The sequence below is a fragment of the Salvelinus namaycush genome, chromosome 17, assembly GCF_016432855.1.
Source record: "Salvelinus namaycush isolate Seneca chromosome 17, SaNama_1.0, whole genome shotgun sequence".
In the NCBI taxonomy this organism is placed as follows: domain Eukaryota; kingdom Metazoa; phylum Chordata; class Actinopteri; order Salmoniformes; family Salmonidae; genus Salvelinus; species Salvelinus namaycush.
The window spans coordinates 10312575-10371545 of NC_052323.1; the positions used below are offsets into that span (position 1 = coordinate 10312575).

The 58971-nt window shown below is 43.2% G+C and overlaps 2 protein-coding genes across 3 annotated transcripts; one reads left to right on the top strand and one right to left on the bottom strand.

Annotated features, from left to right (window-relative positions):
* The first annotated feature begins 2921 nt into the window (after nt 1–2921).
* On the top strand, nt 2922–46143 carry LOC120061998 (phospholipid-transporting ATPase ABCA1-like). 2 transcript variants are annotated; one of them, XM_039011787.1, is made up of 36 exons: nt 2922–2987; nt 4095–4188; nt 13119–13260; nt 13488–13606; nt 23333–23454; nt 24398–24595; nt 27779–27868; nt 31161–31404; nt 31520–31659; nt 31802–31918; nt 33647–33841; nt 34311–34516; nt 34705–34881; nt 35009–35231; nt 35456–35677; nt 35922–36126; nt 36290–36403; nt 36589–36763; nt 36895–37026; nt 37164–37441; nt 37563–37863; nt 38017–38236; nt 38643–39208; nt 39369–39653; nt 39810–39948; nt 40059–40303; nt 40468–40645; nt 41202–41462; nt 41601–41724; nt 41820–42133; nt 42251–42357; nt 42463–42739; nt 43285–43388; nt 44332–44424; nt 45004–45247; nt 45426–46143. In XM_039011787.1, the coding sequence occupies exons 1-36, from the start codon at nt 2922–2924 to the stop codon at nt 45579–45581; spliced, it is 6873 nt and encodes a 2290-aa protein (XP_038867715.1). In that variant the 3' UTR covers nt 45582–46143. The 2 variants fall into 2 exon arrangements, with proteins under 2 accessions (XP_038867715.1, XP_038867716.1); XM_039011788.1 differs by having other exon boundaries at nt 37563–37857; nt 38032–38236.
* Nucleotides 46144–48917: 2774 nt separating this feature from the next.
* LOC120061889 (protein NipSnap homolog 3A-like) lies at nt 48918–52938 on the bottom strand. Its single transcript, XM_039011667.1, has 6 exons — nt 52920–52938; nt 50946–51007; nt 50407–50419; nt 50149–50298; nt 49929–50015; nt 48918–48994 (listed from the first exon to the last, which is right to left on the bottom strand). Exons 1-6 carry the CDS (start codon nt 52936–52938, stop codon nt 48918–48920), a joined length of 408 nt encoding a protein of 135 aa, XP_038867595.1.
* Between the last annotated feature and the right edge of the window lie 6033 nt (nt 52939–58971).

The following is a 58971-nucleotide window of genomic DNA, read 5'->3' on the forward strand; positions in this document are numbered from 1 at the left end:
AAGCATTCAGATAATATTTATTTGAAAATTTAGAAAATACTAAAATATTTTAACCCATGTATTGGAAAATAGGATTTGAAATAAGTATTTGAAAATGTAGAAAATACAATTTGGTCGACTTTTTTGCAAATAACTATTCAAATACTCAAATAAAAGTACTTGTTTTCGGCTGTGTATTTGAAAATACTCAAATACACAGAAAATAAAGTATTTCAATAACAAATACTCAAATACACATGTATTTGAACCAGGTCTGGTTGTCTCTTCTAATCTGTCCTTTCAATGACACTGTACTGGGTGTTTTGCCTTTGGCAATCTGTTTTCAGTCTTTTACAAAGAACACACCCCCTCAGCTGAACTGATTGTTGTTTCTGAAGTGATCGATATGATTAATCATTGGCCTATTGCTACAAGTACATGCAACCTGGAAACGATTGGAAGAAATCAGGAGAAACATTTAACATTAAACAAGACCATATTATGTGTTGACTGTAATGTTTGAGGTTTAATGTAAACATGGATTCAAAGTTGTGATTGTTCGTATTACATTCTGTGTGGATTTTTTTTACTATGGAGCCTACTACGTTCAATACATGTACAGCCTATGTTATTTGTGGCCTATGGTATTTATTTAGATTCTCCTAATTGTGATCATCAGTTCCAGATGTTTTAGGAGGTCGGGGAGTGCGAGTAGGCACTTCAAGAGCTGTTTTGAGTCTACACGTGCTCCACTAGAGGGGGGTTTAATCACAGAACATATCCATGACCGAGAGTATCAGTTCTACAAGCGGATGTAGCAAAAGTTCACTCCATATAAAAGCTGGTCTAGATTCAAACGCTTCTCCTCCTCTGTGTACAGATCACAAATGCCTGGATAACAAGCCGAGACAAAAACATCAAAAAAGTAGTGAAGGAGTGTTATTTAGCTTGGGAGGAACCACAATTAATTCCCTGAAAGGGGTCTGATTTGAAAGGGGTCTGATTGCCTTTGGAAAAAGGTAGGCTATTTCCATTTTCCACTCATTCATTGTCTCTAATTCGTTTTTTTCTCTTATTTCAATGGTAGAACTATCTACTAAGGAAAAAGATGAAACTTCTGATATTTGTATTGTCAACATAAATTATAGACTTTTTGTTTTATAGCAAAAAGGTGTTTGTCGTAGCTTTTTATTGTAGGCTACTTCATTAGAAAACATGAACAAGGCTGTATCCTAGTCCTCGGGCACATTTGCACCCCACGTTTTTTATTGTCATGTAAAATTGATTTACTCATTATGTGAAAAATACCTGATGATAGGCTACATTCAATCTTATGCAGGTTTATTTTAGTTATACAAAATATTAGATTTTTCTCTGAAAGGAAACCCGAGAACACCGCAAGTCACGAATATTCTCAGTAAACCCATACATAGTGTTAGACAGAAGTAGACCTATTAAATAAACACTATCCCATATTTTATGACATTCTTTGTTGAGTTGTCTCTGCGCACGTTACGAAGCAACATATCGCCACCAAACACGGTAATAATCAAGTTAGAAACAAGTTTTAGTTACTTTGTTCCAATGTACATTATGGGATGTTGTAGGCTACAAGTCACGCGAAGCCCCGCAAAATAACATGGTATTAATAAGTCCGTTAATCATTTGTGAGAATTTATTTTGTTGTAATTTATATTGTCAAATATATTGTAATATGACAAATTACCTGCGCAGTCCACCTGGCTCTTGTGTGAGGACAAAATACAGGGAGATAATTAAACTGTACACCGACTGTTCGTTGAAAGACTGCTAGAGGCGCTGATTGTAGCCTACTCATCCACTTATACCCATGTCCCATTTATTGGGTTCATGAACTGATTACGCTAACGTTACCTAGATAAAAATAATAATAACTGTTTTCGGTCATTTTTTTATGAGACAATGAAGGGACTTTACGCTAGAACACACTAATGCAAAGAGGAGGGTTGTTTTGATATATATTTTGTTAATGGGATCTCATACAAGTACCACCATTAAAGCTTGAATTTGTCAGATTTTTGCATGTGCATAGTGCCCGGTACATGATAACATACAGTTATTATGATACATTAAGAGATAAGTCGTAGGCCTAACAAGAATAACTTCATAAAGTCTTCATAAAGCCTTCATAAGCACCACATAAATGAGTCACAAATGATCTATAACCGTATGTCATGCTCTATAAAGGGTTCATAACTGTGTGACATAATCACCAATGTCAAATGTGACATAAACCTGTGCTTTATAATAAGCACCGCTTAATAAAGGCTTTATAAATTATATTAAATTGAGGCTTCACAAAGCATCTATAACCTTGTCATGCATGTTGGTAGAGCATTGGAACCCAGGATAGTGATAGCCCCAAAACTTTTTTGTTTTTTTATCAAAGACATCACGTAATTAAATCTGTTGGTGAAATGCTGATTAAATCATGGACTTAAAATTTAAAAAATGTGGGATTGGGATCTCGTTTAACAACTTCAAATGTAGTGCCCCAAGTGCATATGCTAAATGACTATTTAAATCACATTCAAAAACAATCCTGTGCTGTTTAGGGACCATCAGTGATCAAAGAACCACACAGTGGACTTGGTGCACTGACGGAAGCACTAAAAGCCTGTAAATATTTGCATGTATGAACATCCCCGCCACCCCTCCTCACTCTCAGTCTGCCTGGGAACACGTTGTAGAAGAAGTTCCCATATGAGGAGGACATATTGGAGAGATGTGATCTAGTCAGCTCCAGATAGACAAGTGACCCTTGACCTTGTACCTTTGAGCTGTGTGCTGGCTGGCTGGACTTGCTGGTGTCTTTTTACCCCACGTCACCACTGCCTGTGTGTCATTTCAGTTGAGCGAGCTAGAGCCAAGGGAAGCTTGCGCGTAAGAGGTCCAGAGTAGAGATGTCCATCACAACTCAGCTGGGCTTGCTGTTGTGGAAGAACTTTACCTACAGAAGAAGGCAAACGGTAAGCAGTCCATCTTTATATCAGATTGTGTGAAGTGTAGAAGTCCTTGGTAAGGAGTTGGGACTTTTTCCCGTGGCTTTGTTTGATTGGAAACTTAAATGAATACGTTAGTGAAATAGAATGTATAATTATGTTCTTCTTGTTATAATGTTTACAGTATATTCAAAACATGTTGGAATGACTGTATTATTACTGTATTATTGTCATATATTAAGAAGAATATACCGGGTCTACAGTTCCGAACTGTTTCGGTTGGGAAGCATGCGTTTGCCTTAAGGCTGGTCTGATTCCGAAAAAGAAAGGAAATGATTGCTTACTTCACACATTTTACTGCAAAATTAAGTTTAATTACCAGTTACGTTGCATGTGTGTTTCTTTACGTAATATGTAATGGTTGTACTGTATGTGTGTCTATAGTTTTGTTCATGTTGTGTTAGTGCATGTAAGTTGTTTTGTCTGAAACTTTGTTCCCCCTGCTGCTGTTGGACCAGGAATCTCTCGAAAAAAGTGATTTTATCTCATTGAGAAAAACCTGTATAGATAAAGGTAAAAAAAAAAAAAAAAAGTAATTCACAACTCCCCAACCCTGCCACAGGGACAGCGCTTTAACTTAGCAACTTCAGCTTTAATTGCTACTACAGCTTGTCTGTACTAGTCTTCCCACATGTCTTAGAATCCTGCCTCTAGATGGCTTTACATGTGCTGGAGTAGCATCTCTCTCTGTCTCCTAATTCAATCAGCATACACCTGATAACCCTTAAACAGAGCCCACTTCACTGTTGCTGGATGTGGATGTGTAGCATTGGCTATTTTGAAGTCAGGGTTGGTTGCGTTGATAGCTTTGCATCTATTATGAATGAGTTACTAATAAAAGCCATCTTAAGAGAGCTACATCCTGCCTGAGTATGGCGTTGATGCAGACATATTATATGTTGTAGTGAGGGAGCCATTTTGAATGCCAGCTTTTAAGAGCTCCAGACTATTAGCAGACAAGCTAGGCCTACGTTAATAAAGAGGGGAGGAGGGGGAGGAGTAATGGTTTCCATAGGCCATGCTCCTTAATGAAAATGCTGACTGTCTTTCTTTTCGTTTGTGTTTTCTCTCTAGATCCAACTGCTGATTGAGATAGTATGGCCCCTGTTGATCTTCTTCATTTTGATATCAGTGAGACTGAACTACCCTCCGTACGAACAACATGAGTGTAAGTATGATGCACCTCCCTGTCCTTTTCATTGTTTAAGCACACACTTCTTCACAAGACACTCAACTGGTTGGTTAACGCCTCCTGCTGTTTTGGCCACAGAGACATTTGAATTTGAAATCTGGGGATGAACTCTGTTGCCTTTTAATAATTGTACACTGTACACTGTACAGGCCAAAGATGCTACAGTATACAAGCTAGCAATATCATGCACTGACATGCCACAATGCCATGTGCAGGCATTTATGATGGCCACTCGAGTAAACACACTCAGGCAAAAAAATGAAATACAGAATTTTTCACATACCAACAGCAGCCTAACCGTGTTGATTTTTATTGTGAGTTCTTTATCAGGTGTGGATGTTTTATGACTGGGTTTTTATCTAAAGCCTTATATGATTTCTGCCTACTGGGCATACAACCAGGGGCGGATTGGCCTCTTAGCAAATGCCAGATGGGCTGAAGATTTTTTTTGTTACAAACACAATAATAGAAGGTGACATGGCTGGCGGCACATGGGCCTGCTAAGATTGTTTTTAAAGATTTTTGCGCAATTTCTCTTGTATACTTATCTATAATGAGCTTTTGGCTGTTCAGTGGGCAACGGCCGGCCCCCCCTACCAAGATGGACTGGCCCGACTTTCTGAGCTGAGGTCACGCAAACTTATATTCAAAGTCAAACGCGGAATCAGCAAAGAGTCCTGCTCCGACTCCGTCATCAGCCAAGATCAATGATAGTAAAAAACGGAAAGTGTGCCTATAGATATAGAAAGAGCACATTCTCACTCAAAATGTTCCAATTTTTTGGGCGGCTCAAAATTGGGTCAAACAGTAAATCAAATCAAATCAAATATATCTATATAGCCCTTCGTACATCAGCTGATATCTCAAAGTGCTGTACAGAAACCCAGCCTAAAACCCCAAACAGCAAGCAATGCAGGTGTAGAAGCATGGTGGCTAGGAAAAACTCCCTAGAAAGGCCAAAACCTAGGAAGAAACCTAGAGAGGAACCAGGCTATGAGGGGTGGCCAGTCCTCTTCTGGCTGTGCCGGGTGGAGATTATAACAGAACATGGCCAGATGTTCAAATGTTCATAAATGACCAGCATGGTCAAATAATAATAATCACAGTAGTTGTCGAGGATGCAGCAAGTCAGCACCTCAGGAGTAAATGTCAGTTGGCTTTTCATAGCCGATCATTAAGAGTATCTCTAACGCTCCTGCGGTCTCTAGACAGTTGAAAACAGCAGGTCTGGGACAGGTAGCACGTCTGGTGAACAGGTCAGGGTTCCATAGCCACAGGCAGAACAGTTGAAACTGGAGCAGCAGCACGGCCAGGTGGACTGGGGACAGCAAGGAGTCATCATGTCAGGTCGTCCTGAGGCATGGTCCTAGGTCCTCCGAGAGAGAGAAAGAGAGAATTAGAGAGAGCATACTTAAATTCACACAGGACACCGGATAAGACAGGAGAAGTACTCCAGATATAACAAACTGACCCTAGCCCCCCGACACATAAACTACTGCAGCATAAATACTGGAGGCTGAGACAGGAGGGGTCAGGAGACACTGTGGCCCCATCCGATGATACCCCCGGACAGGGCCAAACAGGAAGGATATAACCCCACCCACTTTTCCAAGGCACAGCCCCCACACCACTAGAGGGATTCTACAACCACCAACTTACCATCCTGAGACAAGGCCGAGTATAGCCCACAAAGATCTCCGCCACGGCACAACCCAAGGGGGGGCGCCAACCCAGACAGGAAGATCACGTCAGTGACTTAACCCACTCAAGTGACGCACCCCTCCTAGGGACGGCATGGAAGAGCACCAGCAAGCCAGTGACTCAGCCCCCGTAATAGGGTTAGAGGCAGAGAGGGGAACTGGCCAGGCAGAGACAGCAAGGGCGGTTCGTCGCTTCAGTGCATTTCCGTTCACCTTCACACCCCTGTGCCAGACTACACTCAATCATAGGACCTACTGAAGATATGAATCTTCAATAAAGACAAAGGTCGAGACCGAGTCTGCGTCTCTCACATGGATAGGCAGACCATTCCATAAAAATGGATCTCTATAGGAGAAAGCCCTGCCTCCAGCTGTTTGCTTAGAAATTCTAGGGACAATTAGCAGGCCTGCGTCTTGTGACCCTAACGTACGTGTAGGTATGTACGGCAGGACCAAATCGGAAAGATGGGTAGGTAGCAAGCCCATGTATGTAACGGCTGTCGTAGTCGTTCTCCTCCTCAGACGAGGAGGAGCATGGATCGGACCAAGATGCGGAGTGGTAAGTATACATGTTTTAATGGAAAAACAACAAACACTACAAATTACAAAACCCAACAAACGTGACTAACCTGAAACAGTCCTGTGTGGCCCAAATACTGACACAGGAACAAACACCCACAAAACACAAGTGAAACCCTGGCTGCCTTAGTATGACTCTCAATCAGGGACAACGATTCACAGCTGTCTCTGATTGAGAATCATACCAGGCCGAACACAAAATCCCAACATAGAAAATCAAACCTAGACCAACCCACCCAACTCACGCCCTGACCAACTAAAACAAATACATGACAAAGGAAAACAGGTCAGGAACGTGACAATGTAATGCTTTGTAGGTTAGCAGTAAAACCTTGAAATCAGCCCTGGCCTTAACAGGAAGCCAGTGTAGAGAGGCTAGCACTGGAGTAATATGATACCATTTTTTGGTTATAGTCAAGATTCTAGCAGCTGTGTTTAGCACTAACTTTAGTTTATTTAGTGCTTTATCCGGGTAGCCGGAAAGTAGAGCATTGCAGTAGTCTAATCTAGAAGTGACAAAAGCATGGATACATTTTTCTGCATCATTTTTGGACAGAAAGTTTCAGATTTTTGCAATGTTGCGTAGATGGAAAAAAGCTGTCCTTGAAACAGTCTTGATATGTTCGTCAAAAGAGAGATCAGGGTCCAGAGTAACGCCGAGGTCCTTCACAGTTTTATTTGAGACGACTTTACAACCATCAAGATTAATTGTCAGATTTAACAGAAGATCTCTTTGTTTCTTGGGACCTAGAACATGCATCTCTGTTTTGTCCGAGTTTAAAAGTATAAAGTTTTCAGCCTTCCACTTCCTTATGTTTGAAACACAGGCTTCTAGCAATGGCAATTTTTGGGCTTCACCATGTTTCATTGAAATGTACAGCTGTGTGTCATCCGCATAGCAGTGAAAGTTAACATTATGTTTTCGAATGACATTCCCAAGAGGTAAAATATATAGTGAAAACAATAGTGGTCCTAAAACGGAACCTTGAGGAACACCGAAATGTACAGTTGATTTGTCAGAGGACAAACCATTCACAGAGACAAACTGATATCTTTCCGACAGATAAGATCTAAACCAGGCCAGAACTTGTCCGTGTAGACCAATTTGGGTTTCCAATCTCTCCAAAAGAATGTGGTGATCGATGGTATCACTAAGGTCTAGTAGCACGAGGACAGATGCAGAGCCTCGGTCTGATGCCATTAAAAGGTCATTTACCACCTTCACAAGTGCAGTCTCAGTGCTATGATGGGGTCTAAAACCAGACTGAAACATTTCGTATACATTGTTTGTCTTCAGGAAGGCAGTGAGTTGCTGCGCAACAGCTTTTTCTAAAATGTTTGAGAGGAATGGAAGATTCGATATAGGCCGATAGTTTTTTATATTTTCTGGGTCACGGTTTGGCTTTTTCAATAGAGGCTTTATTACTGCCACTTTTAGTGAGTTTGGTACACATCCGGTGGATAGAGAGCCGTTTATTATGTTCAACATAGGAGGGCCAAGCACATGAAGCAGCTCTTTAAGTAGTTTAGTTGGAATAGGGTCCAGTATGCAGCTTGAAGGTTTAGAGGCCATGATCATTTTCATCATTGTGTCAAGAGATATAGTACTAAAACACTTAAGTGTCTCTCTTGATCCTAGGTCCTGGCAGAGTTGTGCAGACTCAGGACAGCTGAGCTTTGGAGGAATACGCAGACTCAAAGAGGAGTCCATAATTTGCTTTCTAATGATCATGATCTTTTCCTCAAAGAAGTTCATGAATTTATTACTGCTGAAGTGAAAGCCATCCTCACTTTGGGAATGCTGCTTTTTAGTTAGCTTTGCAACAGTATCAAAAATACATTTTGGATTGTTCTTATTTTCCTCAATTAAGTTGGAAAAATAGGATGATCGAGCAGCAGTGAGGGCTCTTCGATACTGCACGGTACTGTCTTTCCAAGCTAGTCGGAACACTTCCAGTTTGGTGTGGCGCCATTTCCGTTCCAATTTTCTGGAAGCTTGCTTCAGAGCTCGGGTATTTTCTGTATACCAGGGAGCTAGTTTCTTATGACAAATGTTTTTAGTTTTTAGGGGTGCAACTGCATCTAGGGTATTGCGCAAGGTTAAATTGAGTTCCTCAGTTAGGTGGTTAACTGATTTTTGTCCTCTGACGTCCTTGGGTAGGCAGAAGGAGTCTGGAAGGGCATCAAGGAATCTTTGTGTTGTCTGAGAATTTATAGCACGACTTTTGATGCTCCTTGGTTGGGGTCTGAGCAGATTATTTGTTGCGATTGCAAACGTAATAAAATGGTGGTCCGATAGTCCAGGATTATGAGGAAAAACATTAAGATCTACAACATTTATTCCATGGGACAAAACTAGGTCCAGAGTATGACTGTGGCAGTGAGTAAGTCCAGAGACATGTTGGACAAAACCCGCTGAGTCGATGATGGCCCCCGAAAGCCTTTTGGAGTGGGTCTGTGGACTTTTCCATGTGAATATTAAAATCACCAAAAATTTGAATATTATCTGCTATGACTACAAGGTCCGATAGGAATTCAGGGAACTCAGTGAGGAACGCTGTATATGGCCTAGGAGGCCTGTAAACAGTAGCTATAAAAAGTGATTGAGTAGGCTGCATAGATTTCATGACTAGAAGCTCAAAAGACGAAAACGTCATTTTTTTTTTTGTAAATTGAAATTTGCTATCGTAAATGTTAGCAACACCTCCGCCTTTGCGGGATGCACGGGGGATATTTTCACTAGTGTAACCAGGAGGTGAGGCCTCATTTAACACAGTAAATTCATCAGGCTTAAGCCTTGTTTCAGTCAGGCCAATCACATCAAGATTATGATCAGTGATTAGTTCATTGACTATAACTGCCTTTGAAGTGAGGGATCTAACATTCAGTAGCCCTATTTTGAGATGTGAGGTATCACAACCTCTTTCAATAATGGCAGGAATGGAGGAGGTCTTTATCCTAGTGAGATTGCTAAGGCGAACACCGCCATGTTTAGTTTTGCCCAACCTAGGTCGAGGCACAGACACGGTCTCAATGGGGATAGCTGAGCTGACTACACTGACTGTGCTAGTGGCAGACTCCACTAAGCTGGCAGGCTGGCTAACAGCCTGCTGCCTGGCCTGCACCCTATTTCATTGTGGAGCTAGAGAAGTTAGAGCTCTGTCTATGTTGGTAGATAAGATGAGAGCACCCCTCCAGCTAGGATGGAGTCCGTCACTCCTCAGCAGGCCAGGCTTGGTCCTGTTTGTGGGTGAGTCCCAGAAAGAGTGCCAATTATCTACAAATTCTATCTTTTGGGAGGGGCAGAAAACAGTTTTCAACCAGCGATTGAGTTGTGAAGTAAAGTGCATTATCGTCATGGTTCCTGTAATGAAAGTGTGTACCCTGCCCCTGTGCCTGTTTCGCTAGGGTATGCTGCTGTGATGAGCGAACCCCTCTCCTCTCCCCCTGTGTGCTTGAGAGAAAAAATGTGTTCTGATTGTATAATGTTTAGAAATGCAATTGCGGGGAATTCACACCTTTAAAGCTTCATCCCTTTGTCCCTGTCAAAGAGAGGAGGGTCGCGGCTTTCTGAAGGTACACTAATTATTTCTCAACTCTCAATATTCCTCTTAATAGCGATTATTTTACAACCAAGATATTTGATATGGCTTTGAAATATGGAGCGGCATGTGCTCTAAATGCTCCCCGGCCATTGCGAGGTCATAGGCCTATAGGTCTCATAGGTAGTAGCCTAAAACTGCAAACGTTTGTTTTAGGACATTACATCTAATTGTCAACCCAAAAATCATGTCAATCACTGGATTAGGTTGCACATCCAAAATATCTTGAGTCATGCCTTCCTGCTTGGACTTGTTGGATGAAACAACTTATCTCTTGAATACCGCAGTAGTCTACTTCTTAATAAAGCACTACGAAGGACTTAATAAGATGATTACTTGTGATTTGGGTCCGACCAGTGCCAACAACTGTAAAAGCTAGAGGGACTAGTGACACCAGGGGAAAATGTTTGTTTCCGGAACCCTGTAGTAATTCATACTTAGGGTAGTTGTTGATTCAGGGGAACACATACACTGTATGACAGGCACTAATTGGCAATATAGCCTAAAGGCTGGTTTACTGTCCGTCTAGCAACATTTCTATAGACAATTGTTTTAGCGACATCATGAACATTCTACTGTCGTCCAACATCAAACTCGTAGTTGTCGTTATGAAAAAGTACACAAAACGACAGGCTCTGCAATAGCCCGGGGGAATATATATTTAAACACACTGTGAGTACAAAACATTATGAACACCTGCTCTTTCCATGACATAGACTGACCAGGTGAAAGCTATGATCCCTTATTGATGTTACTTGTTAAATCCACTTCAGTCAATGTAGATGAAGGGGAGGGCAAGACAAAAGATTTAAGTGCCTTTGAATGGGGTAAAGTAGTAGGTGCCAAGCGCTGTGTTTTTCATGCTCAACCGTTTCCCGTGTGTATCAAGAATGGTCCACCACCCAAAGGACATCCAGCCAACTTGACACAACTGTGGGAAGCATTGGAGTCAACATGGGCCGGCACCCGACACCTTGTAGAGTCCATGCCCCGATGAATTGAGGCTGTTCTGAATGCAAAAGAGTGGTGGGGGGCTGTTTGATCATTTGTTTAAGACAAATGGGCCTATTTGATCAGTCAAAACGGTACAGATATATGTTTGACATTTTCTATTTTATTTGACAGTTTATTCATGAGGTGGCTCATGATGGCGGTGGACATATTTGTGGTTTTAGGGGGGTTCAGAGTTTGACACCTTTATTGCCGCTTTATTCTCATTATCAGCTTTCTATATGTGAAAGCTGAGGAAGGTCGCAAGGCCTAGGTAGACTATTTGACACGGGTATGGGGAAAATGTACGTAATGGACATGCACTGGCTGAACCAAGCATCTTTTCACCAGAATGAGATAACCAGTAGACGTTCTAATATGCTAGAGAAACCTTGGGTTACCGTTCATTATATCTCTGGGGGGACTTCACAGAACAGGATCAATAAATTGGCCTGCTACCTCCCCTATGCTAAAGAAGCGTATGTTTATTAGTATGGGACTCGATACTCTGCATTCTTTATGAGACACAAAATAAAGTGTTACAGCTATGTGTTTAACAAAGTCAAACTGGTGGACCTATTGATCCTACTTTGTGTAAGAGTCTACAAACGTGCTTTAGGATATAGTTGTGGAGGACAAAGCATTTATACAGCCACTAATAACTTTTATCAATGGGATGAACACATCTCCTGAGAAATCTTTGTCTACGACAGAATATCCAATTTCTTTCATTCCCGGAAGCCTGTGCTTTTTCCATCTGCCAGAAAACAGAAGCATTAGCTGGTAAATTGCTTTCAATTCCACCTAAAGTCTTGGTTCGGCACTAGGCAGAGGCATACTTTTCTTTGAATCATACATCACGTGGGTCTGTGTATGTTCTAACTGCTCAGACACCAGATAGGAAAGACATGTTCTTCCTTGCACAGGGCCTGGCTAACCTATTGCTTTTGGGTATGGATGTAAACCACTAAAAAAACTTTAAAAAAAAAAAATTAAGTAACATGACAGAGCGATAAGTCACCAAATACTCAATGCTCTTTTTGAATATTTAAAATCATTTATGTTGAATGTGGTGATAGTTAGAAAACTGTCCAGCTAAATGCCATTTAGGATTCAGATTTATCACCCACTAGTTAATTAAGTCATAATACTGTGTAGGCTGTTGATGACAATCCCTCTGAAAAGCAAGATGGCCACCCTGAATCTGCTAAGCACTTGGCAACTTATCTCTGCTTTCCTTTGCAGTGGGACAGTTGGCAGTCTTAAGGTTTACTGATAACACACCTACCTTTTTCACCCATCACACAAATAACTGCTTGCCTCTCGGGGAGGGAGAGACGGCACCTTGGGGGGCAAAGGTCGTACATTTTACTTAGGCAATCACTCCCTCACGTCAATAAGGTCTGTAGCTGCTGAGTGAAACCCTTAGGATGGGACAAGACGTGGTTAGCTGATGCTAGCACATCCGCTGCTGGCCCGATAAGGCAATCTGAGAACACACATCAACTATCTGTGCTCATCCAGGTGTACCTGCATTTTGCCTAGACAAAAATAGCATTTTGGAGCTCTGTACGTGATGTTCAAAGACCACTCTAAGTAGATCCAGCAGGTTGTTGTAGAAGCCTTTTAAGTGTCTCAGTATCAGTTCAAACGTGGCTGGATTACCCTGTGTTCTCTCCTGTCCACTCTCTGTTGATAGTGGGTGAGTAGACTGAATATGAACATGGAATAGAATACTTTGAAAGTCTTATTTTACATTCATAGATGTAGTTGAATGTGGTGTAAACATTATTACATTTCAACATATACCAAGTTGTCTCTTTCTTCCTGGATCTCTTCCTCTGCTCTCCCGCGTCCTCTCTCTGTGTGTCTTATGAATGTACTGTACATTGACCAGTGTTGTAGTAGAGTAAATTATTTCCCCCAACAGTTTACCCACCTTTTGCATTGAAAAAAATAGGAAGCATTACTTTTTTCACCACTACATAACTGACAGTGATGTTACTGATAGTATCCCTACCCGTGTCTCCGTCAGGTCATTTCCCCAACAAGGCCATGCCCTCGGCAGGCACCCTGCCGTGGATCCAAGGCATCATCTGCAACGCCAACAACCCCTGCTTCCGCAACCCCACTCCTGGAGAGTCCCCTGGGGTCGTGGGCAACTTCAATGAGTCCATGTGAGTCCCACCCCAAGCTGCAGCTCTATATCGGATAGTCTCCCTTTAATAAGATATGAAAATATTAATACACTTTATTTTGTACTTGGTTCGTTTCATTAGATTAATAACATTCAAATAAAGAAAATGGTCTCTTAAATGTTTCTTGAAAATATCCTATTTATAACTTGATTTGAACCAATTCAATTGTATTCTCTGTTAATCTGTTTCACTGTGGATGTCTGTAGAATCTCTCGTTTGTTCTCGGATGCTAAGAAAATCCTGCTGTACAGTCAGAATGACCGGAATCTGGACGGCTTTAAAGACCTTATCCAGGCCCTGAAGACCCTACAGGCCAACACCGAAGGTAAGAGACTCCATAGAGTGCCACAGTATGAGTCATAATACCCATAAAACAGGGAAATGGTTCCAAACGTTTCTCCACCATTCATTTTCTAATGTTTTCTAAACATATACTGAACAAAAATATAAATGCAACATGCAACAATTTCAAAGATTTTACCAAGTTACAGTTCATAGAAGGAAATCAGTCAGTTGAAATAGATGTATTAGGCCCTAATCTATGGATTTCACATGACTGGGTAGGCCAACCCACTTGGGAGCCAGGTCCACCCACTAGGGAGCCAAGCCCAGCCAATCAGCATGAGTTTTTTCCCCAAAAAGGGCTTTATTACTGACATAAATACTCCTGAGGAAACCCCTCCTAAGACGAACCCGCAGGTGAAGAAACCAGATGTGTAGGTCCTGGACTGGCATGGCTACACGTGGTCTGCGGTTGTGAGGCTGGTTGGATATACTGCCAAATTCTCTAAAATGACTTTGGCGGCAGCTTATGGTAGAGAAATTAACATTCAATTCTTTGGCAACAGCTCTGTTGGACATTCCTGCAGTCAGCACGCCAATTGCACACTCCCTCAAAACTTGAGACATCTGTGGCATTGTGTTGTGAGCCAAAATGGCACAATTTAGAGTGGGCTTTTATTGTCCCGAGCACAAGGTGCACCTGTGTAATGATAATGCTGTTTAATCAGCTTCTTGATATGCCACACCTGTCAGGTGGATGGATTATCTTGGCAAACGAGAAATGCTCACTAATAGGGATGTAGACAAATGTGTGCACAAAATTTGGGAGAAATAGGCTTATTGTGTGTATGGAAAATTGTTGGGATTTTTTATTTCAGCTCAAGAAAAATGGGACCAACACTTTACATGTTGCGTTTATATTTTTGTTCAATTAGGTCATTCATAAATTGGCTACATTTCTTTAAATGGACAATTCTGTGAACACAGAATTGACACAATGCTTGTTAGCAAAGAAGATGACAAGCAGGAGCTTGCAGGGATTTGTAGTTTTGGAGGATGTCTACTTTGATGCTAATTAGCATTTTCGAATCGGAGAGTAAATACAGCCTAATATATTCATTAAAGTCACCATGTCTGAGTGAGATTTACATGGTTACCAAAACGTCACGCCAGGATAAGCCGACAAGAAACATTGCCCTTATTTTAAGTGTTTCAAAAATCGTTGAAAGAATGGTGAATGGTGGAAAATGATTGGAACCATTTCCCTGTTTGACCGCTAGGTTTTATGGGTATTATGACACCTCCACTGTGAGACTCTATATAAGCCATGGGTCAATGCAATAGTTCAGAAGTCAATGAAACCAACTTATTAGAGACTACACACACTACTACATTCACAAGAAACACCAGGGGCCAATTCATTTTAGGGGAACGTTCATAAACTCACTGCTTAGAATAGACAGTAGTGAAGCTGAATCAAGAGTCATTCTAGGTCTACGTAGTGCATTTCTGTTTGCCGTGCCCTGAACGCTCCGCCCCGTTGATCTGGCCCCCGAGAGTTATGCCCACTTCTGGGCAGAAAAAATAGGGTTAACACTAATTCCCTTACACTGTGCTGACTCACAGCGGGACTCCCATCCCCTTTTGTCCTGCTCCAACCTGTCTTCTGGGTGATCCTCCTGTGCCTGTGAATGACTGTGGATGGATCGATTATGCCACTTCAATTTCACACAAATTTCACAGATTTCTTCTATAATTACATTCCGTTATGAGCGTTTAGATGAGTTTGTGTTTAGAGTGGCAGTGGTGGCGTGATATGAGAGGCCGTGGGTGGATGAAAGCCGGCAGAGCCTCTCCCCACTGGCAGGTTGTGGCAGGCCATGGGGTGGGCTGATGTTTGGGCACATGGCTTGAAGGTATTCTCATATGTCTTTCATGATAGGACAGATTTTCCCTACTCCCTTACTTGCTGTATGCGGGGTAAGTAGTGTGAGATTCCTGTAAAGAGCGTGAGATACTCAATAGGACTGTGCCTTCTTAGCCATGTGACTTTATATTACATTAGCTTGGGTAATGCACTTTATAAAAGGATAAGCCTTTCACGGGAGTAGTATAACAACATACAGACGAGACTTCAATCTCAAGGCAAATACAGTACTACTGTAATGCATGATATATTTGCTGTGTCTGTGTATCCACTTTGGCTGATGGTAGAAAAATCTCTGCTGAGGTGTAATTAGGCATAAGTGTAGGTGCCTCAAACAACTAAAACATTCAAATGAGCCAAACAGATGTGAAATCTGATTTGAGCCTTTGCTGATGGCAATAGAGGTGAAATATGTGCTAGGTCTCTCTCTAATGACTAGTGGCCAACTGTTTTAACATACTTCCATTAATTTATTAGATATTGCTAACCAATTCCTGGTTCAGTCTCCGACCTATTTACTAGTCTAAACATGATATTGATAAACCTGTCTTGTAGGTGAGGCAAATAGAGTTTGATAGGACCGTGGGGGGTATTTTAATCGCGACTCATCCCAATAGCGGCTCGGTTTATTTATTTAGTATGAACAGGGATGACGTAATATCCCTTCACCAGTGGTGGTTGATTACGTTCATTCTGGCTCCTGAGTTCACAGTGCATTCGAAAAGTATTCAGACCCCTTCACTTTTTCCACATTTTGTTACGTTCCAGCCTTGTTCTAAAATAATACCCCATAGTGACAAAGCAAAAACAGGTTTTTAGAAATGTAATCAAAATAAATCAAAAACACCAGTGGTGGTTGATTTCGGTCATTCTGGCTCCTGAGGTCACAGGGCACTGACGATATGCCCTTTAGTACAGTCACAGGTCTGATCAAGATACTCCTGATGATCCACGTTGATGATATCCGTTAATCAATCCTTTATGAAAACCTGCCACATTTTCCTAATATAAGCAAAGAATGGGTAAAATTATTAGAATCTATATAGTATTTATTACAGTAAACATTTATTTTCCAACTGGGATAAAGATGTTAGAACGGAGGATAGTTGAATAGGTTATCAGAGATCTGAAGGACCACAATAATAGCAAATTCCACAATAACTTTAATGTCAGCAAGTCTTCTGCTTGACCATAATGAACTCTTTGAAAGGTTCTGCCAGGTATTGTGTGCTTCCCTCATGCTGAGTTCAAGCTCTTTTGATTTTACTGGGTGTCATTGAGTTTGTGAACAGAGCGTTGACTGCACAGTGCTCTTCCCTTAAAAGCCCTCGAAGCTTTCACATGGACCAAAATAATCTGATATTCTTCCTTGTCATGTTTGTTTCTTTTATCTGTCTTTTGTTTTTGGCAGAGACGTATACATTTTTGGACCCATTGTGGACCCACGTCTTAGTAGATACAATTTGATACTGTAAAATGTATTTATAGTGGAGCCATCTATCTAAAAGAGTAGATAAGATTGTCTCCAACTAGGGTTCAAAAAGTCCGGGAACGTTCAATAAATTCCCCGGTTTGGAGGATTCCAGATTTCCATCTTATTCTCTCCTGATTCTAGGAGTCTTCCAACCGGGATTTCGGGAAAACCAGGGAATTTATTGAAAGTTCACAGATTTTTTTTAGCTCCAACTCAATTACTCAAATAAATGTTTTTGTGGGTTTGCATAATCTTACATTAACTTTTGCAATTGTGTTACGAGAATGGCGCTAGAATGTATAGGGGCCGTTTTACGGGCTATTTTGTGTGTTTCTTTGCGCTGATCTTAACTTTTCTTGTACAATATGTTTCCGCCATAATTTCCTATGACTGAAAAGAGCTTCTGGACATCAGAACAGCGACCACTAACCCCGATTTGGATGAAGGTTTCTTCTTGAAGGAGTCAGCGGCGCAGGACGTACTGCACACCCCGGATCAGGCCCTGATCCCCAATACTCGGAAGAGAAAGTGGTACAGTGTCTGACGTGCGGGCACCCAGATGACACTACGGCAGCGAGTAAATAAACCGCCTCTACTTTAAATTCTATTGGCAAATGTACAATCACCGGAGAACAAACTCCGTTCGAGACTATCCTATCAACAGGACCTGAAGAACTTTAATATCCTATGTTTTCGGAAACATGGATAATATTTTAGCTGTGTTTTCTATGCATCGGCAGCGTTGGATAAGCTCAAGGGTGGTGATGTGTCTCTTTGTTAATAACAGCTGGTGCGCAATCTCTAGTATTAAGGAAGTCCCGAGGTTCTGCTCACCTGACTTAGAATACCTCATGATAAGCTGTAAACCATACAATTTTCATCAATATTTTTCGTAGCCTTCTATTTAACAGCACAAACCGATGCTGGCATTAAGACTGCACTCAACGAGCGTATGTCCAGGATCTGCAACTGGATCCTGGACTTCCTAACCAGGTGATGAGGGTAGGTAACAACACATCCGCCATGCTGACCCTCAATACGGGGGCATGCTAAGTCCCCTCCTGTACTCCCTGTTCACCCATGACTGCGTGGCCACACACGACTCCAACACCATCATTATGTTTGCCAATGACACGACGGCGGTAGGCCTGATCACTGATGATGACGAGGCTGCCTACTGGGAGGTCAGAGACCTGGCAGTGTGGTGCCAGGACAACAACCTCTCCCTCAACGTCAGGAAGACGTGGACTACAGGAACATGAGGGCCGAGAATGCCCCCCTTTCACATCAACATGGCTGTAGTGGAGCGGGTCGAGAGCTTCAAGTTCTTCTGTGTCCACATCACGAAGGATTTATCATGGTCCAAACACACCAACACAGTCGTGAAGAGGGCACGACAGCGCCTCTTCTCCCTCCGGAGGCTGAAAAGATTTGGCATGGGCCCTCAGATCCTCAAAAAGTTCTGCAGCTGCACCATTGAGAGCATCTTGACAGGCTGCATCATCACTTGGTATAGCAACTGCTTGGCATCCGACCGCTACAGAGGGTAGTACTTACGGCCCAGTACATCACTGGGGCCAAGCTCCGTGCCATCCAGGACCTCTATACCAGGCGTTGTCAGAGGAAGGCCCTAAAAAAAGACTCCAGGCACCCAAGTCATAGACTGTTCTCTCTGCTGTCGCAACGGCAAGTGGTACCGATGCACCAATTCTGGAATCAACAGGACCCTGAACAGCTTCTACCCCCAAGCAATAAGACTGCTAAATAGTTAGTTAAATAGTTAACCAAATAACTACCCAGACTATATGCATTGACCCTTTTTGCACTAACTTTTTTGACTCATCACGTACGCTGCTGCTACTGTTTACCATCTGTCACTTTATTTCTATTTCTATGTACATATCTGCCTCAATTACCTCGTTCCTCTGCACATCGAGGAGATCTTAGTCACGCACTTTTACATCTAACTAAGATGTTTGGTGCAGTATTTCTCAATGAAAAAATTTGCATGAAAACGAGTCATCTCTCGTTGAAGGACAACAAAGACATTATTTAAGAATCCCTACTGTTGACCAATCACAGACGAAGGGGTGTAGACTTTGGCTTCGAACACTGGCTTGCCTCTAGAAAAGTGTCATGTGCCCGAGCAGCTGAAAAAATCCTCACCGAAGTCCAAAAACGAATGAAAACATCGCAAAATGTCATCATAATATATGCATGAACTCTTCTGAACTGTTTCGGCTGGGAAGCATGCGGACGCCGTAAGGATCATGAACTAGACCTAGGGCCACCAATGTTTTGTCAGACAGTCCTGTAAAAACCAAGCCCTTGGCTACAATGGCTTACCTCCAGAGAGGCTTTCACAGGCATTCAACAGGAACTCACAAAAGCCTGTGAATGTCCCAATACAATAGACTGAAGGATTTGTCAGAGTAGATTAACTGAAAGGTGTCATGGGGGGATGGGGGTGGACTGTGACCAGTGGAGGAACATTGATTCAATTGACCTATCGCAAAATTCTAAAGCATTTTTCATGGTTTGTTGGATATTTTTTTTGCTCATTTGTAACTCCTTTTGACATTTGTTTCTAATTATTTACAGGGGTGCATGTTTTAGACAGTTAAACAAGTCTGTCAGCTTTTGAAAAGGCCCCAGATTTTCAGAGACCTTATTTGACCTCCCACCCACTCACCTCGTCTGTCTTCAAACGTCCATCCAGCCAGGGAGGGGGGTTAATGTTTCAGGAATCTGCCACCTCCTGGCCTTTTGTTCCCCCGACCCCCCACTGCCATCAGAACCCACTTCCAGCGTTTGTTCTTAGAAAGGGCCCAGGAGTTTAGGGAAGGAGCCAAGGAGAGGGGGGGGGGTGGGGCAGTATCCCTACACATTGATATGGTACTGGTACTGACCCTGTGAGCACAGACGTTGAAAAGACGTTGGCATTTGGTCCGTCAGCCCTGGCCTTGATTTCAATGTCCATCCAGACCAAATCTGAACCCATCATGGACGTCTATATTTGGTTCAGTTTTGGTCTGGTCCGGAACCGGACTTGATTTGGCCCAAAAAAAGACGTCTATGATTGGTTCAGATTTGGTCCGGACCAGACTTGATTTGGCCCAAACATAGACGTCTATGATTGATTCAGATCCAATTTTGGACAGCATAGAACAGTTAAGTATAGTAAAGAAAATTTAGAGTATAGTACACTAGATTACAGTATAGTGGAGCACAGCATAGTAAAGTACAGTTTAATGTTCTATATTGTACTTTACTGTACCTTACAGTACTCTACTGTACTTTACTCTACTAAAGTACTTTACTGTACGGCATAGCACTCTATTGCACTCTTCTGTGCTCTATGTACTGTGAAACATAGACGTCTATGATTGGTTCAGATTTAGTCCAGTCCGACCAAATTTGGTCTTGTTTGGGGTGGAGCTGATTAGAATAATACCCAGCATGCTTTGCAAGTGTTCATTTAAACATTTACATTTGGTAATTTAGCAGACGCTCTTATCTAGAGCTACTTACAGTCAATGCATTCAGCTAAGGTAGCTAGCAACCACATATCACAGTCAAAGCAAGAACAACTTTTCTGTAACCGTTACTGAGAGTGTTAAGAGTTCTGTTGGTTGTAACTTTAAACGTAATTAATGCAAGTTTTAAGCTTTTGAAAAGGCTAACGTGTGATGGCATAAATCAGTGTTCCACTCTGTAATATTGAATTGGCTCCATTTTCTTTTAATTGGAATAAAAATGTTTGAATGTGATATAATTCTTTCTTAATTGACATGTAGATACAAGTGAATTGAAGTACAGCCGTTGAAAGTTATAAAAATATATATATTTCAACGTCTGGTAAATACGTATTTTCAACTTTTATTCAGAACCGTCTTTTAGATGTAATTTTGCTCGTAAACACCAGGTGTTCTCGTGTGTTTTTATTTTATCTGACCTAGTATTGAATCTGTGCTTTTTTTAAGATTATATTCTGGATTTTCTGTTTTTCTTACCTTTAATATTGAATACTGCATTTAAATGCTAGTAAAACTAAGTGCATGCTCTTCAACCGATTGCTGCCCGCACCCACCCGACTAGCATCACTACTCTAGACGGTTCTGACTTAGAATATATGGACAACTACAAATACCTAGGTGTATGGTTAGACTGTAAACTCTCCTTCCAGACTCACATTAAGCATCTCCAATCCAAAATTAAATCTAGAATCGGCTTCCTATTTCGCAACAAAGCCTCCTTCACTCATGCTGCCAAACATACCCTCGTAAAACTGACTATCCTACCGATCCTTGACTTCGGAGATGTCATTTACAAAATAGCCTCCAACACTCTACTCAGTAAACTGAATGTAGTCTATCACAGTGCCATCCGTTTTGTCACCAAAGCCCCATATACTACCCACCACTGCGACCTGTATGCTCTCTTTGGCTGGCCCTCACTACATATTTGTCGCCAAACCCACTGGCTCCAGGTCATCTATAAGTCTTTGCTAGGTAAAGCCCCGCCTTATCTCAGCTCACTGGTCACCGTAGCAACACCCACCCGTAGCACGCTCTCTAGCAGGTATATTTCACTGGTCATCCCCAAAGCCAACACTTCCTTTGGCCGCCTTTCCTTCCAGTTCTCTGCTGCCAATAACTGGAACGAATTGCAAAAATCAGTGAAGCTGGAGTCTTATATCTCCCTCTCTAACTTTAAGCATCAGTTGTCAGAGCAGCTTACCGATCACTGTACCTTTACACAGCCAATCTGTAAATGGCACACCCAACTACCTCATCCCCATATTGTTATTTATCCTCTTGGTCTTTTGCACCCCAGTATCTCTACTTGCACATCCTCATCTGCACATCTATCACTCCAGTGTTATTGCTAAATTGTAATTATTTTGCCTCTATGGCCTATTTATTGCCTTACCTCCCTACTCTTCTACATTTGCACACACTGTACATAGATTTTTCTATTGTGTTTTTTGACTGTATGTCTGTTTATGTGTAACTCTGTGTTGTTGTTTTTGTCGCACTGCTTTGCTTTATCTTGGCCAGGTCGCAGTTGTAAATGAGAACTTATTCTCAACTGGCCTACCTGGTTAAATAAAGGTGAAATATACATATTTTTTTTTAAGTTAAGGACGAGCTTGCAAATAAGCATTTCACTGTACTGTTTACACCTGTTGTATCCTGTCCACATGACAAATTAACTTTGATTTGAGTTAGCAGACGATTTGCAGACGTTTTTTTTGTGTGAATGTCGTCACTGTGGTTGAAAGTGTGATGTGTGCACAGGAGGTTGGTGGCAACTTAACTGGGGAGGATGGGCTCGTGGTAATGGCTGGAGCAGAATAAGTAGAATGGTATCAAATACATCAAACACATGGTTTCCAGGTGTTTGATGCCATTCGCTCAGATCCAGCCATTATTATGAACCGTCCTCCCCTCAGCAGCCTTCTGTGGATGTGTCACCTCATTCTCCACAGGTCTTTGTCAACGGTTGATTATTTCAGTTCACACACAATGAGTTATGGAAATTGATGTAATCTGGCAATGGGCTACAGTCTGCAAGGTGTTTGGTGTTGATGTTGTTGAGGGATGCCATTGTTGAGGGAAAATGTACTTGATACGATTGTGATGTGTTGTTGTCTCACCTAGCTGAATGCACACATTTTAAGTAGTTCTGGATAAGAGCGTCTGCTAAATTAATTAAATGTTTAAGGCACCTCATTGAAATTATCAACAGCAATCAGAAGATGTTACCAGGCAGCAAATGTGTGTATTGCTATTTACCTCTCATGGACCCCAGTCTACTTCAGTGTTGGCCGTTTTTGGACATGTACAGAATTGTCCTGTGTTATTGTCAGTATTTGCATAGAGAAACTCCTCTCCAGCCTCTGAAAAGCTATTCATGAAGCTACCTTTATGGGGAAGGGGGGTTAAGTATTCACCTGCTTTTGTTTGTGCCTCTGGAGCCACAGCATAGTTGTTTGTTTAGATGTGTGTGTGTGGTCTGAGGAGGTATAACTTACTGTCCTGTAATTTGAACTTTAAAATACAAAAAGAAAGCTTATCCAAATAATCCGGCAATCGTTTTGTAGGGTTGGTCACCTGAGTAACTAGCAACCAATCACATGCAGCTCCATGACAATTGGGCAAAACAAAAGTTTGAATGAGGTTGAAAGCTAATACAGTACCCACAACTAAGGAAAATAGCATGATTTGGCAGAAGGAACATCCAAAACTTGCTAAATAGGCCTACTACAATAGATCATTCCATCCAAGCACACACACACATTCCTAGTAATGTCAGGGTGTAGGAGAGAGCTAGTTTGAACACGTTGCTGTGTTTATTTCCCACAGGATTCAAGCTGAAGGATTTCCTCCACGACAATGAGACCCTGTCCACTTTCCTTCTGCGAAACGCCTCCTTCTCGGAACACGCCGTGCACCAGATCATTGAGGCCAACGTGAACTTGGAAAAGGTAAAAACGCCACCCTCCTAAAGTTCTATGAGGCATAGGCCTATTACTACGGTCAGTTCAGTCGATCATGGACACTATTAGAAGCAGTGTAGTAGTTGTTGAACATTCCCATTCCCAGTAGCAGATATAGAACAGGTCAGTAGCGTTTCTGGGTTAGATTTGATGGAGCACCTGTGAGTTAATTAAGTCTGTGGCCCTTTATTTCAGGGACATAACCCTTTAGAGAGAGGGCAGAGAGAGGGTAGAGATGTCTAATGGTCTACTGCGGTGTTTGAATGTGATGAAGCAGGGAATACACCAAAGGGCTAGTACTATAACCTCCACCACCGGAGAGCTTTTACTAAGACATCCTCTTCCACTGTCCTTGTTCTCTCCTCAAAAACATGAAGATATATTTGTTTTCATTCACATTTTTAGAAACCGCCATCTGGTTTTTCCTATTCTCTTTCCCCCCCCCCCCCCCCCCCCCCCGTTAAAGATATTGTAAAGGTTCAAGGTCTCCTGTTATGATTTCCCGCTGTAGGCCTATGTGGAAATAATCTCAACTAGGCCTTATTCTTCAGCTAAATGGATGACAACAATTTGATCGTGACAATGCCCTCACATTACACACACAATCCAGCAGCAACATGAAGCAATGGGAATCTAGATACAGTATGTAAACAATTCAGGTTCTAATATTGCGCCGTGGTATCCATCCCCGAGATAACAACATGCATGCAACTCCAAAGTCACACGGCCTTATCCCATGTGTGTTTCTCAATTCCGTTCTTTCAGTACCCCCAAGATTACGTGTTTCACGTTTTTGTTAGAACCCTGCACGGGCACATCTGCTTAGATGAATGAAAAATGTGCAACTTTGGAGGGTTGAGAAATACTGTTCTCTGCCTGTCTTTAGTCATTGCTACATTACCCATCGACCCTTCTCCCCTTCCCTCTCCAGGTGCTGGTCAAAGGCTTCGGTGTTCACCTGAGGGACATGTGCAAAAGCAACGGCACCAGTGTGGAGGACTTTGTGACCATCGCAGACAGCGAGGTGTCCAGTCTGGTCCAGGAGATCCTCTGCCGGTCCCCAGGCTCCTGGCTCAACCAAGCAGAAAGCCACTTCCTCAACAACCTGGACTTCCTCAAACCAATACGGGTAAGCACAAATGGGCTCTAGGCCTATTTCTTAATTCCTTTCTTTTACTTTTTAGATTGTTGTGTATTGTTAGATATTACTGCACTGTTGGAGCTAGGAACACAAGCATTTTGCTGCACTCGCAATAGCATCTGCTAAATATGTGTATGCAACCAATACAATTTGATTTGATTTGAGGTAGAAGTTAGCTCGAGACACTGATCTACAGTCAGATGGTCAGTTTTAGCATAGAAATGTCAGAAGATCCCATTACGAACTATACACACCACATAAGAGATGTTCCTCCTGTCAGAGGTTTTCCACATATTTTCTAGGTTATTGCCACCCAGGGCTCAAAGGTCGCATATGCTCCTAAATATTTTGCTGAGCAACCTGAAATTTTAATATGGGAGCACCAGTGCGACTACAAATAAAATCACCCAGAATAATTGTAGTTATGATTACATTTTTCTGTCCCGCTGCCTCCGAGTCGAGCGCAATACTCCGCGGACACGTAGAGCAAATCAAGTGCACCTATTGGCCTACGGCTGGCCAATCGAGCGCACAGCAAAGTTAATACTGTGATATTTCAAAACTTTAAAACCATGACGAGAGAGACTGTCAACAAATACAGCAAAGCTGTTTTTAGGAGTGAGTTCATGTTTACATTTTTATGTGGAATAGACACCGGGTGGGATGCGGTTTTAACAAATCAGCATTCAAGATTAGACCCACCTGTTGTATAATTACATGAAGAAGCCATAAAATGTGCTTCAGCCAACACTGTAGCTGCAATGAATATCAAAGTGTTTCGAAAGGCCTACATTATTAGTATTAGCGGCTTGTGTCTATTTGACTATCAAGGAATATTTCACTTTCTCTTGTCATAAGAGTAACAACATGAATTTGTGGATGAGGCAGAAATAATGTGGTGAGAATCGAGTTTCGCCATCAGCTGGAAGACCGTGTCCCCTTTTTGGTCACGGTCAGTCTCAGCAGAGCTGAGGGAAACTGAAACTGACCATCAGATTGCAGGCCCCATTAGTCCAATAAAATAAAAATCATTATTTCAATGTTTGATCACTCAGCTGTGCCTCAGTCACAGTAATACAACAACTGATCTATTACCAGTGTGATCATACCTTCATTTTTAAATGGTCTGAGAACAATAACGTTGGCAGGGCAATTCAAGCATAGCCAATATGCGATGATAATGTATTGGGCCTATAGTCTACTATAGCCTACTATAACCTATAGCCTACTGCAGAAACCTGTTTTTAATAGGTTAATGTTGCATAGGCTTATGTTTTCTAAGTCATGTTAAAAACAAATATGTGCAGTAGATCTCGACCTGCATTTTGACCCAGAAAAAGTTTGTGACCACTGCAATAAAGGACTGAATGACTGATCTCTTGATGTTCTTGAAGAGACAATGCTACAGTTTTTCAACGTAGTGCTTCTCAATAGGAAAACAGTGCTTTTACAAAAGGTAGAAATATAATATTCAACAAATGACTTTGTCATTTCAGTGACAGGTATTTGTTTCAAAATGTTTGCCTTTTAAACAAAATCTTTCCAGAGTTAATAGTTTTAAGTGCTCAGCATGTGCTTAAAAAGTAGCTAGAATTCATATGGGCCCAATATAGACTTGATCTCAATCAATGAAAAAAAAAAAGCTTTTCTGATGCTCCTAAATTTTGTTTTGTGCTCCGGTGCTACCAATAAACATTTTTAATTTAGAGCTCTGTTGCCACCTGACCACAGGGTCGTATAGCCATGGGTTACGTTGACATTTGTCTGGGGTTAATTAACGTGGCTTTGGGCAGATCCTATTGATCAGAACTCTAGTTGTTTTATGGCCCCTTCTAAAAATCTGCTGCTTCTAGAGGAGCTGTGAAACCAACAGAGGCCACCCAGCAAGGCGGGGACGGCCCAAATGAGTTGAACTGATTTTATCAGCAAATCAGAAACGTTCTCTGAGAGGGAGGGGATTGCAAAAAAAAAAAAAATGCATAAAATATCTTTTAAGGGCGCCGGCCGAACTGAAGCATGCTGACACCTTTAGGGACTTTGGAAAGGGGACCTTACCCCTCCCTCGTAGCTAGTTGATATAGTGGCGAGGATCAATTCTCATCACAACAGATACACAAAATACTGTCCCACCAAAAAGCCCCCCTCCCATGGTTGTTTTTCTCCACTGAAGACCAGAGCCAGGTGACCTAATTCACTGACGTGCACAGTGCCGAGAACCAAACAAAGCTTAGGGGCCCGGGGAAAATCAGAGGCTCAGAAAGAAGGGGGTAAGCGTGGGTGGAGGCATGTTGTTGCTTGTCCCTGTCCAACCAACTCTGGAGATACGTTTGAAAACGAACTGCCGTCAAAAAAATCTTTAAACGTTAGTCATTCACGAGTATCACTTCTCTCTGAGTCATAGTTTACAAAGGTAACTTTTAATTAGATACCTTAGCACCTGTGCCCGGGAAATATATCATTAACATCCTTGCAATATGGTAATTTTGCACAGAGAGTAGACCATTAATTGAATTCCAACGGTCAGAAATTGCATGATCAAGGGCATCTTGCGTAATGTTGACAGCTTTTGAACAAGGTTCCAGGAAATCAGTCAGAGAAGTGTGATTTGTTATATATAAAAGTGCTTAGGATTGTATCACCTTATCATTCAGATACAGTATGACTGCCCACAATGATAAACATGGAAGAGTCTATGGCAACGTGTTATTATGTGATGCCTGTCCCCATTTTGACATGCCACAGCGGTCAGTTTCCCTATTCAAATGATAACAAACAGTGTATTTGTGTCCTTCTTATGGTTACTGTTTTTGTAGCCTTTAGGGAACAAGACATGGTAAACAAGACGACAAGACTTGCAGGGTGCTATTAAATCAAAACAGTTCACAGGGTTTCCAAGAGCAGTTCAAAACGTTGCTGTTAAGTTTCTTGTTCCGATGTCCATTCAGTGTTGCAGGGAGATTCAATAGCACACAACGCAAGCTAATAGTTTGTTTGGGAAAATGACTGCATACTGTATAACCCTTATTGAAAGGGTCTTCCTGTGAAAATATGTGTTAGTGAGCTGTGGTGTGGGACTGTGGGGGTGTTTTGTAACCGACAGACTGTCGCTGTTCGTCTTTTCGACTGTATGTGTGTGTGAATTGACACTTCTTCGCTCCTTCCCCCCTACAGAAAGATGTGAGGGCTGACCCTGAAGCTGTCCAGCAAGTGGCTGAGGCTACAGACAACCTTCTGGAGAGTCTGGGGTCCCTGGCCATTGAGGTGGGCATCACTCTCTTCAATACACTAAACACATTTCTGACAACTAGAAAGTTTTCTGCCGCTGCTGCCTCATTTCCTAGCAGGCTCTCTCATGCATTGAAAATGGCTATGGTCTTACATTTGGTCATTACGGTTATTGAGGTTAACCTCGTCATTTAGAAGCATTATCAGTTGTTCGATGTGTCACCAGACGGAGACCCACAGAATAAGCCCCCTCGTAGCCAAGTGCATTTCCTGGTATTTTGTCCATGTTTTGTTTTATGTCGACCATAATGAGCTCCCCTACCTTGGGTCAGCAGCGAAGCAGGTTACTCTTGGCAGGGCCACAGACAGAACCTTAGATGTATAGGATGAAAACATCAATGGAGTTTCTTTATCCCATCATTACAAGATGGCCGCCATGAGCCCCCCTCCCCGACCTCATTTCCCCTTACTGTACTTCTTGCATCTGGTCTTCTTTGAAGCTCCACAGCATAAGGAAGTAGAGGCTGGACTAAAACTGTATGTAATTTTTTTCTGCCCCCTTCAACTCCCTCCTGTTTGTTGCCTGATAACCTTCTGACCCAATTTGTTTAGATTTGTTTGGAATTGTCCCCTAGACGTTTGAGCCACAGCTAAATGTCGAGGACAACTGTTTATCAATGTTCTAATGTGATGATAATCACAGTTTTCTCATGTGAAAAGATAAACAGAATGGGATGGAGGCACTACACCTATTTCTATGAAGTCAAGTACTTGTAGGTCTGACACATTTCTATGTTTCAGTTTGAACAGGAGAATTTCTCTATTCTTGCTATGTGTTCTCGCTATTTTCTTGCTTTGTCAGTTCTACTCTCCTCCACAGCGGTAGAAAAAGGCCCTTGTAAGTGACTTGGCAGTAACTGTATAGGTATCCAGTGTCTCTGAGTCCAGATAGAAAAGCTCCTTTTTTTCCTTGGGAGATAGATGACTGGGAACAGCTGAACAAAGAGGACAGGCTTTCTAAACAAGTTAGCGGGCTGGTCAGCATTTACCCAAAGGAAAATTGACTCAAGTTGACTGATTTACACTACGAGGTGAATGCATGCCCCTATGACAACCACCAGGAGGTTTTAAGACTCGCTCGACCTTACCCAAGTATGTTGGCTGTGTTTTCTCAACCAATCAGTGCTCTGTTGAATACTTTGGGGCAATTCCACAGTAACAGAGTGATGCTAAGACTCAGATTTGTGTCGCTTTAAAATGTATGCCAAACAAAAGCAATGATTGCAAAGTTAAACGAACCATACGACTCTATGCACAATGACGACTTTTAATAATTTCCACCGAGAATTTCACAAAAACACATTTGCTTGAAGAACAGTGCAGATGCAAAGTTTGGTAAGAGAATGACGGCACAAACAGCACAAACCGCCATTCTGTTACCAAACTTGGCATCTGCGCTGTTCTTCATGTAAATATGTTTTTGTAAAATGTTCAGTCGCAGCATCATTCTGTTATCGTGGAATTACCCTTTACTTACAATAATAACATTTACTTAAATCAATCAATCAAATCAATAAGAATAACCCCTATAAGTATACCTTGATTCTTATGTTCGCAAACCAATACAGATGTGGGATCATATTCTGAGCCAGTTTGCTACAGCAGGAACATAATCCTGCAGCTACAGGAAATGTCAATTATTAGGTGGATTATAATGAATGGACATTTTAGTAGGGGCTGATACATTTTTTGTGAGGGCAAATCAAGTCAGACATTTCTAAGTGTAAATTACAAACTATATACGCCTTTTTAAAACTCAAATACAGTACAAGTTAGCATTTCCTGCTGTGCATGAAAATTCCCAACAACAAAAAGAGTGATCAAATTAAGATGTTGCAGCTGCATACCCATGTCATAAGCTATGTATGGTGTACAGTTACACTTAAGAGTTTCTAAAACAACTCCAGCACTCTGTAAACACAAACGTTGTTGTTCTTTGTTCCCTGCTAAGCCCAACAATGTATCTGAAGATGTCAAGAAACTCTGAGACACAATGTCTTGTCCTGGTTTGGCACATTACCCTGGGGTTATGTTGGGGTATGGCCCCTCCTACCTTAACCAACCCCCCACAGACACCTCTAGAGGGGTCCAGAGCTGCTGTCATATGGTTATGACTGTTTGTGTGAGAGTTCAGTGTGTACAGCTGTTTCCCCCGCATCTCTCGCGTACACACACACACACACACACACACACACACACACACACACACACACACACACACACACACACACACACACACACACACACACACACACACACACACACACACACACACACACACACACACACACACACACCATTCCCGGTGCGTGTGCGTTGCCCGGGCTAAATTGGAAGCATGTGACTGCCTTCTTGCTGATGTGGCCAGGCTGAGTCCGGTCCATCTGTACGGAGAGGAGGTAAGGGGAGGAGATGGAAGGGCCTGACTGGCATGTATGTAACCACATTGTCAACTAGACTCTGGGAGAGTCGCCAGTCGGTATCACCTCTCTCCTCCTCTGCCTCAGTGATGAATGACCGAGTCATCTTTTCCCTCAAGCACTTATTTGGTTCTCTTAATCCTGACTTTCCTTGTTTCCTCATGCTGGGTGAGGATATCAGCGTTAGAGAGAGAGAAAAATAAGGATAGAGATAGAGAGTGAGAGAAGAGGGCAAACGTAGAATGTCAAATCTGCCACAAAAGATTCTAGCTTTTCTGTGCAGACGTAAGAGTGTACATTTGTTAGTACTGTATTGTGTTAATGTTGTTACAAGGTGTTGAGCATTACGGGGAATTAGGACAGTTAGCACACAAGCTTTTCAGGCTTCTTGTGAGATCTGTTGTTGTGTTTTCAATGCTCCTAGTCTTCTCAGAGTCTCTCCCTTTTTATAATCCGGTATCAAAATCAAATTGTGACCAGAAATGCAAGGCAGCAAAATGAAGTTGTTGTAAAATGCTCTGGTAAGCCGAACTAAGAACCAAGGTAGCCAATAGCATAATAGATCAATAAAGCATTAATAGACAAGGGGGTGTGATTTATGATGGTTTTTGCATGGCTGTGTTGAGGTCATAGGTAGAATGTGAAGCCTAAAGTATCCATCTGTCCACATACAGGAAGTAATTCCATCACATTGACAAGTTGCCTCATAACAATATGTATCCATGTCAACAAGCTGGTCTCGAATCACAATGAACTGCTCCAAATCCAGGTCACAGTCCCACCTGCATCCTACAAGATGACCCCCTGACCCCATTTGCTAACATCACAACCCCTTGTGTCCAAATTAGCTGGCCAGCATGAAGAGTTGGAGCGACCTGCGTAACGAGATCATCTTCCTCACTGAGAACGCCACGTCCTCCCCCAGCCACATGTACCAGGCCGTGTCGCGCATCGTCTGTGGCCACCCCGAGGGCGGCGGACTAAAGATCAAGTCCCTCAACTGGTACGAGGACAGCAACTACAAGGCCCTGTTCGGCAACCACAACACAACCGACGGGGAGGAACCTATCTCTGCCTACGACAACGCATCCAGTAAGCAACTTCTTCTTCGTGGTTATCTATTCCCTGATTGCCAAAACTGTTTTGAGGATTGTTGTGACATCCTGGTCTAGACTGGACATCATTGTTCCTTCTGTGACTCCTGCAGCTCCATACTGCAATGCAATGATGAGGAACATGGAGTCCAGCCCCGTATCCAGGATGATCTGGCAGGCCCTGAAGCCTCTGCTCATGGGCAAGATCCTATATACCCCTGCCACTCCCGCCACACAGAAGATCATCCACGAGGTGGGTATCAGTAATATTATACAACTTAGCTACAGCACATTGCTGCACTTCATCCAGAGTTCATTTCGGTGTTAAGTAGTAGTTTTACTTCAGCTTGTCTTAAGCAGAACACTAACTGTCCCACTCTCGCCCTCTTCCGCAGGTGAACAAAACGTTCCAGGAGCTGGGGGTCCTCAGAGAGCTGGGGGGCATGTGGGAGGAGGTGAGGCCCAAGGCCTGGACCTTCATGGAAAGTAGCGAACAGATGGACCTTGTAAGGGTATGTCTGACTTATCTGTTGTCTCTACTACAGCCAACATCACACTTACACTTAGTGTACAAAACTTTAGGAACACCTGCTCTTTCCATGACATAGACTGACCAGGTAAAAGCTATGATCCCTTACTGATGTCACTTGTTAAATCCACTTCAATCAGTGTAGATGAAGGGGAGGAGACAGGTTAAAGAAGGATTTTTAAGCCTTGAGACAATTGAAACATGGATTGTGCATGTGTGCCATTCAGAGGGTGAATAGGCAAGACCAGGGGTGTCAAACTCATTCCATGGAGGGCTTAGTGTTAAGACCTAGACAACCAGGTGAGGGGAGTTTTTTTTACTAAATAATGACCTTAATTCATCAATCAAGTACAAAGGAGGAGCGAAACCCCCCAGACAAATTGAGGCTGTTCTGAGGGCAAAAGGGGGGGGGGGGTGTTCCTAATGTTTGGTATACTCAAGGACCGAGCACGTCCCCATTCTCATCGACGGGGCTGTAGTGGAGCAGGTTGAGAGCTTCAAGTTCCTTGGCGTTCACATCACCAACAAACTAACATGGTCCAAGCACACCAAGACAGTCATCAAGAGGGCACGACAAAACCTATTCCCCCTCAGGAGATTGAAAAGATTTGGCATGGGGTCAAGCTTCCTGCCATCCAGGACCTCTATACCAGGCGGTGTCTGAGGAAGGTCCTAAAAATTGTCAAAGACTCCAGCCACCCTAGTCATAGACTGTTCTCTCTGCTACCGCACAGCAAGCAGTACCGGAGCGCCAAGTCTAGGTCCAAGAGGCTTCTAAACAGCTTCTACCCCCAAGCCATAAGACTCCTGAACATCTAATCAAATGGCTACCCAGACTAATTGCATTGCCCCCCCCCCCCTTTTACACTGCTGCTACTTTGTTATTATCTATGCATAGTGACTTTAATAACTCTACCTACATGTACATATTACCTCAATTACCTCAACTAACCGGTGCCCCCGCACATTGACTCTGTACCGGTTCACCATGCTCAAAGGGATATTAAAATGTCTGCTTTTTTAAATGTTTACCCAGTTACCAATAGGCGCCCTTTGCGAGGCATTGATAAACCTCCCTGGTCTTTGTGGTTGAATCTGTGTTTGAAATTCACTGCTCGACTGAGGAACCTTACAGATAATTGTATGTGTGGGGTACAGAGATGAGGCAGTCATTTAAAAATCACGTTAAACACAATATTTGGACACAAAGTGAGACCATGCAACTTATTATGTGATTTGTTTGGTACATTTTGACTCCTGAACTTATTTAGGTTTGCCATAACAATGGGGTTGAATACTTATTGACTCAAGACATTTCAGCTTTTCGCATTTCCACTTTGACATTATGGGGTATTGTGTGTAGGCCAGTGACAACAAATCTCAATGTAATATATTTTAACTTCAGGCTGTAACACAACAAAATGTGGAAAAAGTCAAGGGGTGTGAATACTTTCTGAAGGCACTCTATGTTACCCTTGTAGGGCACCTTTGAAATTAGTTTGGAATGGCATCAGTACATAGTAACTCAGAGACACACCCAGGACATGACACAGTAACATAGCAAAACAAGAAAATACATGATTATAAAGTAACGTGGTGAGCAGCCCTTTCAGATGGTCAACACTGGCATCTTGTGGAGGGATGCGGGACAGTGCCACAAAGTCCTCAGCTACTCACAGATACTTTCCTGCTCTTCCTCCCTCTCTCCCAGACCCTACTGAAGAACAATGGCACCGCCAGGTTCTTCACCTCCCAACTGGCGGGCACAGAGTGGACCGTGGAGGATGTCTCCAACTTCCTGACCAAACATTCAGAGGACACACGTCCCCACGGCACCGCCTTCACCTGGAGGGAAGTCTTCAACGAGACGGACCAGGCCATCATGAGCATATCCCGCTTCATGGAGGTCAGTGTCTCTCTTTCTTCGCCTGTATGTCTGTCCATTTGTCTCCGTCGTTGTCTGTATCGTCTTTGTCTGTCTGTATCTCTTAGTCACTTTCTCAGTCGCAGAAAAAAAAATCCCTTTCTGGTGAAATCACTATTCAGCACCTTCTGCAATACATACGTCTGCATCAAGTGAAACTGGACCAGAGCTTTGGTTCTGAAGGTTTTCATTCCAGCCATAGCCCTCTCTGAGGAAACAGTAGTCAGTGGCAGCCATTTTTTCTTTGTCCCAACCTCTTCCTCTGTATAAAGGGAAATTACAAATAAAAACACAGTTGGACCAGCTAGCTATGAACTCTCCATTTAAAGCCTCCCCATCCCTCCTTTCAGCATGTGAATGGATCTGCTTCAATGGAAAACAGCACACTCAGTAGTCCTGGCCAAGACCAGATGAGGATAGGCCTTTAACGGATGTGTTTGTTTGTTTACAGTGTGTAAACCTGGATAAGATGGAGCCCGTGGCCAACGAGGAAAGGATGGTCAACAAATCCATGGCACTCCTGGACGACAGGAAGTTCTGGGCGGGGATCGTGTTTCCCGACATTGAGGCCAACAGCTCTGAACTGCCGGCCATTGTCAACTACAAGATCCGCATGGACATTGATAACGTGGAGCGCACCAACAAGATCAAAGACGGGTAATGTTGATTCAAAGCTTCCCAATCTACCTACTAGATGTATTGGACAGTGTTTTATGTCTGTGCCATTGGGTCCATTTTGAACATTCACTTTGTTTGTTGTGGAGAGGGGTCACTTCCAACCTTTTTTTGTTTTGTTGGTAAAATAATAATTTTATGTGAACATTGCTTTTGCTCTCTCCTTACAGATATTGGGACCCCGGTCCTCGTGCCGACCCCTTTGAGGACCTGCGCTACATCTGGGGCGGCTTCTCTTACCTCCAGGACATCATCGAACACAGCATCATCACGGTAGTGACTGGCGCCAAGGAGAAGACGGGAGTCTACATCCAACAGATGCCCTACCCCTGCTACGTGGATGACATGTGAGTCACACCGAGCAGGATTTGACCTTATTCACCGCCTTTAGACCTGGAATCTGTCTTGAACGGCAGCATACCACAAGCTTAACCTCAAGGCTTCAAAATGGCTTCCATTTCCTCCTTTGACCAGCTTCCTGCGGGTGATGAGTCGCTCCATGCCCCTCTTCATGACCCTGGCCTGGATGTACTCTGTGGCCATCATCATCAAGAGTGTGGTTTACGAGAAGGAGGCGAGGCTCAAGGAGACCATGAGGATCATGGGATTGGACAACGGCATCCTGTGGTTCAGCTGGTTCATCAGCAGCCTCATCCCCCTGCTCATCTCCGCCAGTCTGCTGGTGGTGCTGCTCAAGGTGCTGCGTACCAGGATTTAGCATGAAGACAATGTTTTGTATTGCGCTATTTCACTGATATCAGTATTGCAATGTTTCAGTGATAATAGACTTTATCGATATTTCATGTTGACGTGAGCCTTGACTCGATCAGACAGTGAACTTTCTCTCGCGATAATTGTATCACGCTCATCCCAACTATGAACTAACCATTGAGCATCCTCTTCTCGCTCTCCTACTATCAGATGGGGAACCTGCTGCCCTACAGTGACCCCGGTGTCATCTTCCTGTTCCTGGGTTCCTTCGCCGTGGTAACCATCATGCAGTGCTTCCTCATCAGCACCATGTTTGCCCGTGCCAACCTGGCGGCGGCCTGTGGGGGTATCATCTATTTCACCCTCTACCTGCCCTACGTCCTCTGTGTGGCCTGGCAGGACTACGTGGGCTTTGGGGCAAAAATAGTCGCTGTGAGTCATGCTTTTATATCTAGTCGAGTTTTTGAGTTGGTGGTTGTCCACGGTACATTTTATGAGAGGAGCCGCTGTCATTAAGTACAGTGTCACTACAAATAGGGAAGCTTTTTTCTTCTTTTGGCACATCACTGACTTTTTGGGCTTCAGGCTCAGCATCTTATTGGCATTGGTGTTGCATGTGATGTTAAACCCCTCTCTCTCTCTCTCTCTCTTTCTCTCTCTCTCTCTCGCTCTACAGAGCCTGCTGTCCCCGGTGGCCTTTGGCTTTGGCTGTGAGTACTTTGCCCTGTTCGAAGAGCAGGGCATCGGCATCCAATGGAACAACCTGTTCAACAGCCCCATGGAGGAGGACAACTTCAGCCTGACCACCGCCATCATCATGATGTACTTTGACTCCTTCCTCTACATGGTGATGACCTGGTACATCGAGTCCGTCTTCCCCGGTAGGTGTCCGTGAACTGAACGGTTCCACCATAATGGATCCGTTTGGGTCCCATTTTGATGGGCTTATGTTGAGGCCATTTCCATTGTATTGTTTTGTTTTGTGTTGCATTGTTTTGTTGTCGGCGTTGTCTAAATGTATGTGTTTATTGTGGTCTCCTTCAGGTCAATATGGTATTCCCAGGCCCTGGTACTTCCTCTTCACCAAGTCCTACTGGTTTGGAGAAGGAGACAACAGGAAGACTGACTTCAGTCAGAACAAGAGAAGGAACTGTGAAGGTAAAACCCAGATTTAACGTTGATGCAGAGCAACTGAGTATCCACAAGGTGGCGATATAGATCCGGCACAAAATGTGGTGCGGTTGTGAGAGCGAATTCATTTGAGTAGTTATGTGTGTTTTCAAGGAAAGGAAAACGGGATGGTCATTGTACCCCATTTGATGGACATTGTGTTGTGTCTCCAGCTGTCTGTATAGAGGAAGAGCCAGCCCACCTGAAACCTGGCGTCTTCATAGAGAACCTAGTCAAGGTGTACCCGCACGGGAAGAAGCTGGCTGTGGACGGGCTGACTCTGGGCTTCTACGAGGGACAGATCACTTCTTTCTTGGGCCACAACGGAGCAGGGAAAACCACCACCATGTAAATGCAATAACGCACAAGTAGTTCCATCTGTGAACAAAAGCCCACACAAAAGCCCACAATTGAGTTGAATGTTAAGTTGATACAATTTTAATGGAGTAATCTAATATTTGCACCTTTGTCTGATTCAGGTCGATTCTAACGGGACTGTTTCCCCCTACCTCTGGCACTGCTTACATCATGGGCAAAGACATCCGATCGGAGCTGAGCGCTATTCGACAGAGTCTGGGTGTTTGTCCACAGCACAACGTTCTCTTCAGCATGTAAGTGTTCCCAATCTATCATATTAACCACCAGTTGTTACAGAGAGTTAATTCTAAATGACCAAAAGCATTTAAGTAAATAGTTACATTGTTTTCTTATGAGTAGTTTTTGTGTGGTGTTTTTGGGCTTTGACCAGGCTGACTGTCGAGGAGCACATCTGGTTTTACGCTCGTCTGAAGGGTCTATCTGAGGAACAGGTGAAGTCTGAGATCGAACAGATCCTGATAGACACTGGCCTGCTGCACAAACGCACTTCCAAGACCAGCACACTGTCCGGAGGGATGCAGAGGAAGCTCTCTGTGGCTCTGGCCTTTGTCGGGGGGTCAAAGGTTGTGATTCTGGACGAGCCCACCGCTGGGGTCGACCCCTACGCCCGCCGGGGCATCTGGGACCTCCTGCTCCATTATCGTCAAGGTAACCACTCAATCTTTACCTATTTTTATCATCTATGCTTAAGAAACATCTGAAGAAATGAAACCATTTAGCTGTTGGGGAGTTCTGTGTGGTAACTGACTGTTTCCCTGCTCCTCTCTAGGTCGTACCATCATCCTCTCCACCCACCACATGGATGAGGCAGACATATTGGGCGACCGCATCGCCATAATCTCCCATGGCAAGCTTTGCTGCGTGGGCTCCTCCCTCTTCCTGAAGAACCAGCTAGGTACAGGCTACTATCTGACCCTGGTCAAGAAGGGCCCAGAACCTTCCCTCAACTCCTTCCACAATTCCTCCAGCACCGTCTCCTTCACTAAGAAGGAGGAAGATTGTCCCTCTGAGAGCAGCTCTGACGCAGGCCTTGGCAGCGAACACGAGAGCGAAGCGGCCACCATCGGTAAGCATTTGACACATCATCGTCATAATCCTATGGCAAAGGAAATAGGCCATTGCAATACAGCATGGTATGTTGTCATATGAATGACCTTTTGTTTATGACACTCAACCTTTGTGCAACCCATAGAAACTGCCCAGGCTGCATCCATCTGTGAAAGTGCCTTCGTGCCCCCCGACGTCTCCCTGATCTCCAGCCTGATCTTCAAGCATGTTCCAGCCGCCCGTATGGTGGAAGACCTGGGCCACGAGCTCACTTACATACTGCCCTATGGCGCAGCCAAGGACGGCGCCTTCGTGGAGCTCTTCAAGGACATGGACGACCGTCTCCCCGACCTAGGCATCTCCAGCTACGGCGTCTCCGACACCACCCTGGAAGAGGTACTGGAATTGATTGTTGAATAGATCATGTGTTGGTCATCAAAAAGAAAGGAGGACCAAGGCACTCTTCATATAATTAATTTAAATGGCTTTATTAGTATGGCATGTTCAATAGAAACAAAGTTTTTTTTAAACCGACGTGTTTCTCCTGCATGGCCTTCGTCAGGGAGTACAAAATCATTAAAAGATCATGTGTTGGATTTACATAGTGTGCTTTTCCTGAAAGGGCTTAACATTTTAGAAATAGCCCAAAAACCCGCCACCCACAACCAATACATGTTATACCCACAACATAGTTTTCAAAGTAGCACAAAATGTCAGGAAAATCGAGAACATGGCAACCCTGGCTGTGAGCCTATGGGGTATAGTGTGTTTGATTCCTTTTTTATATATCTCGTCCTTGTAGATTTTCCTGAAAGTGGCAGAGGACAATGGAGTAGACACTGAACTCCCCTCTGACGGTACCCTCCCCATGCCCAGACGTCGCATACATCATGCTTTTGGTGGAGGAAATGCCTTTGGTGGAGACCACCAGAGCTGCCTTAGACCCCAGATAGACGACGACAACAATGACCATAACGACTCGGACGCATACCCAGAATCCAGAGAGACAGACTTCCTGAACGGCTCGGACGGTAAAGGCTCCTACCAGGTGAAAGGCTGGAGTCTGACGAGGCAGCAGTTTGTCGCCTTGATATGGAAAAGGTTCCTGTATGCTCAACGCTCCAGAAAAGGTTTCTTTGCTCAGATTGTGCTCCCTGCGGTGTTCGTTTGCGTCGCCCTGGTCTTCAGTTTAATCGTCCCGCCCTTTGGAAAATACCCCAGTCTGGAGCTGCAGCCGTGGATGTACGAAGAACAGTCCCTCTTCATCAGTGATGACGCCCCTGAAGATGCCAACACACAACGGTTATTAAGTGCCCTCACCGAAGGCCCTGGGTTTGGAACGCGTTGCATGGAAGGACAGCCTATAACGTGAGTCTCAATATGTCAGGGTTTCATAAAATAGCTATTTGTTAGTTTCCATTCGCACCATTTCTCCTGTCTTTAAGGAAATAAATATGACGGATAGGGACATATTTTCAATGTTCTTTTGGAGATAAGGTCTCTCAATCTCTCTCTCCCTCTCTCTCAGTGACTCTCACTGTACGATGGGTGATGAGGACTGGACCATACCGGAGGTTCCGGAGAGCCTTCTGGAACTGTTCCGCACAGGCAACTGGACCATGGAGGAGCCGTCCCCCACATGTGCCTGCAGCTGTGACGGCCGCAAAAAAATGCTCCCTGAGTGTCCTACTGGAGCCGGAGGACTGCCACCACCCCAGATGAAGATCAGCGAGACAGACACCCTGCAAAACCTGACTGGCAGAAACATCTCTGACTATCTAGTAAAGACCTATGCAGAGATCATTGGGAAAAGGTATAACTTTCATATATTTCATGTCTTTTATCTCTTTTATAACAGCGTTATGAAATAGCATGCACAATAATTGAGTTGTACAAGTCTTTTTGTATACGGTACATGTCCAGCCTAAATTGACATTCAATAATAATGCTTCATTTTATCTTTTCACAGTTTGAACAACAAGATCTTTGTGAATGAATTTAGGTACGGTGGCTTCTCATTGGGCGCAAGGAGCACTCAGGTCCTCCCCCCAGCTGGCGAGGTTGATGACGCTATCGCTCGAGTGAGGAAGATTTTTGAATTGGAGAAGGTGAGACTTCCATTCATTCATTCCCACATTCATAGAACCTCGGTTTCTGCCACTGAACACAACATCACTGCCACCAATCTAAACCAATCTAAAGCATTCTTTATCTTCAGGGTGCTGCCGCGGACCGATTCCTGGCGAGCTTGTCTAGCTTCATCAATGGTCTGGACACCAAGAATAATGTCAAGATTTGGTTCAACAACAAGGGGTGGCACAGCATGGGAGCCTTTCTCAACGTGATGAACAACGGCATCCTGCGCGCCAACCTGCCCCCTGGCCAGGACCCCAGCAAGTTTGGCATCCGCGCCTTCAACCACCCGCTCAACCTCACCAAGGAGCAGCTGTCCCAGGTGGCACTGTAAGTACCCACGCCACGGGCATCTTGGAACAATGACATCACTGAAGTCATTTACCTAGTTTATGTAAATGACCTAGTAGAATGTGGAGTTTGAAAAAGTGTGCCAAACATAATATATTCACCTTTCTGTGTCCACGGACCACCTAACCCCCCCTCCTCTGTAGGATGACCACCTCAGTGGACGTGCTGGTGTCCATCTGCGTGATCTTCGCCATGTCCTTCGTCCCAGCCAGCTTCGTAGTCTTCCTCATCCAGGAGAGAGTGAGCAAGGCCAAGCACATGCAGTTCATCAGCGGCGTGCAGCCCCTGCTCTACTGGACGGCCAACTTCATCTGGGATATGGTGAGAACGCATAGTCTTAGCCTTTCTATGAGCTTACAATATAAACTCCAACGCGAAAGGTACTGTTTACTTGAATTTTAGTCATGTCAGCACGATGTAATAGCAGTTTACATACTTTGTGTTTTTCTTCCTCTCCCTCAGTCCACTCAAACGTTTCTTCTTTATTTGGGGCGGCAGGTAGCCTAGTGGTTAGAGCGTTGGGCCAGTAACCTAAAAGTTGCTAGATCGAATCCCCGAGCTGACAAGGTAAAAATCTGTCGTTCTGCCCCTGAACAAGGCAGTTAACCCACTGTTCCTAGGCCGTCATTGTAAATAAGAATTTGTTCTTTACTGACTTGCCTAGTTAAATAAAAGGTTAAATAAAATTAAAATTAAAAATATTTCCCATGGGCTTCTCCTGAGTGCCTGGAATCTACATTAAGCCCCTTACAATAGCGGCCATTTTGAGTGTTTCTTTTGCGCATTTAGCAGCTGTTTTCTACTTGTTAAAGCGCTACATGAACATCATTCGTTTTATTGATTGACCGCTAACCTTGTCATCTCGTTTGTGTTGCAGTGTAACTACATCGTCCCGGCGACGCTCGTCATCATCATCTTTGTCTGCTTCCAACAAAAAGCCTACGTGTCGTCCACCAACCTGCCAGTGCTGGCCCTGCTGCTGCTCCTCTATGGCTGGTCTATCACTCCTCTGATGTACCCGGCGTCCTTCTTCTTTAAGATCCCCAGCACGGCCTACGTGGTGCTCACCTCCGTCAACATCCTCATCGGCATCAACGGCAGCATCTCCACCTTTGTCATGGAGCTCTTTGGGAACAACGTAAGTGACACCACACATTTGCTGCATAACGTGGTGTGCTCATCCTAACCATATTGTAAAAAATATATATATAATTAGTTAATAATCCATTTACCTGGTGACATAAAGGGTTAAATATTCCTCCTCTTCCCTCTTCAGGAGATTGGAGGTATCAATGACATCCTGAAGAACGTTTTGCTGATATTTCCTCACTTCTGTTTGGGTCGAGGCCTCATCGACATGGTGAAGAACCAGGCCATGGCCGACGCTCTGGAAAGATTCGGTAAGAACTGCATTTCCCATGACCCATTTCTCTATCCAATTCAACGTAGAGGTGTCTTCTGAACATTTTTCTAAACACACTCCTCCTGTACACAGGTGAGAATCGCTTCCGATCCCCTCTGGAATGGGACATGGTGGGCAAGAACCTGTTTGCCATGGCCGTGGAAGGAGTGGTCTTCTTCATCATCACCGTCCTCATCCAGTACCGCTTCTGCATCAAACCCATTAACCTGCACACCAAGCTCCCTCCGGTAGGCGAGGAGGACGAGGACGTTGCCAGAGAGAGGCAGAGGATCGTCAACGGACTGGGACACGGAGACATCCTGGAGCTCCGACAGCTCACCAAGGTCTACAAAAGGAAGCAGAAGCCGGCGGTGGACCGCCTGTGTGTGGGCATCCCTCCTGGAGAGGTAAGATTACATAATTTAATCTAGTAAGTAGTAAGTACACAATGTAATGACATGCCATCTCTTTCAAGCTCATTCTGTATATTTTAACACTGATATTAACTCTGTCTTCTCGCTCAGTGCTTTGGCCTCTTGGGTGTGAACGGAGCTGGAAAGACCACCACCTTCAAAATGCTGACAGGAGACTCCATAGTCACCAGTGGAGAGGCTTTCCTGGCCGGAAAAAGGTGAAGCAGCCATTTTGTGCCAGAGAGCTCACCCTAGGTATTACAGTAGAGAGGTTCAGCAGTGAGTCTAAACGTGAGACTAACGGACTTATTTTGATTTGGCAGTATACTGCGGGAGATAGACGAGGTGCACCAGAACATGGGCTACTGCCCTCAGTTTGACGCCATCAACGACCTGCTGACAGGAAGAGAGCACCTGGAGTTCTACGCCGTCCTGCGCGGCGTGCCCGAGAAGGAAGTGTGCGAAGTTGCCGAATGGGGCATCCGTAAGCTGGGCCTAGTAAAGTATGTGGACAAGGCAGCGGGAAGCTACAGCGGAGGAAACATGAGGAAACTCTCCACCGCCATGGCCCTGATAGGAGGACCACCCGTCGTGTTCCTGGTACGCACCATGTCCCAGCACACACACACACAAACTGTAAACACCAACACATGGTGTTACTAACACAAAGGGATCAGACCCAGCTTGGCAGTGACCTCAATGTGAAATATCAAGGGGCCTCTAAATCAGATGACTGGTGTTTAATTGTTCTCCCGGTGGGGATTGCAGCTGCAAGGGTTGTGTAACGAGGGTTAGATTACAATTCTCCCGCCTGCACGCCACAGTCAACTCAAAGGGTTCCTGGAAAATTGCATGTTTTTGTTTTGCTCCTATTGGGCTGCAGAGAGATCAGCTGTTGATTTTGTTTCAAACTGAGAGAAGGATAAATGGAGGGGCAGAGACAGAACCAGAGCGATAGACATCGAGAAAAAGGAAAGGGAGACAGAAACAAACCAAGAGAGAAATCAAGAGCTTAGCATTTCTCATCTCATAATTCAGCACTAGCAGGGCCATGATGCCTTGCTTCCCCCTGCTGCTGGTCTTCTCTGTGTGTTTCCTGCTCAACCTGTGGGCCAACCTCAACCTAGCTGTGCTCTTTGTGACAGGACGAGCCCACCACTGGGATGGACCCCAAAGCACGCAGGGCCTTATGGAACTGCATCCACAGCGTCATCAAGGAGGGACGCTCCGTGGTGCTCACCTCGCACAGGTAACCAGAAACGCCTTAACACCTCAGCCATGCTAGGCTAAAAGCTAGCTGCTATACTTTGAAATGCATGGTCGTTGTTGCTGTTGATTGGTTGGCAACATAGCTTATGTATGAGTATAGGCTGCGGTTAGTCAAACCTCATTTAGCACCATGTAGCCCAGGGATTGGCAACTTTGATGGGGTGGGGACCACAGCAATATCTGAACTCATCAGGAGGGGCCGTTGTTGCTTGCGTGTCTGCATACCCACACACCCCTCCCCCTGCCCACACTGCAAGCAAAACATTTTAGTGGCCCCCTCTCTTGACAGCAGAGAGAAATGTAAGTTTTTTTTTGTTCATTTTGTGCAATTCTACACATTTTGCCATGGTGTGTAGGGAAAATGCTGCAGTTTTAAAGCTAATTTCCTGCAATTCTACACATTTTGCCAAAGGGTGGAGAGAAATGTTTGCAGTTTTTAATATGATATCTGAGTGAGACTGACTAACAAAACTAATGGGGGCCCCCCCGGGCCGGTAGTTCAAGTTTAGTTAGCTGGCAGTTAAACTAATTTAGCAATCTAAAAAATGTAAGCTGGCAAATTGACTATCAGTAACTGACATAACAAGAGAAACCCTGCTGATGCACAACCACATTTCGAAATTGCACCTTGTGTTTCGTACTATTCTAACTCTCAACAGTAAGCTGAGACCCCGACTGAGTTGCAAAATTGATCCAAGGGCCATGCAGGCCCCCAGTTGCCAATCCCTGATGTAGCCTATTGGCTTGTACTACGTAGCTTACATGGTTTAAAGTATTGCTTATCCACTTACTGTGCATGCTGTTGACATTAATAGCTTTCTGAGTGTTCTGCTACTGTTTAACCTTTGCAGGGATGTGGTTCATAGTTCAGCAGTTCCTTTACACTGTATCTAATGTCTGTGTCTGCCATTTTGTGTCTTCAGTATGGAGGAATGTGAGGCCCTGTGCACCAGAATGGCCATTATGGTCAATGGCAGGTTCCGCTGCTTGGGGAGCGTTCAGCACCTAAAGAACAGGTAAGATGACAAATAATTTCACGGGTACATATAAAGCAAGTCAATACCTACAAAGTTGTGGTTTTCAATAAATTGGCACAAATTATCCATTGATTATACAACGGGTGGGTCTAATCCTGAATGCTGATTGGTTAAAACCACGTTCCAGCTGGTGTCTATTCCACAATTTACCACTGGCTAACTCTATGACGTTATGTAGTCTCTCTTGTCGTGATGTGTATTTTGTCCTATATTTATTTATATATATATATATTTTTTTTTTATCCCCGTTCCCGCAGGAGGCCTTTTGCCTTTTGGTAGGCCGTCATCGTAAATAAGAATTTATTCTTAACTGACTTGCCAAGTGAAATAAAGGTTAAATAAATTTTAAATAAATGCCTATTTACTCTGTTCCATCTGACTGCGCATTCTACTGTCTTATCAGCCTAGCAATTTATAAACTTGATCTCCACTATAAAAATCATCTAGACATTATCGACTTCGTCTCTGGCCTAACAACACCCGTGCCAATATATCCTCCAAACACAGACTTCTCGAGCATTATCACTTAATTATCTGGTTTTGTTTTTATCTCTCCAGGTTCGGAGACGGCTACACCATCATTCTGCGTGTGGCTGGGCCGGACCCTGACCTGCCGCCGGTGATGAAGTTCATTGAGAGTAAGCTGCCTGGCAGCACCCTGAAGGAGAAGCACAGGAACATGCTGCAGTACCAGCTGTCCTCCTCACTCACCTCCCTGGCACACATCTTCAGCATCCTGGCCAAGAACAAGGACCTTCTTCGGATAGAGGACTACTCCGTGTCGCAGACCACACTGGACCAGGTAAGACGCCATCCATCGCTGGCTAAAGGCTTTGTGGTCAAAACGTATTTTTGTTAAAGTTTGATTACTTGTGGATTACAGCACCATGCATTTGCATCTTTCTGTATGTTCTTCGATTAGTAGACCGGATTGGAATGTACAGTGATGACAGCTGACACTCTCGTCTCTTCTCTACCAGGTTTTTGTGAACTTTGCCAAGGACCAGAGTGACGATTACCACTCAAAAGACAATTCAGTAAAGCGCAAAGAGGCGGTGGTGGACATTACCCCGCTCAGCTCACGGCAGGCTGAAGAGAAGCTAGCCGAGGAGAGGCTAAAGGAGAGCTTGGTGTGAGCGGACGGACACCATCTTCCACCCAAAACTGGAACTTAAACCCGCAAACAGTGTTGGACAGAATTTGCTTCTCTGTATTATTACAGTAGTGTTTTTATACTTGTTTCTTCAGCCAGAGGTGTTGCTCTCGTAAGGGCCTGGCTGGAAAGCTCAATGCAAGTCAATGCAAAGTTTCTCACTCGCGCTGAAGCGATTTGGGGCCCAAGAGTGCCCCTCACAATAGTCATTAAGGAGAAAGAAAGAGTATTAAACTTGAATAACTGCCATCATTTTATCATGTGCTTCAGCAGATGTTAGGCTGTGGCGGTGTATATTTTTGTGGAAACTGCGATATTTTCTAATTTGTGTAATTCCAACTGGTTTCTTCCAATGAAATTTCTGTTTTGTGCTCCAAGACCAGAATGACATGATGAAGAAACCCAACCATTCCCATGGCCAATCTGAATTCCTTATGTTTGATTTGTTTTTAAAGATGTGCCTTTTTTATTTATATATGTAAATTGATCATGAATATATAAACAATATATATATTTTTTTTTCTTATTAGGTTTGGCTGAGTCCATTGTGGCATTACTGTAATCATGAATGTTCTTCCTTCTAGTTCAGTAGTTTACTATGTAGTGGACTCAACCATTTTGAAACACACCAATCGGAGACTATGTACACTTTCCAATGTATACTATGCAAAGTACTGTACCAGTTAAAAAAAAAAAGGAAACAATAGATTTTATAGCTTTTTTTTAAGGAAATGAAAAGATTTGTTTTGTTGTTGACTATCAGTTTGCAATGAATACCTCAACATACATACCACAGTGCCCTGACAGTCAAATCAAATGTTTGAAGGACTCTATTTTCACCGCCTAACCACTAGCAGAACACAGAAACATCCCCTCAATGGGTTGACAATAGTAAATTAAATAACATGATAATGCCTACTGTAAGGTGGCAGGTAGCCTAGCGGGTAAGAGCATAGGGCCAGTAACCGAAAGGTTGCTGGTTTGAATCCCAGAGCCAACTAGGTGACAAATCTGTCTGTGCCCTTAAGGAAGGGACTTACCTTAAACGCTCCAGTAAGTCGCACTGGACAAGAGCGTCTGCAAAATGTAAATTGATTTTTCAAAGCTGACAGTGCCGAGTCAGTTTTGAATTTCGGTCAGAAAGTGTAACCTGTGGGCTTGTCCTGTGTCTGCAAAGACTGGTGCAGTCAAGTGCCATTTATTGTGAAATTAATAAGTGGTTCTTCGGGTAAAAAGTCTCAGTATTTTCGAAACACAAAGCTTGCCTGAAATGAGGCCAGTTCGACATTCCAAGCACTTTATTTGTGGTGTTAATTGGATAATTGTTTTGCACTGGAATTTCCACAGACTATGTATACAATCGTTTATTGTTCTACCAAGAAAATTGTCTTTATTTAATAGCCGTTTACGTTTTTAATGTATTGAGAAAAGGCTGTGGGAATATCTGTTACTCGCTCTGTACAATACTTATTTACACAATAAAACTGAACAAATCCTTATCTTGTGTCAACATGGCTGTAAAGTTATTGTAATCCGAAGGTTAGCAATGCTAAAAAGGAAATGTAAAATCCCATAGAGAATGATAACTAAATGCTAACGAGCGCGTTGCGAAAATGTTATACACTCTCTGACCTAAAGTATTTGCAGGACAGACATCCCAGCTCATAAAGTTATATAACTAACTCAAAAATGTTACTCACAGCTTGCTGCACGCACAGAATTGTTTTTGAGAGCAAGGATTTGATCTAGGAAGGGTCCAAGACAGGTGGGTAAAATCACCATTACTCCACACACAGAGACGCATACAAAGCTATCCATCACCCTCTATTTGGCAAATCTGGCCATAACTCTATCCTCCTGATTCCTGATTACAAGCAAAAACTCAAACAGGAAATACCAGTGACGTGCTCAATACGGATGTGGTTTGATGAAGTGGATGCTAAGCTACAGGACTGTTTCACTAGCACAGACTGGAATATGTACCAGGATTCATCCGATGGCATTGAGGATTAAACTACCTCAGTCACCTGCTGCATCAATAAGTGCATCGACAACATATTGCCCATGGTAACCATACGTACATATCCCAGCCAGAAGCCATGGATTACAGGCAACATCCTGACTGAACTAAACAATTTTTAAAAATGTGTTTTATTTTATTTAACTAGGCAAGTCAGTTAAGAACAAATTCTCATTTACAATGACGGCCTACCCCAGCCAAACCCTAACCCGGACGACGCTGGACCAATTGTGCGCCGCCCTCTATGGGACTCCCAATCACGGCCGGTTATGATACAGCCTGGAATCGAACCAGGATCTGTAGTGATGCCTCTAGCACTGAGATGCAGTGCCTTAGACCTCTGCGCCACTCGGGAGCCCTAAAGGCTAGACCTGCCGCTTTCAGGGAGCGTAACACTAATCCGGACACTTATAAGAAATCCTGCTTCGCCCTCCAACGAACCATCAAACAGGCAAGATCAAATCCTACTACACCGGCTCTGATACTCATCAGATGTGGCAGGGCTTGCAAACTATCATGGGATTCCAAATGGAAACACAGCCGTGAGCTGTCCAGTGACGCGAGCCTACCAGACGAGCTAAATCGAGGCTAGCAACACTGAACCATGCATGAACGCACCAGCTGTTCCGGACGACTGTGTGATCATGCTCTCCGTAGCTGATGAGTAAGACCTTTAAACAGGTTAACATTCACAAGGCCGCAGGGCCAGATGTATTACCAGGACGCGTACTCAGAGCATGCACTGACGAGCAGGCAATTGTCTTCACTGATATTTTCAACCTCTCCCTGACCCAGTCTGTAATACCTACATGTTTCAAGCAGACCACCATTGTCCCTGTGCTCAAGAAAGCCACGGTAACCATGACTACCGCCCAGTAGCGACACCCCCCCTGGATTAAGATCCCTGTTGCCTAAATTGTAAATAGCACCCCTTGTGTGCACATTCGGTAATACCGTATACCCCGGTATGGTACAGAAACGGTATGAAAACCTGGATAGCGCCAAACCCTAAGAATGATAAACATTGTTATAACCGTGATCCTAAACTTGGTCCAGGGTGTCCATCATATAATCTTCAATCTATAATGCATAATTACAAGTAATAAATGATTTGAGTCCTAATGTCTATCACATTTAGATGACTGGATCACCACTTGGTCCACTGATTTAATAAGAAATCTCAGTAGTGTTTTATTACCTCTACTTAGGTCTATAAACAGTGTAAGGCACGTATCAGATTGACAGCATATCAGACCCAGTTGAGGGTTATTCTCTTCAATCCCGTGTTTCAGTGTGAGATCACTTGAGGGGAGAGTGGGGGCAGGGGAACATGAGTTTGTTCATCTGCGACCCCAGGTAGGTCACACTCTCCCTCACTGTGGGGGGGGGGGGGGGGGGGGGGGTACATTTAGAAGAGTGCAGATAGAAACTAAAATGTGAATATCCTTCCTGTTTGGCCCTGTCCGGGGGTATCATCGGATGGGGCCACAGTGTCTCCTGACCCCTCCTGTCTCAGCCTCCAGTATTTATGCTGCAGTAGTTTATGTGTCGGGGGGCTAGGGTCAGTTTGTTATATCTGGAGTACTTCTCCTGTCTTATCCGGTGTCCTGTGTGAATTTAAGTATGCTCTCTCTAATTCTCTCTTTCTCTCTTTCTTTCTTTCTCTCTCTCGGAGGACCTGAGCCCTAGGACCATGCCTCAAGACTACCTGGCATGATGACTCCTTGCTGTCCCCAGTCCACCTGGCCGTGCTGCTGCTCCAGTTTCAACTGTTCTGCCTGTGGCTATGGAACCATGACCTGTTCACTGGACGTGCTACCTGCCCCAGACCTGCTGTTTTCAACTCTCTAGAGACCGCAGGAGCGGTAGAGATACTCTTAATGATCGGCTATGAAAAGCCAACTGACATTTACTCCTGAGGTGCTGACTTGCTGCACCCTCGACAACTACTGTGATTATTATTATTTGACCATGCTGGTAATTTATGAACATTTGAACATCTTGGCCATGTTCTGTTATAATCTCCACCCGGCACAGCCAGAAGAGGACTGGCCACCCCTCATATCCTGGTTCCTCTCTAGGTTTCTTCCTAGGTTTTGGCCTTTCTAGGGAGTTTTTCCTAGCCACCATGCTTCTACACCTGCATTGCTTGCTGTTTGGGGTTTTAGGCTGGGTTTCTGTACAGACACTTTGAGATATCAGCTGACGTAAGAAGGGCTATATAAATAAATTTGATTTGATTTGAATAGAGCCGTCAAACTTCCATTTTCTACTTCTACTATTAAAAAGGGAATAAATTGAAGGGTTTACCGGCTGCCACTACCCTGGCATCCCCATGGGCTTTGTGGCATAGCGCTGCCCGCTGGTCCGGACTCTCGTACCACCACAGGGCATTGACTGGCACACAGAAGGAGAAATCCCATTTGACCTCACACTACTGCATTCATATTATAATCTCATAGTGTTACCCATGTAGTATTATATCGTTTCATCCTGATCACCATTGACCTAGTCCCTGTCCTCACTGTACCGTTGTTGAGCCATCCAAACTCACTGTGAAAGACCCCCACCAGGTGGGCGTGCCCCCCGGCAGCGTGGGCACTGACTGCAGCCTGGAAGGCCTCCCCCCACACCGCTGGACCCCCCGGATGCATCTGGAAGGACCGCAACTCATACACTCCTGAAACACATGCACAATTATGCACAATTCCAAACCGACCCCCAACTCTTTTACCTACGTTTTTATATTTAGCTATTTTACAGACACTTTTATTCCTGAGCAGTTTACCGACTGCATTCAACTATGTAAGGTGACACAACACATAGCACACACATAAACTCCTTGGCCAGGGAAATGTAGTATTGACAGGGTCTTTAACCTACTTGGAACACAGTGATTTTGTTTACCATTTGTGTATGAATGTAATGTGCAAAGACTACTTGGCTAAAGTGTATCTGTTTGAAAGGGAGTTAGGGACAACCAGTGGTGAAATCACTAATGCAGACTCAGCACATCTTTGGGAAAACAGTGCCAATTTCATTTCCTGTAAAAAAAAAAAAAAAAAACACTGTCCAGTACTTACGAGGAATGTGTACAGACGTAACTGCCCAAAAAAAAACAATCCTGTTGTTTACAAGACTAGTGCTAGATTAGTGGTCCACGGAAATGAACACAGGGGGTCAATACACAATGCTCTCTCTCTTATTTCTCCCACACACACACACACACACACACACACACACACACACACACACACACACACACACACACACACACACACACACACACACACACACACACACACACACACACACACACACACCTACCTCAATCCAGTTGGGGTCCTGAGCCAAGGATGCTCGCACACCGGCCAGCAGGGCATAACTGTCTAGATAGTAACACAACAATAGGAGATAGTGAGATATACAATGCATTCGGAAAGTATTCAGACCCCTTGATTCTTTACACATTTTGTTACGTTACAGCTTTATTCTAAAATGGATTAAAAAAAATGTAATCCTCATCGATCTACGCACAATAACCCATAATGACAAAGCGGAAACAGGTTTTCAGAATTCTTCAAATGTATAAAAAATAAATTAAAAAATACCTTATTCAGACCCTTTGCTATGAGACTCTAAATTGAGCTCAGGTGCATCCTGTTTCCATTGATCATCCTTGAGATGTTTCTACAACTGGATTGGAGGCCACCTGCGGTAAATTCAATTGATTGCACATGAGTTAGAAAGGCACACACCTGTCTATATAAGGTCCCACAGTTGACAATGCATGTCAGAGCAAAAACCAAGCCATGAGGTCGAAGGAATTGTCCAAAGAGCTCCGAGACAGGATTGTGTCAAGGAACAGGTATGGGGAAGGGTACAAAAACATTTCTGCAGCATTGAAGGTCCCCAAGAACACAGTGGCCTCCATTATTCTTAAATGGAAAAAGTTTGGAACCACCAAGACACTTCCTAGAGCTGGCCGGCCAGCCAAACTGAGCAATCGGGGGAGAAGGGCCTTTGTCAGGGAGGTGACCAAGAACCCGATGGTCACTCTGATTGAGCTCCAGAGTTCCTCTGTGGAGATGGGAGAATCTTCCAGAAGGACAACCATCTCTGCAGCACTCCACCAATCAGGTCTTTATGGTAGAGTGGTCTGACGGAAGCCACTCCTCAGTAAAAGGCAAATGACAGCCCGCTTGGAGTTTGCCAAAAGACACCTAAAGGACTTAGACCATGAGAAACAGAATCTCTGGTCTGATGAAACCAAGATGGAACTCTTTGGCCTGAATGCCAAGCGTCACGTCTAGAGGAAACCTGGCGGGAATGTTTCTCGGCGGCAGGGACTGGGAGACTAGCCAGGATCGAGGGAAAGATGAAGGGAGCAAATTACACAGAGATCCTTGATGAAAACCTGCTCCAGAGAGCTCAGGACCTTAGACTGGGGTGAAGGTTCACCTTCCAAAAGGGCAAAGACCCTAAGCACACAGCCAAGCCAACGCAGAAGTGCTTCGGGACAAGTCTCTGAACATTCATGTGTCCAGTTTTCTGAGGGTTGTATGTGTTTGTCATTCAGTTTTAAATTAAAATATAATGTTTTATTGTGTGATGGTAATGACCTCTGCAAAGGTATTTTGGGAAAACGGATTAAAATCCATGCATTATCAAATAAAATGGTCACAGCCAATACCAGTTTATGGTTCCTGACAAAATGAGAAAAGTATTTGTTGATGAACTAGACAGTGGAATATTCTTGCAACGTTCCAATGAATGTTTCTCGAACATTATTATTGAATTTTCTGAGAACATGATAACCACATTCTGGGTAAGTGCTGTTTGACATGAAGTTAATGGTCTGGAAATAGTCCTTGCAAATTACTGGAACATTCTTATGAAAACGTTCGTTAATGACCTAATGAGACAATTAAGGGAACGTTCTCTAAAGTTGTGGGTATGTTTGTTTTTAGCTGGGTAACTCTTACTATGTAGTGGACTCAAATACAGTAGAATTGTACAAAACATTCCATTAGACCAATGGCATGTTACAGCTTGACTATCACATTTTATTATTAGTCACTTGCGTCGAATACAACATGTGTAGACCTTACAGTGAAATGCTTACTTACGAGCCCCAAACCAACAATGCAGTACAAATAAGAAATACAAGTAACAAGTAATTAAAGAACAGCAGTAAAATAATAACGAGACTATATACAGGGGGATACCGGTAAAGAGTCAATATGCGGGTGCACCGGTTAGTCGAGGTAATTGAGGTAATATGCACAAACTGGAACTCACATTGATTTTTGTCAAACATGATGATTGTTATCAAGTTACAAAAGCGAACTTCTACAATATATTGATGTGAACAAACATTACATCAATTTGCCCTTATAATCGTAGATCAAATCAATAGTCCAAATTTACCACGTCACCATTTTTCAAAAATATTTTCTATTAGACTTGACGATCTGCGAAATGCATTTCTTACTGTAAACATCTCGTTTGAACGGGTTTGCAATAACACTAGTGTTAGTTACAATGTATCCAAAAGCACCACGGTGAGTTCAGTAAACCGTTTTTGTGTTGGGTTCTGCAGTTGTAGACTACGGAAGACGAGAGGTGTTAAAAGTTGAATGATCCATGAAAAAACCCGACGCCTTTGATCTGAATGTCATGACTTTTCATGACATGACGTTTATATCCACACTTTGGTGAGTTCAAGTATTATGAGTAATAATAAAGTAATATAATTTATACTCTAAATTAAACCAATCCAGATGAAGATGTCCCCTCCACTAGAGTCTAGTACATTCCTCAAGCTTTCTTCCTCTCTGTCACTAATATTAGGATTTGCGTCCATATTTTATTAAGCATTCTGTGACAAAAGCAATATACAAATAATATTTGATTGATTACGCATTGAAGTCATGTGTTCATTCGAAATAAAAAATACAAATGAGCCCTGAATTATCATCTTGTTTGCTCTAGTTCAAAGAATTCTGGGAATGAGGGCCTCATATATGCATTAGCACACAGACAATATACACTGAGTGTAAAAAACATTAAGAACACCTTCCTAATATTGAGTTTCAGCCTCCCCTTTTGCCCTCAGAACAGCCTCAATTTGTCTGGGCATGGACTCTACCAGGTGTCGAAAGCGTTCAACAGGGAAGCTGGCCCATGTTGACTCCAATGCTTCCCACAGTTGGTTCAAGTTGGCTGGATGTCCATTCTTGATACACATGGGAATCTGTTGAATGTGAAAACCCCAGCAGCGTGGCAGTTCTTGACACAAACCGGTGCACCTACCACCATACCCTGTTCAAAGGCGCTTAAATCTTTTCTCTTGCTGAATTGTCTCAAGGCTTATAAATCATTCTTTAACCTGTCTCCTCCCATTCATCTACACTGATTGAAGTGGATTTAACAAGTGACGTCAATAAGGGTTCACCTGGATTCACCTGATCAGTCTATGTCATGGAAAGAGCAGGTGTTCTTTATGTTTTGTACACCCAGTGTAAGTCGGCCAACTCTATGCCTAGTGAAACTAAATTAGCCTACCATACAGGTTGAAACAAGACCGGACCATATTTTTTGTGTGGCCCAAAATATTACAAAATCAGGACAAATTCAGTGAACATAATGTGCAATCTTTAATTCAGAGCTTAAAAACATGTACCATAGTAAACTCTTGGTCAATATGTATGCATTTCATCATCAACAACACCAGTGTCACGCACACCTGCCACCCTCCCTGTTTTTAGTGTGCTCAGCAATATTTAGGCAGTAGGAATGTTCATCCCTTAATAAAGACCTGGACAATAGGGCGGCTCTGTTGTAACTGTTGCCGGCGGGCTGGTCAGGTGCAGGGGCGTCAAAACATCAGCTTTACACAACACAGGGTCACATTATTTCACAGACAAACAGACGCGCCTCCACTATATGACCAAGCAACAGCATCCCCAGGTTCCAAACCAACAGCAGACCTTGAGCAAGGCACATCGCAGATAATACAGAAGCAAAGGAGATATAATTGAGATTATATTGTACTTTTGGAGCTGCATTCGGTAATTGGACCTATACCAACTATTTTATCAGTTGAATTTGATCTCTTTTGGCCAGACCACACGAACATGGTTGGGAAAACTATTTTGCTAGTCTGTCTGGCTGTCTTCTTTTCTGCAGGTAAGTACATGAATAACTTTGGACTATTTTGTACATATTTCATAATTCCTTTCAATATAGGAACTGTAGTTTGTCAAAAAATGACAACGGTTATACTGTCTATTGTACTGTTCATTAAGCCCTATATGAGAACAATAAGTGATTATGATAAAGAATAATGTGCTAAATTCGACTTATGTGTCACATTAGCAGACGCAGAGGACCGATCAAGACTCAACAGGAGGGTGAGAGGCTGCCATTCAAATATTATCATTACAGTTCCCTAAACTAATTTGGCAGCTACAAATGAATTCATGTGAATTTAAATGTGTGAATATAAAACACCAACCAGGTTTGGAGTCAAAAGATGATATCATCTTGAAATGTTATTTCATTATTTTACCAGCCTTCCTGTGGGGATATGAGCCTAACCCAGGCGTGCCCGCTCAACTACTCCCCAGTGTGTGGCAATGATGGAAATACTTACCCCAACGAGTGCTCTCTGTGTGTTCACCGGATGTGAGTCTACCACATATCAGTTTAATTGAAGCAGCAGCTACAGGACAAGTAACAAACCACTGATACACTGATAGACAAGGACAGTCATTCAAATGTAAAATACAACAATATACAAATAATACAACAAAAATGATATAGTAGTACAAACAACTGAAAAAAAGTATGTGTGTGTTAGTGTGTGTCTCTGTGTGTGCTTGTGTCCTCACAGTCCCCTGCCATTCCATGAAATGTTGTTTGATCTTTTTTTAAAGGTCATTTTGCGGTTTGCTTATTAAGTAATAGGAGATGGAAAGGAGGTCTATGTAATCATGGCTCTGTAAAATACTGTGCGTTGCCATGAATTCATTTTGAAACTGGGGACTGTGAAGAGACCCCTGGTGGCATGTCTGTACAAAGAGATCTGGCAACGAGGCTTTTTGCCTATGACAAAAAATATATGTATAACACAGAATTAGCTCAGAATTAGTCCACTGGAGAAGATCAAAGTCTGAAAATACTCAGCAATATATGCTTTCTTAATACTCAGCAAAGTATGCTTTCTTAAATCATTCTGACCGTCTCTCTCTCCAGGGAAACCAATGCAGACATCTTGATAGTGAAAGATGGAAGTTGCTGAAGAGAAGGCCTACTGATGATTCCACCGAGGAAGTGATAATATTATCACATGTATCTTTATCAATCACAGAAAGAATCAGAATTGGTTGTAGAATTTTTTTTTTTAATGGAACACCCACACTCGCTCATCACTTACGCACACACACTTTATATATTCATATTGATTTGTATTACATTGTAACACTATCTTTGTAAAGAATAAATCGATTTCAGTCCCAGCTCCTGTAGAATCTTTTATCATTACATGTCCAGATGCTCCTTATTTTGTCCACATTGGTTTGTAAATGTTTTGTTGTATTTCAATCAACATACCACATGAATAATGACATAAATTACACTTCCACTACAGTAAAAATAGAATTTCAGTCAAATTATTGGTAGTAGTAACTTGAAATGCCACATGAGGGCGCTACAACAAATATACTTCCGTTTTTGCTGTATTTTCCTCAGTTTCTTGTGTCACATTTTATTGTTACATCGGCTTGGCAGCATGTGAATGGTTTGTGTCTGGAGTGTATGGTTGATGAAATGGTGGAGCGTGTTATATTTTAAGTATGTTGAAGAGATGGAAAGATTGAAGTGTAGGGATTGGGGGGGGGTCTTTTAGAAGTTAGTAGGGCTCTTTTTTCTCAGAGGTACTGAGGTAGGTAGGAGGGTTTAGAAATGTTGAGCTAATGTTGTAAACCATGATTGACCACACACTCCAGCACGGTAGGTGCGGCATGCACCGTAAACGTTTATTTGCAGACCATTTTATCATTGAAGACATTATTGTTCCCCCTCAGAAGTGCACATTTAGGGGTTTGAAGTGGACAGTGATACTCCTCAGGGAAGTGTGGTTAGTCCGGTGTTGTCCACCAGTCTAGTTGAGTTGTCAAATAACGTAAATTCAACAAAACAATCAGCTTGTGATTGGATTTCGGTGAAAACAAAGAAATGCCCGTACGTTGATTACTTTTTGCAAATTTGATTAGTTTTCCACATTGATTCAATGTCATCACATAGATTTTGGGGAGTTGAAATCATGTAGAAACAACGTTGATTCAACCAGTTTTTCCCCAGTGGGCCTGTCCCTAGCTTAGGATAACCCTAACATCCTCTCCACGACTCACCTGTACTGTATGCCAAGTCACAGTAACCCTGCTCATGCTCTCCTGGACTCACCTGTACTGTATACCAAGTCACAGTAACCCTGCCCATGCTCTCCTGGACTCACCTGTACTGTATGCCAAGTCACAGTAACCCTGCCTATGCTCTCCTGGACTCACCTGTACTGTATACCAAGTCACAGTAACCCTGCCCATGCTCTCCTGGACTCACCTGTACTGTATACCAAGTCACAGTAACCCTGCCCATGCTCTCCTGGACTCACCTGTACTGTATACCAAGTCACAGTAACCCTGCCTATGCTCTCCTGGACTCACCTGTACTGTATACCAAGTCACAGTAACCCTGTTCATGCTCTCCTGGACTCACCTGTACTGTATACCAAGTCACAGTAACCCTGCCTATGCTCTCCTGGACTCACCTGTACTGTATACCAAGTCACAGCAACCCTGCCCATGCTCTCCAAGTTAGATTAATGCATACTAGCAGTGGGTATTATATACTGAACAAAAATAAACACAATATATAACAAATAAAGATTTTACTGAGTTACAGCTCATATAAGGAAATCAGTCAAGTGAAATTAATTAGGCCCTAAAGAGCTTTATTACAGACAGAAATACTCCTCAGTTTCATCAGCTGTCCAAGTGGCTGGTCTCAGACGATCCCGCAGGTGAAAAAGCTGGATGTGGAGGGCCTGGCTGGTGTGGTTACACGTGGTCTGGGGGTGTGACGTACTGACCAAATTCCCTAAAACGACGTTGGTGGAGGATTATGGTAGAGCAATTAACAATAAATCACCTGGCAACAGCTCTGGTGAACATTCCTACAGTATGCCAATTGTACAGGCCTTCAAAACTTGAGACATCTGTGGCATTGTGTTGTAACAAAACTGCTCATTCTAGCGGCCTTTTGTCACCAGCACAAGGTACACCTGTGTAATGATCATGCTGTTTAATCAGCTTCTTGATATGCCACACCTGTCAGGTGGAAGGATTATCTTGGCAAAGGATAAATGCTCACCAACAGGGACGTAAACAAATTTGTGCCCAAAATTTGAGAGAAATAAGCTTTTTGTGCAAATGGAACATTTTTGGGATCTTTTATTTCATGCTCATGAAACATGGGACCAACACTTTACATGTTGCGTTTTATATTTTTGTTCAGTATATTTAGTGTTAACTCAAAACGCATTAGCTAGATTGCTTTCACTTCCTCATGTGGTGATTTAGACCCAAAATAAATTAGCCTATGATAAAAATGTAGGCAAATTCATCTGTATTGAGCAACAAAATCCAGAAAATCCTGGAGCCCTATTTTAATAGTAAAATAACAATAGCCTGATTGTCATGAATTTAGGGTTGACAATCACAATATTAGGTTGCACATCAAAATATACTGAATCATGCATTCCTGCTTGGACACGTTAGATGAAACCACTTAGTTATTGAATAGCCTACCATGTCCGTAGTCTATTATACAGTCTAAATCACTGTGTATTACTTTCTAAGGTGCTAAAAAAAAACATCACATGACACCGCAGGAAAATAATTGCTGCAACCAAATCATGGGCTGATGCCATCAAGTGAAAAAGTTAGCGGTTCCATTGCCACCAGGGGACATGTTAGTTTGCAGCCCTGTCAAGGGGTGATTTTTGTTTTAATCTTAATTTGGTTGTTGGGAAGAGAATTCATGTGACAGGATGTTATGCAGACAAATGTTGATAGGATAAGGCTATGTATGTTTGTGCACATGGAAGTCAGTGATATGTTTACTGTAGGTTAGTGAGGCAAAACAAATGTGATGTGACTAAAATTAAAGGGCATTTAGTTGACTAAAATGGCTGACTGTTTTTGTCATTTTGACAATAGACTAAATCATTATTCATGACAAAAATGTGACAGACTTAATATTTTAGTCAAAACGACTAAGTCAATTTTTA

Coding starts and splice junctions, on each gene's coding strand:
- LOC120061998 (XM_039011787.1), top strand. CDS start 2,922: ATGTCCATCACAACTCAGCTGGGCTTGCTGTTGTGGAAGAACTTTACC. Junction 33,842..34,310: donor GCATATCCCGCTTCATGGAG/GTCAGTGTCTCT, acceptor GTTTGTTTACAG/TGTGTAAACCTGGATAAGAT. Junction 41,725..41,819: donor CGACGCTCTGGAAAGATTCG/GTAAGAACTGCA, acceptor TCCTGTACACAG/GTGAGAATCGCTTCCGATCC.
- LOC120061889 (XM_039011667.1), bottom strand. Junction 50,016..50,148: donor GTTTGGATGGCTCAACAACG/GTACAGTGAGGA, acceptor TCTGTGTGCCAG/TCAATGCCCTGTGGTGGTAC. Junction 48,995..49,928: donor TGCCAGGGTAGTGGCAGCCG/GTAAACCCTTCA, acceptor CCCCCCCCACAG/TGAGGGAGAGTGTGACCTAC.